General features: G+C 42.2%; 2 protein-coding genes across 2 annotated transcripts; one reads left to right on the top strand and one right to left on the bottom strand.

The window, feature by feature from the left end:
* Positions 1-10,451: 10,451 nt before the first annotated feature.
* cartl (cocaine- and amphetamine-regulated transcript-like) lies at positions 10,452-12,251 on the bottom strand. Its single transcript, XM_085773141.1, has 3 exons — positions 12,035-12,251; positions 11,278-11,355; positions 10,452-10,685 (listed from the first exon to the last, which is right to left on the bottom strand). Exons 1-3 carry the CDS (start codon positions 12,170-12,172, stop codon positions 10,578-10,580), a joined length of 324 nt encoding a protein of 107 aa, XP_085629267.1. The 5' UTR covers positions 12,173-12,251; the 3' UTR covers positions 10,452-10,577.
* A 3,635-nt stretch (positions 12,252-15,886) lies between these two features.
* On the top strand, positions 15,887-70,766 carry iqgap1 (IQ motif containing GTPase activating protein 1). The gene is made up of 37 exons (XM_085770184.1): positions 15,887-16,100; positions 17,423-17,525; positions 40,179-40,335; positions 42,783-42,860; positions 44,518-44,594; positions 45,415-45,482; positions 45,905-46,018; positions 48,636-48,814; positions 49,391-49,478; positions 49,580-49,737; positions 49,827-49,911; positions 50,000-50,163; positions 51,282-51,442; positions 51,546-51,670; positions 52,681-52,844; positions 57,373-57,463; positions 57,571-57,738; positions 58,432-58,574; positions 58,677-58,847; positions 58,953-59,036; positions 59,472-59,543; positions 59,903-59,972; positions 60,075-60,439; positions 61,363-61,526; positions 61,614-61,838; positions 63,394-63,534; positions 63,619-63,703; positions 64,930-65,162; positions 65,290-65,422; positions 65,535-65,637; positions 66,749-66,884; positions 66,982-67,069; positions 68,234-68,443; positions 68,543-68,709; positions 69,811-69,933; positions 70,083-70,191; positions 70,290-70,766. Exons 1-37 carry the CDS (start codon positions 16,055-16,057, stop codon positions 70,401-70,403), a joined length of 4,962 nt encoding a protein of 1,653 aa, XP_085626310.1. The 5' UTR covers positions 15,887-16,054; the 3' UTR covers positions 70,404-70,766.
* Positions 70,767-72,089: the final 1,323 nt, after the last annotated feature.

Raw genomic sequence — 72,089 nt, 5'->3', positions numbered from 1 at the left:
GAGAGATGATGATTTGTGTTTTGTTTTTCATTACGGCTGCGTGATGCGGTCGCTCTCCGCTCATGAATTAATAAGTAAATAAATAAATACAGCGATCATCACAAGGGCAGAGTGGTATCTCAACACGGCAGCGACATGCAGTCATCCACCCTCAGTCCTGCTTTTGGGACATCCACAGCTGCTTTTCAGTGCCAGTTCGTCCCTGCTGTGTTAATTCAGGTGGAGTTTCCATTACGCACCGACAGCCTTTGATCTCTGCTTTGATCTGACGTCAGATGTGACGGGACAATCTATATAGATATAAATTCACGTGTTGATTCCGTTAGTTGCATTAAATAGTGGTTATTGTGGATATTTATTGCATTGAAATGTGTCTGGAACTGTGGAGATCTGCCTGTGAGGTCTTGGTGACGTGTGTGCACTGCAGGTCAGTCAGCCAAACTTCCACTGCACCTGCTGCGCTCCGCTCTGCGCTGAGATTAGACCTGGTTGGAGGTGGCGAGCTTTCAGCGCAACCTCGGCGGGACATTTTCGGACGAAACTTCCACTGCACCAAGCTGAATCTGTGACGCCTCCCCCTGCTGCGCGGCCACGCCTATCTCAGCGCAGCGCGATCTGCCAATCTTCCAATCTGACTTTGCGCTAGGCTGCGCTGGTCGAAACTTGCATTAGACCGGCTGCGCTACCTTGCGCCACCTGCGCTGCGCCAGCAAACTAGGGCCCATAGTGGTGGAATTGTGTATATAATGCTTCGGATCCAGATACTGCATATGACAGCCTAATCAGTGAATTATCAGAATCCATCCGTTCTACCATTCCTGTGAAGACTGTCAGGTGCAGAGCTGAAGAGCAAAATCCTTGGCTCACTAAAGGGATCTTAACTTCTATTAAACAAAAAAATAAACTTTATAAACAGTATATCAAAAATCCAAGTATCATAAATAAAATTAAATATAATATTTACAGAAATAAGCTCACTCATATAATAAGAAAAAGCAAATGTGCACATTTTACTGAGCAGCTAAGGCTAGCTCAGGGTGACACTAAGAGGACGTGGGTCAGTCTTGAATAATGTCCTGAATAGGGGAAGAAAACCCATTGTGCTTCCCGATGGTGTTAATCGATCTGAACAGGAACTCACCAATCAATTTAATAATTATTTTGTTTCAATTGGTGCTGACCTAGCAAAAAATATTAGCCATCCTCAGGGTACTTCTTTCAACCAGTACCTTACAGGTGATTATCCATCCTCTTTTTTTCTGTCACCGACTGACCCTGTGGAAGTCAATGAAATCATACTGGGCCTTAACAACTCTCATACAGCTGGCATAGATGGAATCAATAATAAAATACTGATTGCCATTGCTTCAGTGATTGCCAAACCACTCTCATTTTGTATTAATTTATCTTTACTTTCTGGTGTGGTGCCAAAGATGATCAAAATTGCAAGAGTATTACCAATATTCAAATCAGGAGATAAAAATAGCATTACTAATTACCATCCAATATCTGTCCTGCCTGTTATTTCCAAGATCTTTGAGAGAGTTGTTTTCACAAGATTAAATAAATATCTTGACAAGCATAACATCCTCCACAGCTCTCAGTACGGCTTCAGGAAAAAAAATACAACCTGCATGGCAATATTGGACCTTATAGAAAAAATTAATGATGCTATAGACAAGGGGAACTGTGGAGTGGGAGTTTTTTTGGACCTATCCAAGGCCTTCGATACCATAGATTTCAACATCCTACTAGGGAAACTGCACCACTACGGTATTAGAGGGCTGGCTTTAAAATGGTTCTATAGTTATTTACATGGCAGAAAACAGTAAGTTGCAATTAATAATCATCAATCACAAAAAAAGGATGTCATCTACGGGGTACCCCAAGGTTCAATTTTGGGACCATTGCTCTTTATTATCTACTTCAATGATTTTGTTAATTCTTCTAGTTTGTTGCATAAAGTCATTTTCGCTGACGATACTAGTATTTTCATGTCTCACAACAACCCATTTGAACTTCAAGACCTACTCAATATAGAGCTGCATAAAGTGGTGACAAATTATCCCTTAATATCAATAAGACACATTTTATATTATTTCATTCAAATAAAAAACCTGTGAACAACATTATTCTCAAGATTGATGGAAGGGAGCTGGAAAGAGTAAAATCCACAAGATTCCTTGGGGTCCTCCTAGATGAAGCACTAAATTTCACATGTCATATTGAACATCTCCTCATAAAATTGTCTAAATGTTGGTTTACTTTTCAAACTCCGTTATGTTCTTCCTTTATCTGCTCTACTTATTCTATATAAATCCTTGTTTGAGCCCCATTTACTTTACTGCAATGTAATATGGTGTAACACTTTTCCTACCCATTTTAGGAAATTAGAACATTTACAAAAGAAAATTATACGTGCCATATCTCGCTCCGGCTTCACCACTCCCACACGTCCACTCTTCCATAGTCTTAATCTCTTGAGGCTCACAGATTTCAATATCCATCAGAACGCAACAATGATTTACCAAGTTGTACATAACCTGAATCCTAAACTGTCTATGCTCATCCCAGTCAGCAGCCCTGTGCATGGCTACCATACCAGAAATTTACATCTCATTTATGGAAAAAAGAGACGTTTAAAACGCATTAGCCTATGTATTACCACCAGGGGGCCGCTGATCTGGAATGGGCTGGATGAGAGTCTGAAATCAGCTAATTCCATCTCAGTCTTCAAGAAAAGGTTAAAGGTGCAACTTCTTAACTCATATTTATCATCGTAATCTGGGTATGTCTGTTTTATGTCTTTGTCTATTTTGAGTTATTGATCTGTCTTGTGATGTTGTGTTTTGTTTGGTAATATGTATTGTCTCATTGTCTATGTGTATTCTGTGATGTATGTTTTGTCTTGTTTTCTATCAAGATTTGACATATGTATGAATATGTAATACATTAGTATTACGTTTGAGGCTCCCGCCATAAGCTTTAAATAGCTTCTTGGGAGACCTGGCGCTTCACACATCTACTTCTGTTCTTTTCTGCTCTGTCTACTAATATCATGTGTGTTGTGCGAAATAAAAATACTGAATACTGAAACACACCGGGAATAGTGAGCTAGCTAGCTTCTTGTAGTCCAGAGGTGTTGATGCTGGTGTGTGATGTGTTGCGGTGAAGTATATACGTTCTTGTGAGAGGAATTGGCAGGCTGGCAACCAATGTTACATAGTGCAACACTGGGCCAGCAGGATGAGGTACGTCAGCATCAAAATGATTTATTTTAAAGTAAAATAGTTTGCTTTTCAGTATTCGGTACATTTTCAGCTCTGTTTTGATTGTGGAGAGATGATCTATTTATTTTGTTATTGATCCTCCATGATTCAGTGTGTGTCAATAAAAGCCATTAAAGAGGATCATGCCTTTACATTGCATGTTAACATTCATTACCATCTGCCTGTATGAGTCATAGATCAGCTCTTCCTTTAAGCTCCACAGTATTGACCAGCCGCTTCCACTGGTGCAACATCTACTAGTTTTCTGTCTGTCAGTGTTGTGATGGAAATGTGTTGAGTAAAGTAATTAGTTTGGTGTACCTAGCCACTGGTGCAGCACTAATCCCACCACAACATTAACAAATGCAGAGGCTTATCACACAGTATGGTAATTTGCGTCTCAGTGTAATTAAATGATTCCATACACTGTGTGTAATATGGGATCCTGTAGGGAGCGTTGCTGCGGTAAAACACAGGCATTTTTCTCATTTGGGTTTCAGTCATAGGTGAAAATGGAGTCACAATTAATATCAGACTGTCAAACATCAGCACATCAAGACATAACTGCTGTGAGGCTAAATCCAATCTAACATTGTCTCATCTGCCGTTAGATTCCTTAATACGCTGTAGGCGAACCTGTTGGGAAGGATGTACAGTACTGTAATCTGTGATGACTATATGTATTTATATGTATTTATTGTATCATGTGTGTGCTATGTGAGCTCTACTGTGTTGACTCTGAACTTTTGTTGCAAACCAAATTGCCCTTCGGGGACATTAAAGATTTTCAAATCAAATCAAATCAAATCCTGATCATGTTTAGTGCACCTCAGGCTTTCAGAGCTGAGGGCAGCAGCAGCATCAGTGGGCATCAGTCATCTGACTGCATTTCATCCCAGGGTTAAAGGTTAACAGCTGACTGTCCAAACACCACCTCTGGGTGTTCACTGAATGACTCTGTCTGTCTATCTGTCCGTCTCAGTTGGTCATCACATTAAACAGGTTATAGACGCTGCAGTGTGCCAGTAATTGCTCCACACTCTCTATCTGTCTCACGGGAAACATCTAAATGTGCTGTCTGTCTGGAAAGATCGCCAAAGGAAATCAATACCAACCTCAAAAGTGATCAGAAAATAACTGATCAACAGAAAACAGCCCTTTAAGTTCAAACATAGTGTTTGATTGATCATTTTCAGTTCAGTTCAGTGTTCGATACATAGTGTGCTGTGTCAGTAGCCTATCATGTATTCAACAAGGCAGACTCAGTCTAACAGTGTTCAACATTAATAAATCTGGTTCTGGGTACCCCAACTTTGAGTAGTTTTTTAGGGGGCTTAGTGGGAGTTGAATTTCAACATTTTAATATGTGATATTGCATGCCTTCCTAAATACAATGGTGAAGAAATTTCTTGGTAAAGATTTACTTCCCAGATTTTCATATGGTTCCAATGGAGAATAATGGGATGAAAAGTGGAAAAATGCAATGCTGAGGTCAAAGACCCCCAAAGGTCACCAGAGGTCAGACACAAAGTGGTTCCATGTCTGAAATCAAACCTTGGGGTATGTAGATTTCATGCTTTAGTCATAAAATGCACAATACCTTCCATATGAGCTTATCTGCCGCACTATAATATGTTCATATTTTTTTGTGAACGCTGAACTGAACAAATCAGTTTGCTGATGATGAGGTGATGAGTGATGCTCATGTTTTATGACAGTTATGGTTATGTTGCCTGACATCGTCATAGACACGGCTCATGTGGCTGGTGCGAATAGTACTGATGCATTTACTATTTGTTTAAGCATTTCAAGCTGTTTTATGAACAAACAAATGAAAACAAATATATTTTTATGCAAATCGTGCCCACTAGATATTTCCATAGCCTACATTAAGGTACGTATAAGTGCACTTTTTTTTCCCCACTGTCAGCAGAATTCTTTAGATGTAACTCATGTCTGTGATTCTTCAGTAGTGCAATGATTCATTTAGTTTGGGACTGACAATGATTTGGGAGAAGGAGGTTCTATTAAAAAACAACAACAGCCTTTTTTGTGTCATGTAATGCCTGCAATGGTGATTAAGTGAAGATGTACAGGAAATAGGACGAGGGAGTGAGGGGTTCATATGCAGTAGCCTATCCGTCCAAATCTCCAGCTTTGGGGCTTATGGCCAGAGGTCTTCTAACTACCTACTTGATAAAGTGTGACTCTAGGGGAGACCGGGGATGGTTCTCAGCTCCCGTAACTTGCAGAGTGTTCATGGTAGGGCTCTCAAATTTTGACACAGAGTCCCCTCATTTGTCCTCTACAAATAGCAATGCCCTAAACTTCTCAAAGTATATAACAGAATGCACTATTTGATGTAAAATGCAAGGAGTGCCACTGTTACCTACTGGGGTAGGTTATAACACAACCTGGGGTAAATTGTAACAGTGAGATTAAAAACTAAAAACTGAGACCAAACCAAAAAAGCATGCATCTATGTAAGTTTATTGTGCATGTTCCAACACTAAAGCATCTTTCTATGGTTCAGTATGAACAAAAATAATTCATCATTGACGGCTAAATGAAGAACAGTGACAGTGGTGTGGATCCTAACATTAGAAAGCTGTCTTAAAGAACATCTTCTGATAATACCAGTGAATGCTGAACATGTATGAATGGAAACCTTCAACAGGAAGTCAGAAGCAGCTCATACAATTCCAGGAAAGATGGTGACACTTAATGACACTTACAATAATAAAACAACAAAGGTAAAAGATGTTAACAACCATCCCCGTCAGCCATTGTTTGACTAGCTGTACCAGCATGGTGGTTTAAAATAAACATTGATGAAATGACTCATATTTTACCTAAGAACCTGCTCTTTCATCTCATACAAGTTACCTAATTCAAACTTCAACGGTATCGATACTAGTCAGAAATTTAGGCTTGGTCCAAATGCCTATGCCATGCAAATTCACATGCAATGTCAGGGAGTGAGTGGGTACACATGATATTGATCACATAACTGTAATGTTATCCCTTACTGGTGAAAGTGATGCTGTTACAATGGGACTGGGGATGGAAATTAGCCATTTGGCTACAATCCCACATATTTACATGTCAATGTCCATCAATATGTAGGCTACTGTTCCCATTTAAAAAAAAAAAAAAAAATCTGAAATCTGAATCTGACAACCATCCCTTTGTTACAACCATCCCCGGTCTCCCCTAAACTCAACTATGCTGAACTTTGAGCCTTGTGAAAATGTAAAGTGAGTTGTATTAAAATTAAAGGAGGAAATTAGCTGTATAGAGACCAAAACACGTTTTACCAGCCGACTAACATGTTTCTTTCTGTCTTTGTCCCAGTAAACAAGCATGGGATTCTACCAAAGGATCATGAAATGCCCTTTTCAGTTTTTTGGTATTGGACCTTTTTTCGGTCGACCTTTTACTTCCCAGACCAAACAATAGAAAAACAAGTTAGCTAGCCTGGAAAGCATGGGACGACGTCACAGGTCTGTACATTTCATACATGCTGTACGTTTGTTACTTTTGTTACCTTTTTTTTTCTGGGATGCAATTTGTTTGATTTAACAGTCATGCAGGCAGAGAAGCTAGGATGTTTTGGGTCCGACTGAGGCAAACATACAGTTATGACAAGTAATTCTAGCTGGGTGCTTCTGTTTGTCCAACTTTGAGGAATTCAGTTGGCCTAACATGTTCATGTGGATTTCAAAGGTCCGGTTTTAGTCAGACTAGCACAAAGTCATGTAAATGCACTGACATTTGGAGACAGCCTATTGGAGGAACTGCAGCCTTTGGTTCCTCTGCTCTGCATTTTTCAGCCGTGGAGTTGTTGCTTGGTTTGGTAGGTCACATTACCTGGTGCAGACAGGACACAACAGCCTCCTGTCTTGGCTGCCTAAACAGAGCCTGTTTGAGTTCACTGTGCAAACACAGGAGCTCATTGTGGCCTCTAGTTGCTCAGGTGAAAGGCTGAGCATTAACAGAAGAGGGCACACTGGGAAAGTTTTTGTCAAAAACTGCATTTAAAATTGTAAACATAGAATAAACGTCTTCACTGCGTTTTTGGGCTGCAGCAGCAAAATCAATGGAGCTGAGCTTACAATAGTGATGAAAAACTGCAGGGGTGGAGATTAAGAGGAAAATGGGTTATAGGCTGTATGTGTATACTGACGTTGTAAACAGGCCACTGAAATATGTGAAAAGACTTGCTCCAAAATAAAAGTTTAGAATTGATTTTTACCTCCCACCAGGAGGTAGGAGAGAAATAAAAGCATTTTCTTCTTTCAAATGAAAAGCACTGAAGACATTCCTAAGCACCTCTGTTGAAGGAGCCCCACAATCTGAGGCTCATGTTCATATCAGAAAACCTCACACAGACGTAGTATGACAACTGTTTTACTGAGTCCTTTGTGCTATTGATACACATAATTAAGCACTTATTGTGATCAATTGACTCTTTCAGTTAGAGTTGCCTCAGCAAATGGTGATTTCTATATTCTACCATCATGGATTTTAGTCATTAGTTGCTTTATTTTACATCTCTTTTAAAAAAAAACATTTCATCTTGTAAATTGCATGTTTCATTTTATTATCAAATTGCTTGTATGTTTTTATTATTTTCTAATGTTATTCTTAATGTTGTTAATCTAAATCTTTTACTTTTTAGCTCAACAGTCATCTTGTGCAGCTGCACTAACCTTCATTAACAGTGCTATACATTTTGAATGATGGATTGCAGTTTTTAAAATATATTTAGAATATATTTTATAGCTATACATTATAGGTAGCATTTTCTCACTTTCTCACAGATTGAAATGCGTCAAATCCCCTTAAGCCAGAAAATTAAAGTACAAATGAATATTTGTTATTAAACATCACTAAGATGCATTGCGTTAATATTATCTGTGTTTTACCTGCAACAGGAAAAGTCTCACATATATAGAAAATGTTCATCAGAGCATGAAATTTGATCACTTTATTGAATATGTTTGCACTCTGTTGCCTCTCCTGCAACAAAAACAGAAAAAAACTCGAGTTAAGCAGAATTCAACAATACAGACACTGTTCATTCACTATATTGACTGGTTTTTATTAGAGCCTAAATTGCTTCAGGCGCTGAATGAGGGACACATCACACTGCTGTTTGTCTCCTATCTCTTCCCCAAAGACAAAGGGAGCCAAAGGACCTTTAAATGAGCTCTTCAGTCTTTTATGGTCCTGTGGATTAAGACTCCTGGGACAAATGAAAAGCACGTATCTGTTAGCTGCAGGCCACATGTGCTGGCGAGTCGGATCTGCTCAGTGTTTCAGCATATTCTTTTAGTTATTATTATTTGGTCTGAGCATAGCTTTTGCCTCAGCTGAATGCTTTCATCTGTCACATAGTTTGTGGTGAAATCCAACAAAGAACACTGAGAGAACCACGTTTATTACGAGCTGCGGATGAATGTGTGCAGCAGTGGGGAGCTCATACTCACACTGTCTGAGAGAGACTGGAGTAAAGCTTTAAGAAAGGTCAGTTTCTAAAACAGACTGGAATAATTCAAGCCCGGTTTCCCAAAGCACCAAAACAGTTTCATGCCAGCACATGAGGCTTTAAATGCAGCCACAGAAACGTTGTACTTTCATGCTGGCTGCAGTGCTTTGTTTGCCTTAAAGAAGTTTATTCATAAGCATGAATCCACCTCAGACAGTGAGGACGCAGCCAAAAGTAAAATACGTGGATTTGAACTGAGCTCAGATAAAAGCCATGACAGGTGTTAATTTGATTTCTGACCTCCCACCAAGATGCATGGAATCAAATGTTATTGCACAGTAAAAGTCAGGTGAGTAAAATATGAGATTTTGTTATTGTTAGTTTCATATAGCCTGAAAAAAATTCATGTGACCTTAAATTCTCTGTACAACCCAGGGCTGCAGTGCTTCTTCCATATCAGTGAAGATACAGGATGTGAGTGAGTAAGAGTCTCCATGGTTGCAATCTCCTTTGTAGAAGCTCTCCCTTTGAATCTGAAAAGAAAACAGGCCCATGAAGTGCAATAACTGTGTATGTGACAGCTGTGGCTGAACTGAAATACAGCCGACTGTTTGAAGAAAAAAAATCCATTGTTGCAGGCGTGTGCAGGAGAACGGTCAAGCTCCTGTTGCTCTTGAAAAGCTACCATTTGCATAGAGTTGTGCTGTTCCAGCTGAGCACACTTCCTGTATACTATAGGCTCTGTACAAACAAACATTAGTCAGACAGGCTTTGCATAACAGGTACTGGGACGATACATGAAATCAAAACAAACATGTCTCATTACAATGTGACAAAAGTGTTTATATTTGTGAACATGTCATTTCTTTTTAACATGTGAATACTGTTGATAGCAGGTACAAACAAAAATGTTTTGAAGGTGGGGGTATAGTTAAAGCACACGTTTGATCACCCTACTATTTAGACAGAATATGTACAAAATTAAAGCCTCACATCTTCCCCTTTCCTTTGTATTATTTTGAAGTGGTGCCCCACAAGAAGATATATTTGTGGTCTTAAGATATAAAAACTATCTCAGTCTATTTTTCCATTTCTTTCAGTTTCTCTCTGGAGCTCTAGTAACAGCAGGTTATCGTCAACCAATCAGCGGAGAGGAGGCTCTGAGCCTTTCTTCTGATTGGCTGACTGTTCCTGAGTGATTAAATACAGGCAGAGCAGATTTCAAGTAAAACACTCAGAGAAACCAAATCATGTAAGTGTTGGATGGTAGGAAGTGGGTGCGGCTTGTTGAGTGCCTTTTGTGACATCACAAAGTCACATAAGTCCTAACTGCTGGTTTTAAGGCTCAGTTTCTGAATTCGGGCTATGTGCATTTCTCTGAGAACTTTGTCGTTTACTACTAATATAGAACATGATCTATAATTTTAATAATCAAATCTTAAAAGTCAAAACAGACTCTGAAGAAATCTTATGAAACTATCAACTTTGAATAAATGTCATAACAAAAAAGATGTGTTGAATTATTTTTTTATTATTGAACATGAAACATTCACATGCTACAGTAACAACATCAGGGCTGTCAGCGAAAATCCAATCCACAAAATCCATGCTTATCCTCAGGCAGCCACTTCCAAAGCAACAACAAATGTATGACAGATACAAACAATGACATCAGAGACCCACAGTGCGATGAGAGTTGGGGCTTGTGTGCAGCTGACGGGTGTTTGGTCCTGTAAAAGTGATGTTGATGCCATGTTAAAAAAAAAAACGACAACAACAAAAAAAATTAAATACAAAAATTAAAAGTCCTGTGCGGTTCAGATGCACTTGAGCAGGTAGGAGTTGCAGTTGGCTCCTCTTCCGCACTCGCACAGCTTCCCGATGCGAGGACCGAACTTCATGGCACAGCGGTCGCCCATCCCACACTGAGGAGAGGAGGAGGATGACGCAGAGAGATCATATTATTATTCATTGATCGTCATTTCAAGAATTAAGGGAAAAAACATTTTGGCAAAGGGAAATTCGTTTGGTTTGCCACTTTTATCTCTGACAAGAAGAGAACTTAAATGTATGCAGCGAAAATACTTGCACAGACTTTTACATTAATTAACTTGCTTTGATTAATTGTTTTCATTTCCTGTTGATCACTCTGATTTGTTTGTCACAAGAGAATGAGTTAATCACTGCAGCGTTTTACAGCAAAAATAATTAGATCCTGCTTATTAGCTGAAATTAAGCCTGTAGGTAACAGCCGTATCCAGTCAGGTCTGAGAGACTTTTCAGCTTCCCTCTCTCTGCTAATTGGAGCGGGACACCAATCTTTGATTAGTCTGTAATTGCACTGTTGTTGGCATTTTCCTCTTATCTTTTAATTAGCGACAGGTATCGTTTGCTAACTGGTTTAATAACAGCAGTGACTGAGTGCTGCCTCACAAATGACTGAACATCTCTCTGCTGTAGGGAGTGAGTGAAGGTTTCCATTAGAGTCAGTTTGTAGTGAATGGATGGAGGTCTCACCAGTGGGATGCTCCCTCTCTTCTCTGTGGAGGAAATCCGACTGTGCATCCTGCCCAGCAGAGCCTCCAGCGCCTCCATCTGAGAGTCATCCACAAAAACAAAGTCATGAAGCAATCAGTATCACATATTTATCTGATACTATAAAACTTAGACTATGGTTTTATTGGTTTTTAGTCAACATGAGTGATCCTACCCTCTGTTATTTTTTATTACATTTATCACATGGCTGAAATTCCATTAATAGGAAATACATGCAATGTAAATCTGGACCTGGAAAAATACCTGATAGGTCATTTCTGTTTGCCATATACAGTCAGATTCAGTCTTTGAACCCAATATGCTGTGGTTCTCACTGCTACATATATCACATGGGAACATAAATATCCTTTTCTACACGTGTCCCTTCAAAAATCAACCTTAACTAATATCTGAATCTCTGAATACACTCTTGAATCTCTGCTAAAAGTTAAAATAAAATGGGGTGAATAAATTCTGAGCTCTATTCAATGATCATGAAAAACTAAGCAAAGGCTGGTTTCAGAAAAGACACTGATTTAGGAATCTTTTTAAAAAAGGCAATGAAGAAAAACAGATGTAAAACTTAATTCCAACACAAATTAAAAACTTTGTTAAAAGTTCTGTGTTTCTCTTTGGCTAAACTGAGGAAATCAGGCCTGCAAATCTGAGGAGACCTGATCCTGAAGCATCTCAATCACTTGATGCTCCACCTTGAATCAGTGGAGCTCCAGATACTGACCAGGTCTCTGTCCGCAGCTGGTTCGGGTTTTTCCACTCCAAAGTCTTCCGCAGAGACCTCCTGGGACGTCTGGCCGTGACACAGGACGGACAGCAGGCCGACGACCAGCAGCCCGCGGAGCATCCCACAGCTGTCCATAGCGCTGGTCCTGATGCTGTTGGAGGAGGAAGGAAGTTAATTCTGTAGAAGGAGGTAACTCAAAGCTGGAGGAGCAGAGGGTCGCAGCAGGTCCACACAAGAGTCTCCCTCAACCTCCCCGACCTCCTTCTGTCTTATATGGACTCATAAAGCCCCGCCCGCACTGCAGGATGAAGCAGTTTAGATGGGGATGGACGCAGGAGTGAGAACCCCACAGCTCAGCTTAATGAAACTATGAGTAAAACTAACCAGCTCCTGGTTGGTGAAATTAAAAACCTACAAACAAATCTGAATGCGGAGAAGTCCACAAACACAGCAGCTGCAGACAGGTGAGAGGGTTGGGTGGTCACGTGATCAGGTATGACCGCTATTGTCGAGTGATTTGTTTTTTCTTTTATCATTATTTGAACAAAACTGGTTTCATTTTATAATTTTGTCACTCTGTATTTTAGTCACTGTTAAAAACCGACAAATTTTAACTGGGTTTAAAAAAAAAAAAAAAACATTATCAAGATATTAAATTAAAACATATTTAGCTTCCCAGGATGATCATAAACCCCTAGGTTGATTATTTTATCCATTAATTATCGGGTTTATTGATGAATATACACAGACGGTAGAACTTATCGTCACGTGTTCAGGCTACTGATTTTTTATATGAATGTGCTCACCTGTATAAGACAGAGACCACCTGTCAACCCCAGATCCTTATTAGAAGTGAAGACTATTGATCCAATTATCTTCATTAGCAATGGCTCTGACAATCTTATCGATAGGCTACTAGTAAGATTCCCTTAATAACTTCATTTAATCTGGAGTGTCGGGGAAAAAAATGAAAACACGGCAAATATTCACAACTGTGAAACTGGACAAAGCCAATTTGAAGCCAGTTTGAATTATTAATCTATTATTAAACATGTTGCCAATTCATTTTCTGTCAGCTGAATGATTGATTGATTGATTGATTTTTTTTAAGCAGCTCTGGAAGCTGATTGGTTTTCAGCATTGATTGTCCACCAGCCATCAGTCACATTTGCTTCAATGATAAATCTAAGAGGATTTTTTCTTTTTTTTTTTTGGGGGGGGGGGGGGGACTTTGTTTAAATCTAAAATGGCAATGACGAAGAACATGTGACTACATGTATCTGTGGATGAAGGCAAATAATTATCTCAGAGCAGAAAGGAGAGGTCTCTAAATTCTGCTGAGTCACAGTCCTGGTGGAGCTGTAACAACCTGTTCACCATTAACACTGTTATATAGAGCTGTTAATAACATGACTGGCCCACGGGACACAGACGTGTCCCTGTGCTGTGAGACATTAACATCAGCTGCTGCTGCATGCCTTCAATATATGGATTAACATTATAGCCAGAGGAGTGTGTGTTTGTGTGTGCGTCTGTGTGTGGAGAGGGATGAAACGGGGAAGACGAACAATTTAATGATAATTTTATTCTTGACCTCAGTCACAACTACAACCAAACTTTTCATCCTTAATTATCATAATTGAGCAGAATAGGTCGACAAGAAAGGTATACAAATGGGCCAGAGATGTACATGCATTTTAACTATGTGCTGACTCAGTATAAAGAGCAGTGGGCCAGTGGAACATGGACTAAACCAAAATTGCAAACATTATTAGGTTGATAACATTTAAATATTGTCCTGAGAATTATGATTTATACCATGTAACAAACAAAAAAAATGAGATCCCTCTGTGCTAGGCTGACATCTGGTATTTTACCACTTATGGTTGCAACTGGTTGGTTTGGGAATGTAGAAGAATAATACCCAGACTACAGGTATACAGTGCTCATAGCTTTTTGACCAATACACTTGATGGAGTTGATGCCTTTTTCTGTCACACTTGACTGATTTTTGCATTGAAAATATCACCTATAACAACTGCAACCCATTCAGGTTTCCCAGGATGGGGGCTGAGGTGTGTGAGGCCGTTGTTGATGTCATCAGTTCCACCTGTGTCCACACGACCTAGACGACACAACAACATCTCCAGGGGCGACTTTTCTTCATGTTACATGAGCGATGACTAACTGAGGTTCTCTGTAATGTGCAGGAGATCAGCTCCTTCCTACTCTCTTCTGGAAACAGGTGTGTAACGTTTGAGCAGCTGAAAGAGCTTTGAACAGTCGGGGAGAGAACCATCAGGGTTATCATGACCCAGCAGAGACTCAGCTAAAAAAGAAACGCTTCATAGCCAGATGCCATCATCTGTTTTAGATGTCTTCATGTCTTCTTTCAGACAAAAGTCATGCAGTTATTTTAAAGAAGAGAGGAGAAGTTCGTACATTCATTCATTCATTCATTGTTGAATTGGTGTTGGTGTTGAAAATTAGCACATGTGCTAAACACATCCAAGCAAAGCATCTGTTCTGTCCACTGGAACAGTCTCAATTAAATGTATTTGTGATGTCCATATCAAATAATAAACACAACATAACATTCATAAAATGCGTCTAGTCAAACTTCTATCTCACCAGCAAGCGTCACAGGTCGTCATCCAATCAAAACCTGAGATAATGGGACACGTCTGCTGTCAGACTCCAATGTTTAGACTCATTATTTATTCATTTTTAAGTATATTTTGGTTATTTGGTTATTTTAATTGACAGATTAGTTGAGAGAGACGCAGTAAAGGGCCACCCAATGCGGGATTCGAACTGGGGCCGGCTGGAGAGAGGACTGTAACCTCTGTATATGGGGCGCCTGCTCTCAGCAGATCTAAACTGATTTCATGCCTTGTCAGCTGTGAATGAATTCATTAAAAAATTTTATTGGATATAATTCTGGTCACAACCAAAGGATAGGGGCGGAAGCTTCAGCTCCTATCCCCCCCCCCCTTTTTTTGCTTGTAACTTTTTTCTTTCTTTCTTTCTTTCTTTCTTTCTTTCTTTCTTTCTTTCTTTCTTTCTTTCTTTTATCTTTTATTTTTAGCTTGTTTGAGCCTCTGTAGCCTATATCATCAACTGTTGATTTGTGTGTCCGATGTTTTGTTTTCTCTCATGTGTGAAACTTGTAACCTCCATCCTGATAAAGAAGAGTCTGACCCCAGTGGCATTTCACTGTGACTCAAAAAACATCAGCTTCATTGATTTGACAACACGAGCCAAACACTGCAAACAGGGCACCGTTTTTCTGGAGACAAAAAGAAGTGCCAGACAGGCTGGGCGCTTTAGTAGAGTTGTGCTTCTTGTCTTGTCTTTTAGTTGCAGTGCATTGACCCCTCTGGACCACCATACAATTGGACCTTGAATAACAAGTCCCAGCAGGTCTATCACGTTTTTAGTTTCCCCTGGAAACCCTTTTGTTGGGCAATGATGCTATTGCAGCGCAACTGACTTCAAATTGGGAAAGATGTTTCTAAAGTTGCAGCAGATCTTTCATTTATTATAATGTTTTCTTAAGTTTCAGTGATTTGACCTCTCAGGGCCACCATATGAGCACCTCTGCTTCTTTAAACCATTTCTTATGTAACCAGGAATGCTTAGGGTCCCACTGAATGGGCCCCTGAAGGGCCCAGCCTGTGGAGCACCGTGTGGAGCCTCGGCGGACAGCAGGGGGCGCTGCGCCGGAGCTTTGCGCCGCCTGGAGGCTGCAGAGCTGCGTTTCCTGAAATGCATACTTCAGGATTAGGAAGAACACACCCAGTGACATCACTGAGGTTTGAAGAAGAAGAAAAAGTCTCAACTCAGACAGAGCAGAGGAGGAACAGGAGGGCCGGGAGGTCCCGCTCGCTTTCTGTCGCCTATTGCCGTCTCCTTCTTTTATTTATTTTTTTTTCACCCCCGGAAACTTTTGGAGAGCGTCACGTCCAGACTGCGCGTCAGGTTTGAGGTGAAGCGAAGCGCGGACTGCACAGTGGGATGTCAACTTCAGAAGACACCGACGGGCTCCGGCCGAGATATGGCTGTAAGTTCACACTTTTCTCTGCTCACCTTGAGATGCCAGGCGGGCGGGTCCCCCCTCTCTCTCACACACACTTCCACATACAAGGAGACAGACCGGATCACAGCTCCGGCTCGGGACATACAAACGCCCCCTCAAAAAAGTTGAGAAAGTGAAGATTTATACAATTGTAGCTACAAAAGTCGCACATGCAGCTCGCTTTTTCTTTCTGACAGCATGGTTGCAGCCTCATTATGACTTCCGCGTTTTTATTCTAATGCATCGCAGAGTGGAGGGAGGGGGGAGGCCTGTTTTTGGAGTTTACACAACTTTTTTTCCACTCTGCATACCCTACACGTTACAGTTTACAGCCCAGGTCAATGTGAACACTTAACTCTTCCACTTATCATCTACAGGACAAGAGGATAAATGTGTGTTTGCGCAGAGGTGAAATACTTCCCCATCAACCACCGCCCTTAAAAAAAGAAAAAAGAAGAAAGAAATCCCCAAATATTCTAGAGGCAAAGTGTGAAAATGTGAATGGATCTTTTCATATTTCACTTTAGATTTCAAAGTAAAGCTCCACTCTTTGTACTTCAGATGTGGAAAAGAGGGAGCAGTGAGCTCAGCAGGCTCATCCCAGCCCTTCAGGTTTCTGTTGAAGTCCCAGTTTTAGTTGAGAATCAGGATTCAGCTGCTCACACTGCTTCACCGTGAGGCTAAGAAATCTCCCACCTGAGCTGTGACAGGAGGCTGTATAGGGGCCTCTTTGTATCGCGCGCCCTCATCCTGTCCCCATCCCCCTCTCGCTCCATAATTTGTGGGGAAAAGGAAAAAAAACCTCCACTCCTTAAGGGAAGGTTTCTCTGTGGGCAGGAATCACGGCTCCAATCAGTGTGATCTCATGAGAATCGCCCCTGAACGCCACCTCACCCTGCCCCCCCCCCCCGCCCCTACCTCTCTCCTCTCCGGTCTGCATTGTTTTTTTGTTTGTGCTGTATGAATAACTGTGCCATTTACAGACAAAGGCATCACACAGTTACACACCACATCACACAGCACCACTTCCCTGAGCTGAGTGTTAACTAGCTGAGCAGATGACTAATAAATGAGGCCGGTTTCCTTTTTGTGAAACACCTCCGTGTATGTGGAACTTTGGAGCCGATGGAAACTGTTCCTCAGTTGCATAATCCCAGTGTACACACAGCTATTTGTGAAATAACATGACTTCTTTTTCCTGCTCTTCGGCTTCAGCATTTTCCTCGTGATATATCTTTGAACTGTTTCCATTTATTGCTGTTTTTCTAAAAGTTTCCCATGTGTGTGTGTGTTTTCTTGGTGTCCAGCCGTCCTGGATGCTGTGGAGCGGCTCACGGCGGAGGAGATGGACGAGCGGCGGCAGCAGAACATGGCCTACGAGTACCTGTGTCACCTGGAGGAGGCAAAGAGGTGAGAGGAGGGTTCACTCTGTGGCGATTTGCCTCCGGTTCATGTCATCACCCACATCGACTCTGGTCTAGTGGGTATCATTGCTCCAGAAGTGTGTGTGGTGTAGAGAGTCACACAGAGGTGTCATCAGACGTCTTTACATCGCCTCCAACACCCAAACACAGAGTTTTTCACTTTTCCTTGGAGGATAATTTAAATTTTCACATAATAGTTAAAAAAACAGTTCCAGATTGACTTTCTGTTGGTGATGCAGTGAAATCTCCAAATATTCACATGGAGATCCTGAAATGAGTCTGTTCAGACGTGTTTTATTGATTTTTTGCCTCCAGTCTGTCATGGTGCTTTTCAAGTTTTACTTCCTTTTTGTATCTTGGATCTGTCTTTGTGTTGAATCTCACTTGTTACCTACTGAAACCAAAGCATCAGGAGCAGGAAGTGGACGTCAGCTTTTCTTTGATCCTGATTTCAGCCAAGACTTTGCCCGGTTTAGACAATGACGGGAGGACTCATCCGCATTTCTCTCTGTCGCTGTTTGCTCGAAATGTTGCACTTGTTTAGTTACAACAGGCAAAAAAGCTGCAGCTATTTCTGGCCTCATTGTTTCACAAGAAATAATTAGTTATCACCCACTGTCAACAGCAACTGTCTCCACCCACCTGTCTGACACCGCACCAGCACAAGCAGTGTGGCTACATAGCTAATGAATACTGTACACTGAGGTAACAGATGGAAAGGTTGAGAAAAAGAAAAGCGCTAGTGGCTTGGCATTTGGTCCAGACTGAAATTTACCTTATGTTTTAGATTGAATAATGTAAACATTCAGTGATTCAGTCTGTTCAGACTTTACATAAGTATCATTTATGTAACTTTAAGGACAAGAGAGAGTGTTTATACTGTATACAGTACTGACAATAATGTGTCAGTTGCACCAACTTTTAAAAATGAAATCAAAGGTTTTGTAAGATGACACCCGGCCCAGACAATGGGGGGTGTAAACGTCCACATTATTACATCAGCAGCTGGACACAATGTATGAAGACATTTGTACTGTTTCCATGTCAACAGATGAAATGTGCAGCGGGTTGCAGCTGATGCTCGTCACAGAGGAAACACAGAAGTTCACAAGATTATTTTAGAACGGCACAACAACTTTTTTTATTACTTAGGTTTTATTAGGAAGTAAATTAGGTCTTTTACTTGGTATCCACACAACTCACACACACACACACACACACACACACACACACACACACACACACATACAGCCTATACATAAACAGCTGTCTTTATGTATGTGTGTGTGTGTGTGTAGCTTGTTAACAGTTGTATGTGTGTGTGTTTGCTTTTGGCGCCTCAGGAGTCGACCCTGCCGCGGGGTTGCTGGTTCAAAAGAGGAAGGATTGTGCGAGACAGGAAGTGACTCAGTCCTTGTTGATTTTAGTATCTCCCCTCCGTTGCCACAGAAACGCGCAGTAGTCATAGCAACAGGTTCCGGTGTGAGTGCTGGAGTCCGCGCTGCTGCTGCACAGGGTTCACGCTCCGATAAAGAAGCTCAGTGGTTGTTGTGGCTGTTGCTTTACGTCTGTGTGTGTGTGTGTGTGTGTGTGCACCTGCCTCGTGTCTCTTTCCTGCCCTGTTATCGTCGTCCATCTGTGATGTTCAGAGAAACTCCTGGAGTCTTGTGTTTTCTGTTCCCACTCCTGACACCTGCACCTCCGTCTGCACTGCCTCCTCCCATTTCTTAGTGATAGTTTCTACTTGTCACGTTGTCCCCAAACACAGAAACACTAGTAGTAACATTATTAAACATTTTATTAGGTCAGTTTCTGGGTGTTTTTGCCAGGTACAGTATAGATCAAACAGTGAAGGGCCCTGCAGTTGTAACCAGGTACCAGCTCTACCAGGTGAGCCACCTTAAGCTGCTCTTTAATTATCCTCCTACCAGGTTTGTTACATAACTTGGCACCGGTGTGTGTTGACCAACTTTCTACCTCGGCCTGGTGAGAGAGTTTCATGAGAAAAACTCAGCTGTTGTTGTTGTTCTTGAGCAAAAAAAACCCAAATTGTTGTTGGCAAACACTTTGACTTTTGAGTGTGGGCCTTGTGTACTCTCACCACAAATCTCTGATCCGGAGCTTTTGTTCCTAACACATGGACTTCCTCTGTTTGTTCAGTTATCGTGAGATATGATAATGATGACGATGACTTCTCCTTCATGTTTGCTCTTCATGCGGAGTGACACTTAGATCCTGACCTTGGTAATAATTGTTGACAGAATGATCTGATTACAGTGTCTGACCTTTGTTCACTTTGCAGCTCAGGGCACCGAGCTGACGCTGGTTTCCTGAGTGGAGGTCGATTCTCGAAGTCATGCTGCTGTTTGTTTCAGTTCAGCTGAGCTCTTGATGAAGAGTCATATCATGAAGTATCAACGATTTCAAACATTTGCAGACTTTGCATATAGTGGCTGAGAAGCTAACATCTGCAGGACTGGTGGACCTCTATACCAGATCATTAATTAGCTGAGGGGATTGAGGTTTAAAGGGATAGTTCAACAACAGATGTATTCAAGGCAAATGCAGAGACTGCTTGCTGAAAAACTGCCCTCAATAGGAACGTGCATCAGCGGTTTTGCATGAATTTACCTCTAAAACAACTCTGTCTTGTAACGTTCCGTTATCTCATAGCGTGGTGAATGTGCAGGTCACAACTTGTCCACCAGAGCGTTGTGGAGTTGTTGGATTGTGTGTTTGATGAGTTTGATGAGGGAAACCAAAAAATTCCATGAGCCTCCATAGCGTAGCTCTGAGCAGCTCGCGGCTCTGCTCCGCCGCTCTAAAAACAGATTGCACCGACAATTAAAGGTGACGAACCTACAGTACTGCTATGGATTATGGCAATGGGCCAATTTGCCAAAAATGTTGAACTATGCCTTTAAAAAAGAAGCTTAGGATTTACCTAAACTGTTGATAATTCACCTATAAATCACTATTAATTATATAAAAGGCCATTTCCCAGGTATAAAGCAGTTTGCTGACATCCATGTGGGTCAACACCTGAGCCCGGGGGGAGGGAATGCTGGGAGTGTGTGTCGATGTCGATGCAGAGAGGTATGATGGGAATGTTTGTGGCAGGTGCACAGCAGGGTGTGAGCGTACCTGTGCGTCTTGTGGGGACGGCTGCAGGAATGCTGCTCCAGCACGGCTCACCGCCGAGGTCGGTGCTCGGCGGTGGCGACGGGCCGGCCTCTCGGCTCCAGCTGCTTCGGCTCTGAGATGCAAACGACTGCGTGTTATCGCTCTCTTATTTCCATGCTCTGTCTGAGATGGATTTGAATGCTCGGTGACCCGTCCGTCTCTGCCGGCTCTTCAGGAATACACACGTTCAGACGCAGATGGTGGCCGGCTGCCGCTCATCATCCATCCACTGACTGTTTCTTTTTAACTGGTTAAATCTCTTTAAAAAAAACTAAACATCAAGAAACTTTAAAATGCTTTTTTTATGCAACCATTATTCACATTCAGTGATGAAAGAAACAAACTTTCCCCATCTGTATCTGAAGCTTTCTCCCCTGTTGCTTTCACTCTCTCCTTGTGTCTATCTGGGAATGCAGTCGGACATGTTTTCTGCACGATACGTCTGATTACTGAACCGTCCTCCACGTCAGAGCGCAAATAAACCGCCTCAGGTAGCAGAGCAGTGACGTTTGGAGTCAGGATGTCAAGGCTGCGTCTGTCTCACGTCGTACGCCTCTCGTCATCTCGTCCTCTGGCTTCCTGGCGGTGTGTGTGAAGGGAGGCAGGTTGTAAATCACTCACTCAGCAGATGTTCCTCCTCTCAGCGAGTGACACATTGTCTGGGTGGAGGTGAGAGCTTTTGATTCCACAGGGGAGGCAGATTCAGCAGAGTGAAAGTGGAGGAGGAGTAGATGAGAGAGAGAGAGATTTTAACTGTACAGTACAGTTTGTTCATGGGTTGATATTGTCCTGCTGATTGTTTTCTAATCTATCTAAACTGCTCTGTAGCTGGGATTTGCGGGGCTGCAAAAAGTCTGATAACCAATTAATCTGCCAGTAATCCACATGTTTACATCAACCCTTTTTTTTGCAATTATCCCTCAAATACGATTCAAACACTTGTGACAAATGTGTATTGGAGGCTTAACATTTAGCTTTTTAACAATATATTTTTTTATTTTTCAAAATGGCCTCAGTGCAGCACTGCAGTAAACTCTTGCCAAATGTCAATAGAGTAACTAAAAACAACTAGAAAAGGTATTGAATAACTACACACTTTCTTTTCACACGTCCCCATTCACTTTTACAGTTTGGCCAGAAGAAGAAAGTGTAGCTTCATCTGCGTTCACTTTCATTTTCCAGGGCTGAGTGCAACTCCAAAAAACACACCCAGTCCTCGCTCTCACACTCAGGCCTGTTTGTATTAGGCGTTGATCTTTAGGAGTTGGAACAGTGTCTAATTAGTGTTTTGTCTAAATGATTCAAATGACAGGGTTTTACTGCAACCTCGACATTTCATGAAAGTTGGTGAAAATGGGCAAAATGAGGTCCTTTTGGAAATAAATATATCTTGTGCCAACCTCTGGGAACAACAGCACAGATCAACTTTTTAACTAATTATTTGAATACAGCAGGCCGGGGCTGTTTCTCAGCTTTGGGGCAGAAACTGCCACTTATTTGTTTTTTTAATGGCTTTATCAGACAGAGTCAGACTCAGTGTTTCCTCCTGTGCCACTGAAGCCTTAAAATTGTGAAGGCCTTTGTGACGTCTGCTCTTGGAAAATATGAAATATATAAACCTATTGGTCCTCCTGCAGCTTATTTTCCATGACAACCACTCCCCTTGTGTGATGTAGAGCCCATATAATTGCTCTGAGGTATTTACTGTGTCTATTATGTCTCAGCTTATTGAGAATGAGACTTTTTGTTACCAAACATAGTCATTACCTTTTATTTACCCCCTGATGATGAACTTTCCATTATTTCCCACACAGGGTATTTCTCTCGTGTGGTGTCTGTTGAACCTGTGATGTTTTACTCAAAATTAAAGTAGAGTGAGATCCAACAGACCTTGATCAGTACCCAGAAACCCTCCTGTCACAGTGACGGCTGTTGTCCGACCTCAAACCCCCTCATTCTGTCATGTTGTGTCTGTGGTGTCTGTGGGCAGCTGTGTGCCACTTTATCAGAGCGGTGATATTTCTACACCTGTGCATGAAGCCAGATTAAAGCTGCACCTGAAAAGCAAACGCAGTGTTTTTTTTTTCATGTGCTGTAAAATGGTTCAGAGATTCTGACTCTGACACCAGAGATTTGGTTTGAAATGTCAGGCCGACCTCTTCCACTATTTGAAAGTTGTGCTTTATTTTAAAGGTCCCATACTTCACAGGCTTAGGGTTTGATTTCAGCCCTAATCCTGGATTTAACCAGGATACCCAGAGGCTCTCTTGCTACTGAGCTGACAGTGGCAATCAGAGAAACTAAATCCTTCAAGTGTTGGATGGTGGGTCCAGTAGGGCGGGGCCTGGTGAATGCTCTGCTGTGACATCACAAAGTCACAGAAGTGCTGACAGCTGGTTTTTAGGCTCAGTTTATTAATTCAAACTGGGTGCATTTCTGAAGATGTTTTATAACATACACTATAGATGGACATCTAACTATATACTGTATGGAGCCTTAATAGAAATATTTACCTTTATACTGTATTGAGCTTTAATAGAAACATCTGGAGCTTTAATGCACAAAGACTCTGTGTCAAGCATCTTTAAAATTACAATGTCATGGTAACTAATTTGTGTATAAAATCACATGAGACTTTCTGAGGGTTCATATATGTGATATCACAAACATCATCTTGTGATTCAACTGACCCCGACTCTGCCCTTATTTGAGCTACAGTTAACACACTGTTATCAGAACAGTACAGCTCAGGTAAACAGAATTTGTGTTGCCATGGTGGCAGCAGAGTTTACCTGTGATTGGCCAGTTTCCTGCTCAGAGCCTCTGACTGGCTGACTGACAGCAGCCTGGTGTTTTATTGACTCTGAGAAGATGATTTGTTGTTTTTTCCCTCTCGTCCAGTGTAACAGATGATTGATCTGTTCTGCCTGTGTCATAGTAACACAGCCTGTGTTTGTGTGTTTGTTTGTTGTGAAAGCCAAGATCTGCTGCCTCTGACAGATACACACATGGTTGGAGTGAAAGTCGACAAATGGCTGAATTACAAAAAAATCCACTTTCCAACGAGCCTCGAACCTTTTTGTGTCAAAGTAAGTGACACTGAGGAATGTTGGGAATTTACCCTGAGAGGAGTGTCAGTGTTGTTGTTGTTGTTGTTGGATCAAATGGCTGGAATAGCTAAGTGCGTGGTTATGAGGTTACATCACTGACAGCCAGGTGAGTGTGAGGTAACAAGTTACTCCTGTGTAAATTTTTATCTGAGGGTGGAAAGTGTTTATTCCTCATACCTTTACAACTTAAGACTAAACCCCCTGAAATAAAGTCAAACATTTGTGGAGGTTTTTATTAGGAAACATGTCACTGAGCATGAGGGGAAAATCGATACAGAAAAGTACTGCAATATTTTATGTAGCAATTAAGTTTTGATTGACGCAAAGTATCAGTATCAATCAGACCAGATCATCATGGTGCCTGTGTTCTTCCAAACCTGAGAATTCTTCCTTGATTTAAAAACAACAAACCAAATAAACCCCACAAATTTGTATTTCTCTTGTAATTTTTTGACTTTAAACTTTAACTTTACCTTCTCACCACCTGCAGCAGCCTGAGATTAAGTATATTTTTGGGCTTTTTGTGCCTTTATTAGGATCTAATAATTTTCTATGAACTTTAATTGAGAGGACAGTAGAGATAGACAGGAAATGGGGAGGCACTAGGCAGAGAGAGGGGGATTGACAAGCAGCAAGGGGCACACCGGGGAGGCTAGCCTCTGGATATGGGTCGCCTGCTGAACCCAGTGAACTACAGTATACGATGTTCCAGCAGCCTGTGATTTTAAAGGGATAGTTCAAATGTTTTGGCAAATTGGCCCATTGCCATAATCGCTATAGTCATAGCAGTAGGTTCGTTACCTTTATTTGTCGGTGTAAGCTATTTTTAGAACGGCGGAGCGAAGCAGCAGGCTTCTCAGGGCTACGCTATGGAGGCTAAGGGAATTTCTTGGTTTCCCTCATCAAACTCATCAAATTCACAATCCAACAACTCCAAAACGCTGTTGTGGACAGGTTGTGAGCTGCACATTCACCACGCTATGAGATAATAACGTAATGTTATGAGACAGAGCCGTTTTAGAGGGAAATTCATGCAAAACCGCTGATGTGCGTTGCGTTTAGGGACAGTTTTTCAGCAAGCAGACTCTGTATTTACCCTGTATTTACCTCGAAAACGGCTCCGTTTCGTAACGTTAGGTTATTATCTCATAGCGTGGTGATTGTCCAGGTCACAACTTGTCCACCAGAGCGTTGTGGAGTTGTTGGATTGTGTATTTATGAGTTTGATGAGGAAACCAAGAAATTCCCTTAGCCTCCGTAGCGTAGCCCTGAGCAGCCTGCTGCTCCGCTCCACCGTTCTAAAAATAGCTTACACCGACAAATAAAGGTAACGAACCTACTGCTATGACTATAGCGATTATGGCAATGGGCCAATTTGCCAAAATGTTGAACTATCCCTTTAACGTTGCTGTGTTCTTGTTTGTCAATGTTGAACTATCCCTTTAACGTTCCTGTGTTCTTGTTTGTCATGTCCTTAAACAGAAACGGCTTCTCTTAACTTGACTAAACGCTGCTGCCGTCACAGCTAAACACCGACCTGCTGTTATTACTGTAATAAACCTGGATCAACTCCTCAGCTGGAGCCGTTTCAGCCAGTTCAGATGCTGTAATTGCAGCTGTGTGGCAAAAGTAGATGTTGTGACGTAAGTGGAGTCAGAGTCTGGAAACAAAAATGATCTCACAGTCCGACCTCCATCCCCGAGTGCTAAGTGACATTTAGAGGTAGAGCATCGATGCAGAAATGAGCCCTCGAACCGACTCCCCCCTCTCTCCAGTGCTGACCTGTGGTGTGGTGGAGGCTACACCCTCAGACAACAATGCAGATCTCTGTGCTTAACTGAGCATCTCTTGCAACATAATACAGTCACAATTAAAACCACAGTGATTCATATTAGCACATATTTTCCAGTAAAGTTATAAACTTCAAAATCATGTGAGCAGCTCCTTTACATCCCATCTACCTGCTGATTTACAGTAGTGAAACCATAATGTCATTAAAATCCAAGAGTTCCAATTTTTTTGTGAATCTTTTGTTTTTCAGTAGCATAAACTCAGATTTATCACAGTATGAATTTGTTTTTTGCCTCTAATATGATAGTTCAGAGACAGGAAAGTAGGGCGAGAGAGAGAATGACACGCAGCAAAATGACGTATGTTGAATTTAAACCTGTGTCACTGGGACTTAAACAAAATTTTCATGGCACACGTGCCAATAGGGGTTTTGTTGACTTTTACTTTAAAATATCCTGCTGTGTGTCATGTGATGTGATGATGCACAGTTGCAGATTTGCAGAGGAAGAGTCGACTACTTTCCTCCTTTAATAAAAAGCCTGACACTTGAATATCAGGGTTCAGTTTTCTCTCTTCACTGTGAAATGAAAACCACAGTTTCACCGCCTCTCCTCAGACGTCACAGCTCTTGGTTTTTTTTTTTTTCTAACATGGAAGAGGCCTCGTGCTGCTGGGCGGTGCAACGTCTTCGTATTTACATCTTCTCTGAAAAGCAGCTGTAGGTGTTAAAAAGAGACCTGACTGTGGCAGAGTGGGATAATCCACTGGAGTAAACAGAGAGATAATCTCTGTTTTATCTGCAATTCTTCATCACACAAGGTGGAACGTTATCGTGTTGTCAGATTCCTCTTCCTTTGCTTACTTCCTGTCTGTCAGCTGAGGCCGGCTTGAATAAACTGTCACCTGTCACTTTACATGTGTTGCTGTCAAACCTGGCAGTTTGATCTGAGCAGCACAGACTCAGACTCCATCTCCTCTCTCTCAACCCTCCACTGCAGGACCAGCCCAGTTCCCCCTGAGCTTTGGCCTTTTGCCTGTAATTTCCTGTTTTTAAACAGTTTCCACACACTCTTGTGTGTTTCTGCTGCCGCTGCCACTGCTGCTGCAACGAGTGTTACGTAATCCCGGGTCCTCGACATTGTGTTGCCACGGGAGAGAACAATGGCACAAGAGTGATGTGTTCAACACTTTGGTGCAGTGATACCATCTGTCCTCAGGTGCCTGATCTGACCTGTAAACAGCTTTCTGTTTGCCTCCACCCACATCAGGAAACCTGCCATAGTAATTGGGTTTTCTTATTTGAGTGGATTCGGTTTAGAGATAAAACAGTTTTAGGTAATTGATTGAATTCCCTGGTTCCAGCCTCTGTTCTGGTTCTAGATGTGAGCATCCAAAACATCTGACAACTCAGCTCTGAGACTTTTCGTAAACAGAACAATGAATTACAATAGCTGTAAAAAAAAAAAATTATGTTTTGTTGCCTTATGTTTATCTTTTAAATGAGCTAAAGCAATGAGCCGTTAGAGCAGGTGGCACCGCCCACAGAGGATCAGTCGGCCTCTGAGAAATGAGATGAACTTTATTTATTTATTTTTTTCCACATTCACATTTTATTTCCCATGTCTTCACTCTTTTTTTCTGCATTACAATCGACTTAAGATGAGTTGCTATTTCCACTTGTTTACCTCCAAACAAACAAAACTAAAGTAGCCCAGCACCCAGCAACATAAAGTGCAGACAAACAGATTCTCATATGGTTCCAACATTATTTCAGCTACATTACACATCATATACCCTTATTACACACACACACACACACACACACAAACAAACACACAGAGCATTGAAATCCCTGGGTTTGAAGGATGTTTATGAGTAAAAATTTGTAAAGGAAGGAGATGAACTTTATTAAACCACACAGGGAACTTCAAGTATGTGCAGCAATTAGGGCTCATTCAGAGAGGTTGGAGAATGGAGAAGTTAAAGAGGGAAGCGGAGCGTCTGAAATCAGCCACAAACACTTCGAAGTCGGTAGAAAAAAAGCAGAATCTCGTTGGTCGGCCCGGCCGGATCGAAAAAAATGTTGCCGTGCTGTCGGGGAGGTTGCTGTGTAAATGTTACCTGCTGAGCGCCGGTTGTCTGGGAGGCACCGCGGCCTCCGAGAGGAACGGGCGTGACTCACACAGTATGACAGTCAACGGCTGAGAATGAGAGGGAATAAAAAAGGGGGATGAAAGGGAGAGGGATCAGTGCTCCATAAATAAAGGCCCTGCAAGAGCCGGTCCCACCCCTCCTCCCCCTCCTCCTCCTCCTCCTCCTCCTCTCACCTGTGAAACCTGAGCCTGCAAGTTACTCTTCCAGTTTGGAATCACCGTCACAGTCCAGGGAAATCTGCAATGACTCGTACACAAGAGCTGAGCTGAGGCAGCAGTTTCGTCCCCCCCCTCCACCCCCTCCCCACCTGATCCTCAGGCCTACCTACCTGCCTCTCGGACTCTCCGGCCGCCCCTGCTGCTGTCTGTTATTACAGCTTTGTGTGTCGGCGCTGCAGCTGGTATTTGCACTTGTGACCTGAGCTGAACAGCAGGGACAGTAATGGCTGCGACGCTGTGACCTGACGGGGTAATTGTCCTCAGACGGAGACGGAGGCCTCCAGCACCGCAGTGGGTCAAAGGTCACCACCATTAATAGTTTTTTTATCAAAGAGCAGGCTTTCACAAGTATCTGCAGCTATACCCCATGGAAACTAGAGCAGGGGTGAAAATGTCACACTTTTCATAGTAATGAAAACAGGTTTATTCTGTCACAATAGACAAAAAAATCTGATCTATCATTGGTTTTGAACAACAGCCCAAAATCTGAAGATATTAAATGTTCAATCATAAAAAAAATGATATTAAAAGCTCATGAATTGAAGGTGTTTGTGGTTCAGTTCAACCAAAGAGTAATTATTCTTGAATTATTCTCCTTCTTTCCTCATTTAATAAGGATTTAAGAATTTTTAGATGCCTAAACTAGTAATAATATAAGAAAAAACTGATTTTATTTTGACATAAAAGCTCTTAAAGCAGAAGTAAGCGATCCGGTCGTTTTGGCTATAACTTCTTGTCAGCCGATGGAGTTAGCAGTCCCCGCCCTCGTCATGGATCTATTGGTCCTCGTCCCTATGTCACCACATTCATGCGCATCCCTTGGCTGCACACACAGAGAGGACCGCCCCTTTATGCCGTTCTCTCTCCTCATTGGATAAAGGTTGTAGGATACAAGGAAAGTTTTCTCCTCGGCTTACAGCAGAGCAGAGTGACTGAGAGACCCGTGTTTCAGACCAAACACTATATATAAGTGATTGCTGTCGGAAGACAGAACTATTTAAGACTTATATTAACACAAACATTCTGCTTACTTCTGCTTTAAGAAGGATTTAAGAATCTTTAGATGCCTAAACTAGTAATAATATAAAAAAAACTGATTTTATTTTGACATAAAAGCTTAAATACATGAAATGTGGGTCATTCAGCCACTCCCAGGCTGGGAATCCAACCTCCACTGTTAATGAACTGTCTAAGTCATCTGAGTCATCATCTAAATGAGATGATCAGATAATAGTCAATAGTCTTTAGTTCTTCTTAAAAATGTTTTAATGTGCACAGTCTCAACATGACCTGTCCCCTCCCCTCGGCCCTGTTGAAAAGTGAAACATGGTTGATTGGTCCCCCCCCCCCACTGACAACACGGTGGGCAGCGTTTCCCACAGAGACGTGATGGGTACGGTGTGGGTGCAGCTGCCGTCAGCCGTGTGAGTGTGAGTGGCGAGAGGAGGACGAGGTCAGCTGGTGCACAGATTCCAGTGCTGCAGCAAAGCATGTAATGGGCAACTTGGCTCTCACTCATCTTCTTTGTGTTTCGCTCCTGTCACTTCTTTTCCTCGTTTTCCTCCGCTTCAGCCTCTCAGCTTTGTCCTCATCAGACACAGACGCGCTCACCCAACACTTTGGATTGAGAGTGTTGATTTTTGGGATGTCAGAGAAGAGAAGAGAAGATAATGTTAATGTCCATTTCTATGCATTTTCACTCTTCTCTTTCTATGTACTGGACACTCTTTTAAAGAGATTTTAATCTCAATAAGTCATTTTTTCCTGCTTAATAAAGTAAAAAAAAAAAATCATACATGAAAGGCTGCACAATTAATTCAAAGTGCAATATCCAAAGCACAGACGCTGCTATTTTTTGATGAAAGTAAAATGTGTCCAAACGTTGTTGTGCACTGTCAGCACTGTGAGTGTTGTGTTGCCATGGAGATGACCTGACCTACAAATCATGTTCTCCAGATGCAGGAGAAATTTTTTGTTTGGTATGAGACCTGACTGAATCACATTGTCATCAATGTCATATACATGTTTTTGTTCAAATCAAATACAACTCAAACTCACCCTGAGGTTTCTCCGGTTTTTCCCTGTTAAAAGGGTTTTCCATGGAGTTTTTCCTCAGTGGATGTGAGGGTCTAAGGGCAGAGGATGTTGTTATGATGCCATGTAAAGCCCTTTGAGACAAACTGTTTGTAAAAAAAAAATGGGCTATACAAATAAAATTGCCTTGCCTTGCTTTGCCTAATAATTAAAATGTCTATTTTTTTTAAAAAAAAATATTGTGCAGGCCTAATTAAAACAATAATGTTTCGCTTCAAAAACACCAAGAAAAGAAAAATGTATAAACAATAACTTATAAATAAGGTTGATTTTAAAAGGTAATGCACAGTTAAAAAAAAAAATATGTGCAGGCTTAAACTGTGACACTTCGCATTAATATTCCAGGTATATAAAAGTCTGACTGAGCAGAAATTTAACTTGACACAGCAGCACAGGAATAATAAAATAGTTTCCATGGAGACCTGCACATCTGACAGTAAGCAACAAAGGAAGACTAAACAATAGAATAATAGATGCGTTAATATCAGGCGTGTGTGTGTGTGTGTGTGTGTGTGCATGTGCCCTGCAGTCAGTGGCGGTCGGAGGGACCGAGCTGAGCTGCAGCGTTGTGGGCTGGTGGCACGAAGCAGCCGCCACACTCTCTCACCGCACACACACACACACACACACCGTGCCTCTCCAGCTCTTCTGTCAACACAGCGCACAGCTCTCTTTTCCTCTTTAGACACACGTGGACAACGCACAACTAAACTGCATTTAGAAAACCACACAGCAGCACATGACAGGGCGCTGTCAAAAGGTCCTGATGCTTTGTGTACAAGCGCCACCCTCTCCCGTCTGAAGTTGGCATCATTGTGTTGTGTGTGTGTGTGTGTGTACATGAATGTTACACAGTTTAACATAACCCTGCCTCAGGCGGTGGGTGTGGCTCGTCTCTTCTCCTGCCTTGCCTTAACGTTTGGAGTGTGACGTTCTTCACCTGGTAGTTCAACTTCAACTGTCTTTTATGCAAATGAGCTTCATCACAGTTAACAATATAATTGGTTCCCATTGCTGGTTAGTGGGAACTGTTGAGCTTGCTTAACAACAACACGCTAACATGCAACATCTAGGCTTTTTTTTTCAACAGGGTGGTATGTAGCCTACAGCATTTAGATTTTCAGCAAGATTATGTAAAATTTCACCACCACTCTCAGTCATGTTGAAACACCAGAATAAAATCAGACTCTGTGTTGATGCCCACTGACTGACAGACTGACTGACTGAGAAAAAGGTGTGTAGTTCTAACTATAAGCTGATGCCAGTTATTCTCTTGATGTGACTAAAACGCTGACTGTACCATTTCCATATTCAAAGCGTTGCTTTCCGGTAAGCGTGTTCCGGCTGGTGTCTGTGCAGTGTGGACGTGGGATCTGAGGTGCTGGAGAATGATGATTTGCAGCCTATAGAGAGCCGAAGGGGAAGCAGGAAGTAACGGCGCCATGGGTCCTCAATTCGAAAAAAGTCTCCATACAAATGAATGAGAGTCCAAGTTTTATTTCGTGATCCGTTTGAATTGTGCCATGAGAAAAAAATATGTCCTCTACCTGTTTAAAACTAGGGCTGACCTCCAAAAGTCGACGATTCGACGATTCGATTCGGAGGGGTCTGATTCGACTATGAACCTCGTAGTCGAATCTAACCCCTACCATTCTGACTATATGGGGGTGCCCACGGCTGCTGAGCATAAATTGTTACATAGAATGTCTTTTTTCGTTATAAAAAGACTATTTTGATACAAAATCTGCCTACTTTCTGTTAATAAAGAGTTCAAAATTATGTGTGCGTTTAAACGGTAGTCTTAGCTTCTTACTACGTATTAATAAATCACCCACTGCAGTTGCACAATTAAATGAGCGGAGGTTTTTTTTTTTTTTTTTCAAATGAGCGGAGGTGAGCAGTAGGACCGTCAAAGTCACTGCAGAACACTCACGGAGTGGCAAAAAGACGAGGGGCAGAGCCGCCAAAGTTTAAAATCAAGGAAGTCTGACAGTCTAACTTTGTCAACATTTATCATGCATGACCTGACAGAACAGCAAAACATTTACATCTGACTTTGACCGAGTTACATTCAAGAACCTGCTTTCAGTCACGGAAAATAAATTAACTCCAGCGGTGATTTTTTTTTTTTTCGATGGATCAGCTGTGTTTACCGTTTCAAGTGTTAATAGTTCTGATGGTTAGACAGATGAATTATTCCCTAACACATCCTAAAGTTTGACATGTCAGAGTTTTTCAGAAGAGGAACTTGTTTTTTTTTCTGACTTCCGAGTTGTCATGAACGCACCATCAGTGTCGGGAGTCACAGCTGTAATCTCGTCCCTCTGCAGCCTGTCTGTCTCTCTGCCGGTGCCGCGGTCACACTGTGTGTTACAGGATTGATTAACGTAATGTACGGATTGTCGAGTCCTTCTGACCTCCGTTTGTTTTGATACTACATGTTTTACCCGGTTTCTCTGTGTCCACGACCACCGCTATCCTTCACCACGTTGAGGGATGAGGGATGACTCACAGTCCGAGCAAAAGGAGCGTTGTCCAGGGCAACGTAACATAAACGCATACCCTGGCTCACAATGGCTACTAAAAATCATCCAAAGTGTGGAAAATAAATAAAGGTATTTGTTTTACACCTACCATATTTTTGGGGTGTTTTAGCTCTTTTGTTTGAAACGGAAAAAGTCGCAAATTTGCTGCTATCTATAAAAAAAAAAAAAAAAAAAAAAAAAAGGTTCGACGATCAGTCGACTATGGCAAAATCTGACGAATCAGATTCGACTATGAAAATCCTTAGTCGAAAACAGCCCTATTTAAAACATCACGTTTCATGCCAAGAAATCAGCAGTTTATCGTAAAACGGAAACAGAAGAATGTATTTTGTGTCACGACGCTCTGCGGACTACAAATCCGGTGTCCCACAAAATATACATCACCAACTGACACGGGAAAGGGCGGCATTTGGTGTGTGACGTCACCTACGCGACCTGTAGTCTTTCTGGTTACGGACTCTTCGGAATTTTATTTTACAATAGGTTTACAACAAACTGCTGATTTCTCGGCATGAAACGTGATGTTTTAAACAGGTAGAGGACATATTTTTTTCTCATGGCACAATTCAGTCGGATCACGAAATAAAACTTTGGCTCCCGTTCATTTGTATGGAGACTTTTTTTCGAATTGAGGACCCATGGCGCCGTTACTTCCTGCCTCCGCTTCTGCACTCTATGTAGTCAGGTTTAGCTGCTGGATGAACAGTTACACTAACGGTGCAACAGACACAGTCACAGGCCGGACTTAACTCTTCTAAACAATGAGTCAGTGAAAGCTATTAGGCCGCTCCCAGCGAGGGAGGGAGGGAAGGAGGGAGGGAGGGGAGAACAGGACCTCTCAACACCACAGTAATGAGCCTTACATTATCTGGCTCTTATTAAATATTAACCATGGAGGAAGCAGAGAGACTGTGGTGCTAAGTAATACTTGGGAAAGAGGAAGTGTGTAACTGAAATCCAAAGTTTCTGCAATGGATTAAACATTATCAACGGCCCCCACCCTACTCACATCCGTAGAGCCACCTCCATGGCGGGGAAGCAGCGGCGGCGGACAAAGTTTTGCATGTGGCAGGAGGACGGAGGATGTAGGAGTCGGTGTGTCTTCCTGAGGAGACAGCGAGACTCTTCCTATGAGAATGACCTCTGACTTCAGCTTCCTGCATCGGAGCCGGGATGAGACGAGGATTCCTGGTGTTTCCTTGTGCGTCCGTCCACACCGTGGGAGATGTGTTTGTAAAGCGCTCAAGGCCCTTTTAAATAAGTCCAGCTTTTTATTGATGTATGAGCAGTTCAAGAATCAAAATATTATTATTATATCAGCTCAATGCGTTAGATGGAAGATCCCATTGTTTTAATTTAAACAGCATTTTCAAAGGTTAAAAGCTCCTTCAGCTCCAGAGTTACACCAGATTAATGGAAGATTAACTGGAGCTTTGTTGATTCTCTTTGATGCATTTTATACACGTTTCCTGCCAGTCGTGTTGATTTTCAGCCACTTTGGTAACAATTTGTGGACATTTTGTTGTTTTTGTTTACTTTGAGTCAGGTGTGTCTCCTGCTTGAAATTCCATTCTGCTGTGTAAATGTTTGCAGTGTACCACTACAGTATGTGTATGCGAGCTGGAGTCCAGTTATGCTATTTATTACCGTGGCTGTATGTTCAGCCTGTGTTGTAGTGTCAGCTGGAAAAGTGGGTGAATATTTATTCATGCATTCATAATGCATGATGTCATGGGAAAAGTTAACAAACGTCACTGTAAATGTGACTGACAGTGTTCACCAGCATCGTGTCGTCTCTCGGTCATCATGCTAAATATTTAGCCAGTGACTATGAACATCTCTCTGTTCTAGTTGGTTAGTTAATAGTTTGTTAAATTAATGTCTTTTTGTGGTTTTTCAGTTGTGCACTGACTCCGACTTTCTGAACTCAACCCTCATGTCACTGCTTTGGGATGTGAGAAATAAAACTTTGTTATTTTCAATGGCAGCATTACATCATCACCCCTCAAACATAGACAATATACATATTTAGGAAAAAAACCATCAGAAAATACAATACTGTCATTGGGTACTAACAACAACAGAAAAAGAAGCACTCGTGTCCTTCTCATTGTTTTTTTTAATATTGCAAACTGCGTTTTTTTGGAGACTGCGTGTTTTTCTTTGTTTTGAAGTACTAACAACAACAACAACTTAAAGGTGTACAGAAATGGCCGTTTGTCCTGTTTGTCGTGCCGAGTTCTCACGAGTTGTCGCACGAGTTTACCCGAGTAAGGAAAACGAATTTGATTGGTCGTTATCGAGCGAGCGGGATATTCAAAGCTTGGGGCGAGCCCGAGACCGAGCTCGGTGTGTGTGTGTCTCAGACGTTTGATTGACGGATGATGGATCCAATGTCAGTGGCTGATGAATCATGAGCAGGCTGATGTATAATCCGTGCGCCTGCATTATCCAATGCGGGAAAAAAAAAAAACACTTTCATCCCGGATTTACTCAAAAATAGAATTTTGCACAAAGTTTGGACTACATCGTCTGATAGATGAGTTATTACACTAATGTTAGGACCCACAGTGGGATCAAATTCAATTTTTTTTTTTTCTGTACAGCTTTAAACATAAAATACAACTGTAAAACTCAAAAAGTTTGCAGAAAACTTGCAATGGCACTGTATGTTAATTAGTAAATTTGAGGGCAAAACACTTTTCACATAATTTATTCTGGCTCACATCATGCAAAAACATGCTGACGCGTTTCGGCTATGCAGCCTTCATCAGAGTGTATCCAACTGTGTAACTACTATGTTTCTACATTAATACTGTATATTACAATATTTTTGCTGGACAGTATCAGGATAAAGGTTCTGGATTCGATTCCCGGTGGCCTTTTTGAAACATCTCCCTGTGCCTCTGTTGGTTCTCTCCAGGTTCAAAGACACATAGGTGTCTCTGTGATAGACTGGCGACCTGTCCAGGGTGTACTCCACCGTTGTCATAGATGGGATTGGCTCCAGCCCCCCTCCCCCCAACAGCCCTGTGTAGATTATCTGTGTAGACAATTGATGGATGTATCATCAGACATTACATTCAGGGTATTGCTCAATCCAGTATGAATCAAACGCAGCATTGTCCTTCACGTATAATGTCCCCGATGATGCTTTCGCACCTTCACTTTTCTCACCTGACTTAATTCCCGAGATGCCAGCACATGTGTTCATAATTGTGGCTATTTTTCCATTGCACACACACACACATTGCATGGTGTCATAATCATAACTTGAAATGTATTTCTAGCCGCTTGTCTGGCATTGTTGGAATCCACTCATTAAAGTTCTGAAATCCATTCATAGCTGCTGTCCTCGGTGGTTGAGCTGAGGCTGAGGGTGTGTCTGTGTTTGTCTGTTTGTGTTCGCCTGGAAAAAAAAAAGGGTGTGTAGCCCTGATAAAGGAGCCATTAGCCAGCAGCCTTTATGGAGCCTTTCACTGCCGCGCTGTGGAGTGAAAGCAGGAGCTTGTTCCCGGCTGCCAGGCCCCGGCCCTGCTCCACGGGTCGCTCACCTTGGCCTCAATAGCAGGACTGTCCCGAGACCCCGTGTCCCAACTTCCTGGGAGGGAAGTTGTTTCAGCTGCAGAGTGTGGGTGTCGGTGTATTTTCATGTATTTGTATGAGAACCAAATGCCTTAACAAGTAGGGCTGTTTTCGACTAAGGATTTTCATAGTCGAATCTGATTCGTCAGATTTTGCCATAGTCGACTGATCGTCGAACCTTTTTTTTTTTTTTTTTTTTTTTTTTATAGATAGCAGCAAATTTGCGACTTTTTCCGTTTCAAACAAAAGAGCTAAAACACCCCAAAAATATGGTAGGTGTAAAACAAATACCTTTATTTATTTTCCACACTTTGGATGATTTTTAGTAGCCATTGTGAGCCAGGGTATGCGTTTATGTTACGTTGCCCTGGACAACGCTCCTTTTGCTCGGACTGTGAGTCATCCCTCATCCCTCAACGTGGTGAAGGATAGCGGTGGTCGTGGACACAGAGAAACCGGGTAAAACATGTAGTATCAAAACAAACGGAGGTCAGAAGGACTCGACAATCCGTACATTACGTTAATCAATCCTGTAACACACAGTGTGACCGCGGCACCGGCAGAGAGACAGACAGGCTGCAGAGGGACGAGATTACAGCTGTGACTCCCGACACTGATGGTGCGTTCATGACAACTCGGAAGTCAGAAAAAAAAACAAGTTCCTCTTCTGAAAAACTCTGACATGTCAAACTTTAGGATGTGTTAGGGAATAATTCATCTGTCTAACCATCAGAACTATTAACACTTGAAACGGTAAACACAGCTGATCCATCGAAAAAAAAAAAAATCACCGCTCAAAGTCAGATGTAAATGTTTTGCTGTTCTGTCAGGTCATGCATGATAAATGTTGACAAAGTTAGACTGTCAGACTTCCTTGATTTTAAACTTTGGCGGCTGGTGATTTATTAACAAGAATTAAAAAGTTATGAAAATCCATGAAAATCAGGCTCTGGTTCCGGACAAGAAGTCTGCTTTAAGACCAGTTTGTATTTGAGGATGTGTGTGTGTGTGTGTGTGTGTATATAAGGGGGGTCTGTCTGTAGGAGGAAAGGAATCTTTTAATCTTTCTCAGGATGTAGTTAACCTCGTTGCTCGACAAAGACCTTAGTTACGGAAGAATGGGAGTGTTTTTTTAAGCAGATGAAAAGGGAGACTGTTTGACTTTTTCTAAAGGCCACATTCGACCTCAGCGTCTGACCTCACACTGTGAAATTCCTCGCTGCCAATGATAAACTCAAGGCTTTCATAATCAGAGGTGATATCTGATTATAAAGGAGGGCAGACCCTGGGAGGGGGGGGTTATGGAATGTAGCCATTAATCTTTGATAGAAGAAGATGTGTTACTGAGTTTACAGCACATTACAGTAGATTTAGATCTTCAGATTCACTTTAGAGTTAAAGTCATGTCTGGTCTTTACTCACATATAAAATCCAAGAAGGAAAAAGCTCTTGTGTACTTAAACTCTTCCTCTGCAGTGACCTATGAGCCAGACGTCCATATCTGTTTTTGTTTTTTTATCAAACAAAAACACGACATAAATAACCAGAAGACAAAACAATAAACACAGATTAAATTTAACATGACATTTCAGTATCAGTCAGGACTGATGACCTGAATAACATATTAAAAGGGGAAACAAGCACATTAACCAAACGAATAAGAAGGAAAAGCAATTGAAGAGTTCATTTGCAAAAGCAGATAACTCCGCTTTTAAAAAATTCTGGAATCTTCATTTTTTATTTTTTATTTACATAAGGTGATATCAGTCGAACCAAAGTTGAGTGACTTTGAGATGTAACAAAACAGACATATCTCAAAAAAATGAAGTTTTATTGAAAACAACACTATGCAAAGAATAATTACAAAGCTTAAGCTTCAGCTAATTTTTTCAAAATGACGCTTTTGCAAATGAACTCTTCAATTGTAAATGTTTTGTTTTATGTATTTAGAAATAACTTTGATATTAAGATGAACAGCCACTGTGATTCCTCTGTAAATGTCGAGCTCCTCAGTCTGTGGCTGTGTCCAGTGATGTGGAAGTAGGTGAGTCAGGTTGGATTACAGGAGGCTGAGGCTCGCTGACAGCAGAAAGCTACAACGTCTCCGCTGAAAGGAGCTCAGGTTTTTGACCTGCTCTGGTTTTGTCCATAGTTGCTGAGCAGAGGATGAACGGAGGTGGTGGAATCCGGTCCACCAGGCCGCCGGGCCGCCGGGCCCCGGGCCCCGGTGTGAGAGCTCAGCGTGTCTCCTGCGTGTCCCAGGGCCGACACGGACACGCAGCAGGAATGCGACTCCGCGGTATGATCGGAAAAAAGAAATGAAATGTCACACATGAGGAATGCTGGGAACTCTCTGGCTCAGCAGGGGAGGTCACCACAGGCCGGGGTCAGGTGGCTGCTGCCTCCAAGCTGCAGGATTAGTTTGGAGGCGATGCCGTGGTGTTATTTGAATAAACACAGGTTGTGTACCTATGACGTAGCTCAGTGTGCTCTGTATACAGCAGCCTCATCCTTTCACAGCCAGGTCCACACCTGCTCAGGTTGTTGGGTTGTTTACTGCAGCTGTGGTGGTGTTGTTGGTTCTTCGCTTGCTCTCCTCCATTTATAGCATCACTTTATATTTTTAAAAGTTTCACATCCATAATTGAAGTCATCATCTCTCTGGTAACTTCTTATTTTTAGATGTAGAAAAAACGTTCTTTCTTTCTTGGACACATGCAATGACTAATATTAAACGAAAACAGCACAGTGCATACCCACAGTATACACACACACACATGCACAGACTGCCACTGGGATCTGGGATCATGTTTAGATTTAGCTTTCTGTTCAAGGATTTGATTTAGGAGGGGCTGAGCCTGCACCCTGGGTCTCTGAGGCGTCTTCCTGAGCAGAGGAGCCGATACTCAGTGTGAAGGACTCTGTAAGGATTCAGTAATTCTGGTGATTGTGTGTCCTTGTGTGATAATCTGCAGTTTGTATGATTCTGTGAGGCTTACTGTAGATGCCGTAACTCTACTCTGAAGTGATAGAAGAGGAGAAACAAGTTGTGGATGACACAGAATGTCCTCAGGCTGTTGGTAAAATGCATCTGTTGGACTCTTGTTATGTTTTGATATTATAATAATGAGTAATTAGTCAAAAGCTGTTGTTGTTGCTGCTTACTGTAAAGTAAATGTGGTGTGAGGACGGCCACCCAGGAAGACACCATGGTTTTACTTAAAACTAAAAAAAAAAAAAAAAGAAGTTTCTCTTCTGAACAGTGGCCATGTTTGTGAACGTCTCCGACTCAGCTCTGCCTGGTCAGACTTGTCTCGGTCTCAGTTGTGAGTGGGGACGGGTGTTACCAAAGTCATTATCACCCAAATGAACTTTCACACTTGTTTGAATGTGGGACAGTCGACACCCGTGATCTGGTGAATCTAAAGTGGTGCATGCTCCAGTTAGTAGTCAGTGATGATATTGATGTAAGCCCAAAGAAGAATCTATTTTAACAAACATAAAATGACATATTTACTCAACCATAACATCCTACTGTAACACACTCCTCCCCATGTCACTGAAATCAGAGCAGTTAAAACAAGACTCTCAGTTTCAGTTTCATGCAGCCGAGGCCTCACTGCTTCAACAGCGTATCCGATTAAACATTTCATCCGTCTTCATTGTATCGCCTTAAATGCTCATATAAAGTGCTTTCAGCTTTCATAAGTAGCTGTCAACTATAAGTGGATATCTTATTGAACGCTGCTTTCTATTTCCAGGAGCCAGAGCCGAAATAAAATCCTTTTCAAGTGCTGTCTCGATTGTCTTGTGGGTTTATAAAAATAAATAAATAAATCAACAACAGTAATTATGCCTGTGGGGACACTGAGCTGTGTATTTAAACATGGATGCATATATCTCCAGTCCTTTTGTGTTTACTGTCTTATGTAACGCCTGCGCTGTGCTCCTCCTGCAGATGGATGGAGGCCTGTCTGGACGAGGAGCTGCCTCCCACCACCGAGCTGGAGGAGGGGCTGAGGAACGGCGTCTATCTGGCCAAACTGGGCAACTTCTTCGCCCCCAACACCGTCTCCCTCAAGAAGATCTACGACCGCGAGCAGACACGCTACAAGGTGAAAACATGTCTTGTGTATTCATTCATCAAAGGAAGATAGAATACTTTTCATCTTAAAGGGATAGTTCACCCAAAATTCAAATTTCACTCATTATCTACTCACCCTCATGTCAACTAAGGGCGCACTCACACTAGGCAATCGTACCGTGCCCAAGTTTGCCCCCTAAAGTCCGGATTCTATTGCTAGTGTGAGTGCAAGTGTTCCGTGTTCCTGAGCACGGTACACTTCCCTGGCCCGGCACGGTCAGGAGAGGTGTGCTTGGGCACGGTACGCTTGGCCAGGAATGCGCACACGTAATGCGCTGCGGGCTCATCCTCCACCACGTGTCTGCAACCGCATGTAAACAACAGTCACTTAACGACTACGTCGCGCCGTAAACATCGCTAGTTAACGTCGCTTTGATTAAACTTCAAGATAACCATGACAACCGGTCAAAGCGCCGTTCTTTCTGCAGTCATAGCGCATCTGTCGTGTTGGTATATCAACGTGATGACGTTTGTGTCGGAGGCAACCGTGCTTGAGCACGCTTAGGTTCGAGGCAGTGTGAGTGCGGGCCAGCGGGGGACAGGGGAGGGGAGGCATTTGGGCTTCAGCACGGTACGGATCAACTGGCCCTAGTGTGAGTGCGGCCTATGAGCTGTGAGAATTTTCAGAGTCCTCCGTTCCTTCTCTGAGTTACGGGGGGTCCGCGCAGCAGTATTTGTCCATATAATGGTTGTCAATGGATACCAACTTTCTTTGTCCAAAAAGACACACCAAAAAACATCCAAATACCTCCATACTGCTCGTCTGTAATGTCCATCTTGTATTGAAGCCCCGACATGAGAAATTGTTCCGAAAAAAATTAAATAAGTCTGTATTTTAAGCTTGTTTGTAGTGGAAGCTCCCAGTGTCTCAGTTCACTGCTCTTCCTGTGTCAGTGCAAATCAACCGGCGGAACAATTTCTCATGTCGGGGCTTCAATACAAGAGGGACATTACAGACGAGCACCATGGAGGTATTTGGATGTTTTTGGTCTGTCTTTTTGGACGAAGAAAGTTGGTATCCATTGACAACCATTATATGGACAAATACTACTGCGCGGACCCCCCTGTAACTCAGAGAAGGAACGGAGGACTCTGAAAATTCTCACAGCTCTTAGTCGACATGAGGGTGAGTAGATAATGAGTGAAATTTGAATTTTGGGTGAACTATCCCTTTAATTTGAGAGCGGCGGTCACAGGTTTGGTTCAAAAAACACTTCACAACTGAAAGTGCTTCTTCCTCAAAAACAAAATCCATGACTCAGATTTAATACAAAAAATCTTATATTTTTTAAATCATGGTCATTGGTGTATTGGGAACCATGAGTTTCCAAACCAGTGCATGTTGGGATATTTTATTCTGGACTCAAGTGCTGGCCAGTCAAACCAGTTATCTCTGTGAAAAAGCTGCAATAACAAGTTTTCTGAGATGACAAACAAGATAAAATCTCAATTCAAACTTAATGTAGTGTGATTATAAAGCAGGTGTAGGTTCTATATTAAAACTGTGAAAGTATCAAAGCCTCAGTCCACAGAGAAATGTACTGTACACAACCTGTACTCAGACACTGAGCCTTAAAACTATTTGTGAGGTCTTCTGTGACTTTGTGATGTCACAACAAAGCAGTCACCCACCTAGACCCACCATCCAACACTCAGTTTGACCTGAAACCAGCTCTAATTTTACTGTATCACTCAGTCAGCCAATTCAGAAGAGAGACTCAGAGCCTGCTCTCTTCTGATTGGCTGACGCCGACCTCTTGTTTCTAAAGCTTCAGAGAGAAGCCGAGAAAGTAATGTAAAACCACACAGGGATGGTTTTTGGTTCTTAAAACCACAAATATGTCTTCTTATGGAGCAACACTTCAAATAAACTGGAGGAGAAAAGGAAAATGTGTAACTTTAACGACAAATACAAGAATTCCTCATTTTGATTTGGAGTAATATAGAAAATAGCAAAAGTGATAAAGCAAGAGGGTTTGAAGAGATGGGAACGGGAACGGCTCCCCTTAAATTGGAACATTCCTTTTTCAGTCATATTCTTGTCTGAGTTTGTTAACAAAGCCATTATTTTTACAGCTTTTACAAAAGCAGGAAGTGTCAATCAAATGCTCTAAAGTTTGCACATAAAATATTATTGTCCTCGAAAGTTTTTTGGACTGAGCTCTGGAACCAGACTCCTCTATTGTTTGGTCACAAACACACAATCTTTAGTGCTGCACTGTTCTGTAAAGTCCAGTTTGTCTTAGTCACTGTGTATTTCCCTGCTTTGTGTTATAAAGCAGCCCAGGCTTTTGGCTGAATGGGGGCTGGTTTTACAGTTTCTGCTGTGAAGAGAAACTGAGACTGACCTAGAGTCTGATAGAGGCAAGGGTGAACAACGTGTTTGTTGTGTGCTGATGTTTAGTTTCTCTCTTCCAGGCGACAGGTCTCCATTTCAGACACACAGACAATGTCATCCAGTGGCTCAATGCCATGGCAGAGAAGGGACTGCCAAAGGTGAGTGTCGCTCACATTACGTCTGTGTCTGACACACACCCACAAACACTGTCACTCACACATGAATAAACCTCCAGTGACGATAAGGCTCAGACCAGAAGTAAACTTTTTTTTTGGAATATCAGGTATTGATTCTTCCCCAAACTAGGTAAAAAAACACATAATTCAAAGACTTTACTATAATGGAAATCTGATGACTCAGTCGGTGAGTCAGCGACGCTCCAGATTGAATGTCTGGCTCTGCTGTTGTATTTTGGTCCAGAATTCTTTCTTTCTTCTTTTTTTGTGCCTAATTTTGGCCATTAACTGAAAATTGCCCACAGTTAATGTGACATTAATCCTCAACATCATTCAAAGCACACAGCACAGCATCAAAACCAAAGAGACTTGAGTTCTCATAAATTACTGTCACATGCTAATGTTGCTCTGATCAGGAGACACTTCCCCTGTCACGCTGAACCTGCAAATGCACAAACACGACACACACGTGGACATTGTTAAACAATAACACTATGATTTAATGTATTTGAATGTCATGTCACTGAAAAAGAGAGTTTTTAATAGATTTCCTTTCATAGTGATGGATATTATAACACAAACAGGTTTCCAGTCAGTGAAAATAACTTAAACACGGTGGTGAAATGAGCTGAAGTTAGACTGTTCAATGTTTTGTAAAGAGGTTATTAGGTTTGTTAAGTGCATGTTTTGTAGTTAATATGCTATAATAGTCCCTTTTTAAAAAGAAGTAAACAGTGGTCTATTATAGTCAAAGTGCTGCTCTGAGAATTTTCCACTGGCTCCTTTCTGGGAAACTCTGAGTATATGTCACTCTGAATTGGCACGAGAGAGAGAGAAAAAAAAAAAAAGATATGACCCCCAAATTTCACCAACTGGCAGCTTGGACAGAGTAATACAAAGTAATAAAACAACAATTACCTAGCAGTATCCAAGGGTTGTTTCAACTGAGGGAAAGTATGCACAACCTGAAAGGAATTTATATATTCAAAAAACCACCAGTAAGGACAAACATGAAACGTCACTGTATCACAACAAAAGGAGTTAATCTGTGGAATAACTGCAGGGATGAGCTGAAAACGTGTAGCAATTTAGCTGAATTAAAGAGATTATTTAGAAACAAAATACTGAGTTCCTATGGCGTGGACTAGTGTTTTTGTTCCTTGTTTTCTATTTTATGGACTGTACTAATTATCTGGAATACATATTTTATTATGACTGTTTTTTATAACCTATTATTATTAATATATTAGTATTATTATTTTGATTAGTATTATATAAATAGAAGGGGGTAGGGCCAGAAAAGTTTTTAACTTCTTCTTACCCCTTTTCAACATGACAGGCACCTTCTTTAGAGATGATGATTATTAATATACATTTATTCATTGTTTTTATTTTTGTTATTTCATTTGTTTTGTTTTTATCATGACATGTTCAATAAAGAATCTAAATCTAAAACATCAGGAGAACTTCAGTCTGTGCCACCAAGACAATGCTAGAGCCTGTGTATGCACATTCACATTGTGTAATCCCCCTTTTGACTTCATACCCTCCTGAATCACTCCTGCACACATGCAGCAACATGCTGTGCAGCTGCTGAACATGCTGATCTCACCGACTATCTCTCTCTCTGTCCCTGCAGATCTTCTACCCTGAAACCACAGACATATATGACAGAAAGAACATGCCACGCTGCATCTACTGTATACACGCACTCAGGTAGTCACTCCGTTTGTCTGTGTGTGATTATACGACCGGGCCAGGCCCCCGGGGCCTCTGGGTGGCCCTGTGGTTGCTCTGTGGTCCGTGCACATTTCGTGGGGGTTGAGCATGTTTCACGTCGGTGACATTTTTATGAGGTGAGCGGTGCAGTTTTTCAGCAGAGAGGCATTCAGAGGTAGGAGGTATGGATACAGGAGTCAGGAAGCAGAGCCGAGGCACAGTGTTGGTGTTTGTGTTGGTGTACTGGGTCCAGCAACACCCAGCTGCAACAGGGCTGCTCATCTCTGAAAGAAATGGCTTCATACGACTGGGAGTTTATCTTGGACGACTGTGCAACTGCACCGGCGTAGATTATTTAATACGACAGTTCGTCAAAGCAAGACATTTTTCACATAATTCATGTGTTTCAGGTCAAGACACAAGGTTGTGTTTGCTTTTCTTTCTCAGACTGGCGCAGTAATCCTCCCCCTCCTCTTCCTCTTCTTTTTGTTCCTCACATAAAAGATTAAATCACATTAGACTTCTCTCACAAAGTTTTCTGCATTGTAGAAATTGCTTCCACTGCATGTTTGACTTCTCCTCCATCTGCCTCAACAACAAAGTGACTGAAGCAGCAGCAGCGTGGCGGAGAAACATCTGTTTCCTTGCCTTAAAATCACATGGTTGCCTTCTGATATTTGTTTGCTCTGACCCGTCGACCCCTCAGTTTATTCTGTCCCCTTGTAATTTGGTTGTAACATTCATTGGTTTTTTGTGTGCATTTGGTGTTCCTTCTGTCATGTGCCTGTATTTAATGTATCTTGGTTCTGTTTCACAGTCTGTATCTGTTCAAGCTGGGCCTGGCCCCGCAGATCCAGGATCTGTATGGAAAAGTGGATTTCACTGGTAAGAATGCTGAGCTCAAACATGCATCTGCTTTTCTCATTTTTGTCCCAGTTATGTCGCCTTAAATCCAGAGCGTTGCAAATGTCATGTCACCCTGTCGGCCAAGTTAACAAGAAGTTTGAAATGTGCTGAATTAGTCTGCAACCTGTTAGCGCTGAGAGAACAGAGCAAGGAAACAGCTTCTGGAAATGTGAAAGTAATTAGTAATTTGTGGGAGCTTTTCCTGCCAGTGGAGTTCCTGCTACGTTCCCGGAGTCCGAAATCTGATTATCACACATGAGCCAGGAACAGTCTGTCTCCACCATCTCTCACTTCCCTAACCCACCCCCACCCCCACTCTGCTCCTGCTCCCCTCTGTTTTCCTTTTTTTTTTCATCTCAATTAATGGATGTGTTCCTTCTGCTCTGTCTTCCTGCTCCCAGAGGAGGAGATCAACAACATGAAGAGTGAGCTGGAGAAGTATGGAATCCAGATGCCCGCCTTCAGCAAGATTGGCGGGATCCTGGCCAATGAGCTCTCGGTGGATGAAGCTGCATGTGAGATGGGCTCAGATGTCAAAGGGAAGGGGGGGCGGGGTCTAATAGCTGCAGATCATAATATGATCTATAGTTTCATGCCTTTGATAATGAAACCATTACATACACTCCAGAGTTATTTTCTGTCACATTTTGAACTGATATACACGTAGTCTGTTATTTTTTTCCCATGGTTGTAATTCTGATGAGTCAGTGTACTTCTGTTTTTGCCTGTGCTGCAACAGCAGGGCCGCCCCGCAACCACAAGTGTTCTTTTGTGATCAACTTTTTATTTATTTATTTGTTACTTAATTTGCTTTGGCGCAAAAGCCACCAAACAGTGCATACAAATCATTATTAAACATACACACAGTAAAACAACAACCAACAACCAATCATACAGAACACGACAGGGACACAAAATAAAGATAAAAACCAACAAACGAATAAACAAAACAAAAACAAATAAACAAAGAGCAGCAAGGGAAAAGCTTTGAGGGTAGAGGTAAGGGTAATCATGTACATGTAGGCTACATATCCTCAATTCTCCATGATAATGTTATCTTGACTGTGGAGCCAAAAGTGATTGATCGTTTCTCTTCCCTTTTCCAATACCGCTACATTCATCTGTTTGGCACCATGTATTCTTGCAACTGAAATCTCCAAGTTCAAGATATCCACAACCGATATGAGCCATTGTGGGGTGTTTAGTATATCGTGTTGCTTCCATCTGATGGCTACCATTCTCTTAACTGCAGTGATGCCAGCCAGGAGAATGCGGCGGTTGGAAAGATGACAGTCAGAGTCGTCATTTAACAAAATCAAATTCGGTGTAAAAGGGAGAGTTTTACCGATAACAGAGGACAATAGAGATATAACTGATCGCCAAAAGGGGCGACAAGTGTTGTTGACTGACTGACTGATAGAGTTGAGTGACTGATGAAGGGACATCATGAGTGTCAGGAGTCACCTATTGGTTGTTCCTTCCTCAAAATGATTTGCCGTACACAAGTTTTTCCAACTTAGCACCTTACCTGACTCTTCTGACATGTTTTAGCAGCTAGGATAAGCACAAATTGACAAATGAAGCAACTTGCTGGACAAACTTTAGCCAGTCTCTATATCTAACTAATTTAAGTATTGCCTCTGCAAGGATGAGATTTCCACAGACACCTCCCCGTACTGTTTGCACAGCAACTGACACAAATGACCTAACTTTCTCTGAATTATCACTTTTAAAAGTAAATACAGCTGGAATCACAGCTCAGTCTTTGTCTTTAACCCGTGTGTGTACTGATTTTTATCAGATGACATCAAAGTTATCCAATCAGGAGAAAGATCCAAGGCGCTCCTCTGGCAAAAAATATAAAAAGCATTTATTGAAATGGCTGTTTCATTATGTAATGTTTAAAAACGGACTTGTGCATGTTAAAAGCGGAGCTGGGATACAACCCATGCGTAGCGGCATAAACAGCCGTCTTCAGGGTGTAACCCTCAGCACACAGAATCCCCTTAAGTAGGTCAGTCAATCACACACCTGAGGAGGTAGGCAGTGAGCTCACAGGTAAGAAATACCAAACCTCACCCATAGATGTCTCCTCAAAAATGAAATAGAAAAATAAATACATATGATAAGTGAAAGAATATGCACAAATGAGAAAGATAAATAAGGCTATAATGGTAAATAAATATCCTACAACACAATCTCTCTGAAGGAGACCTCTAATACAGGGAAAGTTTAAAAAAAAAAAAAAAAAAGGACTGAAGTTTTTTTTGGAAAAACTGTGGCCTGCATTTTATATAAAAAGATTCTCTCTGTAGTAATAGTTTAAACCACCATGGATATTCTTTTGTATGGTTTCTAGGCCTTCAACCATGAGGCGGCCTGGTTGCTGTCATGTTCCTTATGAAAATGCTTAACCATCTTATCAAACCAGGATTTTAGCAGCAGCATAGAAATGTGACCGTTAGTTAACCTGTTCAGTTAAAACAATGAGAACAACTTTGTGGGGAATTCAGCTGTATTGAGATATTGTAAGCAAACGGATAAGCGCCATGACATCTTCCAAGATGGTTTCACTTCCTTTTTTTGTGAACAGACCTTGAAGTCGCCCCGATTGAGAGATCAGAGTGAACGTTCTCTTCACTTCCTTCTGTATCAAGTTTTTGATTCATAAACCCCCCACCCCGGTTAGGTAACTGCTAACAGAAGAAGTCTGATCTTGCTTTAGAAGTATTTAAGGGGAAATTCTGACAAAGAGAAAATGTCCCCTTCCCAACACCTCAGCCCTGTAATTACAACACATTACACCTCATTCACTTAATACACAAAAGAGTCACAGAGTTAACTGCTCTCAGCCAAGAAATAGTCAGACACATAAACCCCCTCTCAACCACTACTTATCCTTCTTATGCCTCAGTGTTTATATAGATTAAACAAAATAAGATGTAATGAGGTGTTGCTGAGTGAAGTGGTGGTAGGAGGGTATTTGATCCCTTTTTAAACAAAGCCAGGTTCTCCCTGCTGCAGCTTGATATTTAAAGTGCAGGATGAAAGCCTATTTCCCAAAATGTTACACTGCAATAGGATAAAATAAGTAAAAACCAACTCCTCACCAGTTTTCTCCTCCATCTGCAGTACACGCTGCTGTGATTGCCATCAACGAAGCCATCGACCACGGCGTGCCAGAGGGCACGGTGGCTGCCATGCAGAACCCCAACGCCATGCTGGTCAACCTGGACGCCAGCTCTGCACGCCAGTACCATGACACTCTGTACCAGGCCAAGGGAGAGAAGGTGGCCAACTCTCGCAAACGGGTACGTAAAGGTTGAAGTTTTCAACTACAGTGGCAGCAGACCATGGCGTAGTGTGGAGCAACGCTTTGTAAAGGTTTCAGATGGACAGATGGCCTGGGGCACATCGACTTCAAGAAACCATAAAAGGATCATGTAATTATAACAATGACGGGGTTGATGGGAGTCAGTCTGTGCAGTTTTTGATTAGAAAGTAATTGAACATGCAGCCTGAAGCAGTGGAAGAGACTTGGCATCATATGGGTTAAAATGCTGAGGCCACACAAACCAGCAGGGAAACAAGAATTAACACAACAAATGGTCCGACCAGTGACAGAGGGGGGAATAAAATCCCTCCATCCTCTGTCGACAGGTCTCCAAGCTATTTCTTGAATTGAGAAATAAATGTAGAATGTGTGATGTTTGATAATTTATAACATAAAAATGCTGTTTTGCCAGTGGGCAAAGCAAATAAATGACCAGATTTACCCCAAAAATCAAGAGCAAGAGAACTAAAGCACCCTCTGGAAAGAGAAGGATATTATGATGTTGGAGGGACACCATGTTCAGCAGTGCTAATGCGTCGCTCTGCTCAAACAGCAAATGGAGAACGCCGATGCGGAGAGAGACATCTATGATGAGCTCCTCACCCAGGCTGAAATCCAGGGCAACGTCAACAAGGTCAACGGTGAGTCCTGGAAACACACATGCACGTTCATTCACTGGTTTTGGGCCGTTTGTGTTGGTTTGCATGGTGCAGGTGCAACAATCTGACCCTCTCTCCAACAGTGAGCAACCACCTGAGTGCAGCTGAGCAGGCTTTGCTGAGCGGCAATGAGGACAAGTTGTACGAGGCCTTGAAAGCCATGGGCATTAAGAACCTGCAGCCCCAGAACAAAGGCTGGTACCTCAAACAGCTGCTGGCCGACCGGGAGAGTAAAGAGGAGGTAGGGGTTATAGCAAAAATTAAATGTCAATGAAAGTGCGAAACTCATGTTTCTTTATTATGACCTCACCCTGATCTCCTCCTCTTTAGGGGTCTCCAGGAGAATCTCTGAGTAAAGACGAGCTGCAGAGCGGGGTGGACGTGGCCAATGAGATTGCAGAACGCTACCTAAAGAGTATGCATATAATTTCTACGTCCTCTTTCCCCCCATCTGCATCTGATCATATAATTTAACCACTATCTGTGTGTGTGTGTGTGTGTAGTGTTGAAGGCAGTGGAGCGCATCAACGCTGCCATCAGAGAAGGCGTGCCAGAGAAGACGGTGGAAGAGCTGATGAACCCGGACGCTCAGCTGCCCGAGGTCTACCCCAGCGCTGCCGACCTGTACCAGAGAGAGCTCTCCAGCCTCCAGCAGCAGAGCCCCGAGGTATCCACGGCGACAGACATGATGACCAGATTAATATACATACACATATATGTGGAAGTCATACCTGCACCACACCATCAGTCTAACATAAATATAACAACATGATCGTGTGGCTTTTGAGGCTGAATTAAAGGGACTACGAGGAGTTTCAGAAAGCGAAGTGTTTTCACACTACATTTCCCATGAGCCTCCATGGGCCTCCATGAGCCTCCATGGGCCACTGTGAAATTCTTGGACCGGCGCAAGACGGACGAAAGCGAAAACATTTGCCAAGAATGTTTTCATTAATCAAAAACGAAAGTCGGAGGTTCGAAGACGATCAGATACCGTCGTAGTTCCGACCATAAACGATGCCAACTAGCGATCCAGCGGCGTTATTCCCATGACCCACCGGGCAGCGTCCAGGAAACCGAAACTAGGAAATGCTGGGCGAGCCGACCACTAATAATAATAACAAAATAACTATAAAGACAAATTAAAACAATATATTTATCGAAAATGGGCCCATTAACAAGTGTGGGTAACGTAGATTCATCCACATTAATATGAGACTTTTTTATAACCAAAAGCAAACTCCTCAGGGTCTCTTTAAGTTAATAGTAGAGTTTATTTTACTTATCACTGATAACTGATTGAAATGAGAGACTATTTTATCACCATCTTGTTTTAGTTTATATTTTATCCTTCCAGAATTAGAGACTTGAAATCAACATTCTCAGTTGATAGTTTATAAATCGATTGCCATGGATTTTTTTTTTTTACTGTTCTCTGACATCTTGTATCACATGTTACAGACAAAACAAATGAATCAATAATGGACATACTCATTAGTTGAATCCCTGCAATCACATTACTTAATTAAGATTTGCAGTATTTCTAGTTGACAGAACATACCCTACAGTCTGCCTGTACCACAAACATGACATTCAGTTATTGCTTTTGACTCTTTCCACCCTGGCTACATTTGAATAGTCAGATAAATTGCACGTAATGTCTAATCCCAACATCCTGTTGAATTACATCAACTTACCGCTGATGTAACTGACAGTTGATGTTTGCCCCCTAGTCGTCACTGGCAGTTTGACAAATGGGGTAAATTTGTGTCCTCTGTCCCACAGGGCTCATTGTCCCACCCTGAGTTGCTTGTTGCCGTGGAGATGCTGTCATCAGTGGTGCTGATGAACGAGGCGTTGGATGTTGGAGACCGAGCCGCCCTCTGGAAACAGCTGTCCAGTTCCGTGACTGGACTCAGTAATGTGGAGGATGAGTATGCACAGAGGTGAGCACACACACACACACACACACACACACACCAGGAGGCTTTTTTTATGAAAGGGTTGAAACAGGCTGATGATGTGGTGCCATACCTGTGTGTTCCTCAGGTACATGGATGAGCTGATGCGTCTGAAGGCAGCAGCCAGGGAGCAGGGCTGCGACTACCTGACCTGGAACGACATCCAGGCCTGCATCGACCAGGTCAACCTGACTGTACAAGAGGAACATGAACGTAAGAGATGGACACATGTGCATCTTTTTACACCCTCATACTTTGTCTGTGACAAACTCCCAAGACAATTCATGAAAAAGAAACACATCCACCCCCAAACTACCACTGTTTCCCAGTTAAAGGGATACAGTAGTTCACCCAAAATTGAAATTTCACTCATTATCTACTCACCCTCATGTCGACTAAGGGCTGGGAGAAGTTTCAGAGTCCTCCGTGGCTTCTCTGAGTTACAGGCACACCAAAAAACATCCAAATACCTCCATGCTGCTCGTATGTAATGTCCGTCTTGTATTGAAGCCCCGAAATGCGAAATTGTCCTGAAAAAAATTAAATAAGTCTATATTTCAAGCTTGTTTTGTACAAGGTGAACTATCCCTTTAACCCATCATTAAAAGGAGCTATTTGTAAGTTTTTCTATTGCTACATTGCTACTGTTAGCATTAGCAGCTGTTTACTAGAGCAGGGTTGCCTCCTCTGACACACGCTTTCAAGATCTGTCTCACGCTCTCATGCCACTCAAACAATTCTCGTGACAAAATAAAATGCTTTGCTGCTCGTTGTGTAGACTCTCATGTTACTCTGAGTTCAGTGTGTGAAGCTTTTCCCCGTGTTGATTGGATGCCTGCTCAAGCCCACAGCCCAAAGCCTGTGAGCACCCGGCCCATTTTGTTATTTTCCAACATCCTAATCTCTGTAAAACAACTCTTTGCGGCAGAGAAAACTTACAAACAGCACCTTTAAAGTCAAAGTGTTTTATGGTAAACAATAAAATATTTGAATGACGTACAATGAAACCCCCATCAGTAGAAAGTATGGCCAGTGGAATATACAGCAGTCAGAAGTGTGCGTGGAGTAAAAAAGCAACTGGACTTCTCTTATTTTGAAAAATAAGAGAAGTCCAGTTGCTTTTTTACTACAACTCCACAAGAATAAGATGACCTGGATGACTGAGAACCTTCACAGACATACAGTATAACGCAGACTTTAATAGCTGGTTGTATTATTTGCAGGCATCGCTGCCATTGGGCTGATCAACGAGGCCCTGGATGAAGGGGATCCCATGAAGACCCTGGCCATGCTGCAGAACCCCTCAGCCAAGCTCACAGACGTGGACCCGTCCGTGGCTCAGCACTACCACGACAAACTGCTGGAGGCTCGCAGGGAGAAGGCTCATGTAAGACACACTCACAACAACACACTCATGCTTTTGGGAATAGTTCCACAACTTACACAGCTGCCGTATGAAGGCGGATGTAGTAAAAATATGTTCTGGTCATGAGTTATAGTGAGACCTGTGATGGGGATTTAGCCTGGTCTGGTGGTTACGTGTAGGTTCCCAGGTCTCTCCTTTTGTGATTTGCTTTTACATGTGTATCTAGTATTCAGGTGAACATTATGCAAACACCTCATGCAAACAGAGCCGGGCTACAGTTACCTCCAGTGTCCTCGCACCGGCTTTTTATCGTAGGTCAGGCAGTTGAAAGTTGTCATGGCTATATACAGTATGACTGGACTCATGATAAGCGTTGTAAAGAATGTAGGTACTCATGTTCTGGTTATTGTGAGTGCCAAAAATGAGCAGCTGTTGGAGATATGATGTTCAGGTAGTAAGCTGCTGGATAAGAGCTTAGATCTGTGCTTGTGCTTCCAAAATACTGAAAAATCCCTGACACCACACCAGGCACAGGGTACTGTAGGTTCTTGCCTCTAATTTCAACACCATGACAAGGTGAGGTACTGACAGGCCTAATCTAAACACAAAATCTAAAGGGTCTCTGGTCTCTGTCAAATACAGCACAGACAGAAGTTTTATTTTTATAGTTTTATTCCATTGGGTTCTAACCTCAGGGGTTTATTACATCACCAAACAGTCTAAAAACAGAATACAGTACTCAATATGTTCAGTGTTGAATAGATGTCTTATTGTGAATGTCTAGTCATGGCTCAATGAGGCCTCAGGCCCATCATGGCTGCAGATGGCTTCATGTGATTCAGGCCTCTGAGCCCCATGTGACTCAATGAGACTGGTGATGTCATGGTGTGATCATCTCCTCTCCCACTCACTTCCTGTCCTGTGTCTTTACGGGCCATGAATGTGTGTCTGGGCCTCTGAAGCTCCGAGGCCTGACCAGCTCTTGGTTTCACGTGTGCAGCTCTCGAAGTGAGAACACGACAATGTTTTCACAGAAGCCCCGCCATCTTTCATGCTCTCTCTGACTCATTTCCCTGTGTTATCATTACTTGAGTTAAGCACATCGATGACTGCGGTTCTGGCTTGTGCGTGTGTGTCTGTGCTGCATATTTGCATGTGATACATATGATGCACAGACAGAGGACCATATTTGGTGGCTTTCCTGTCGTAGCAGGTGAAGGAGAGGCCAGACTGCAGAGGGCAAAGGTGGTTTGAAAGAATATATCTGTGGTTTTAAGAACCAAAAACCATCTCAGTGTAGTTTTACATGTCCTCTTTAGTCTTGTCTCTGGAGCTCTAGTAACAACAGGTCAATGTCAGCCAATCAGAGGGAGGGAGGCTCTGAGCCTCTCCTCTGATTCTTCTGATGAAGGCTCAGTTTCTGAATACAGACGGTGCTTACTTTCCTGTGGACTGAGGCTTTGATACTTTCTCAGTATTGATTTAGAACATACAGTACATGTAATCACACTACACATGGACATTTACCTACATCCTTGAAGGAGCTTTAAAGCAGAAATACTCAATAATTCTAAGAAGAAAAGATGATGCTTGACACATGTGTCTTAGAAAGACAACGTCACAGGTGTTATTTTAAAATCACTTGATACTTTCAGTATTGATTTAGATTCTAGACCTGCTTTATAATCACACTACACATTGACTTTTTACCTTTTTATAAAAATGGGATCCTTTAAAAATACAGTCTTATGTTCCCTTGTGATTTCTTTAGAACAGAGGCTGCAAATAGAGCAATTGTCAGTGTATCCGTTTTAGCACAGAGTCTGTTTTTATCCTGTGTAAATAGAGATAAAGAAGGTCTCTTATCAGCATAGACCTCGAGATACTTGGCTGCTGCCCACACTGTTTAAAATGTCAACATCATCAGTTACATGTAAAACCTGGAATACAGCATGTACGAACTTGTCACACTTTCAAAATAGGGGGAAAAAAACCCAAACTATTTTCCTGCTGATTTCACAGGCATCGGAAATAACAAGCTGGACCTCAGTGATTTGCTTCCATAAAAGGGCAGAAAGCTGACCATTATGTTAAATGGGCTAGACCAGTGGGTATACACACGCCAGCCTCTGGTTGTTGGTTGCAGAATGTGGCTGTTTTAGGTGATGAGCTCAAGACAGAGGAAGTGGAGGAAGTGGTTAGAGCAGAGTGAGCTTCCTGTAGGAAGGCTTGATGGCAGCGAGGTGTTCCCCCGGCCCAGGCTGGAGAATCAGAGGCCACCAGCTTCAAAACCCACATGGTTAAGATGTAGTCAGGTGGTCAGAGGTGGTCAAGACTCCAGGTGGTCTGAGGTCAGTAGCGTTTGAAGAAGCAGTGACAGCGGGGGTTTTTTTAATTTAATTTTGCCTGCAGTTTAATTTGTGACGTTGTTTCTGTTGCCGCCTCATTAACTCTGCAGCATTAGAACAGTTAGTCAGAAAGACAGTCAGGCAGAAGCTTGGCTTTGAATGTGGGCTGAGGGCTGTGCCTAGATAAACAGCAGGAAGTCCTGCCCAGACTCTACTGACTAACAAGCTGAATATAGCCTACTATGCCTCTTCAGATGGTTATCGCTCAGCTTTGTACCTCAACAATCACAGCTGGGGCTGTGCAACATCGGCCTCAGTTGTGGTCGTGTGCTAATTTCTGTTTCTCATGGTCGTAAGATTAAGTATGTAAAAAAAGAAAAGAAAAAGAGGTGCTTAAACAGAGAGGAGAAAAAAGAAACAGATTTTATAAACTACAGATTTCACTTCCTCTATTTCCATGTTTGCAACCTGTGTTGAACTACGCTAAGCTACGCCCAAGTCCTGCTCCAGTCCCCTCCACACCCTGTCTTGCAGCACCAGCCAGCTTCACTGACTTATTCCCCTCCAATAGCAATTCAAACCACCGAGTGCAAACACACAAACACTAATCAGCACTCACTCGCCCAGGTACGGCTTTGTTTACTATAAAGACCAAGCTCCTTTGACTGCAAGTGCATGCTGCTGCAGATGTGAGCTGACAACCCCGCCCTCCACTTGCATAAGAAATCTACAAGATCGGGTATCAGTCACCCGCCCACCTCTTTCTCACACACACACACACACACACACACACACACACACACACATACATACATATACACAGACGTACACACCTCCTCTCATTTACCCTGAAGCACAACATGAAGGGGCGGGACATGTGGAGGGGAAGGCTGAAACCAAATGGGCTGCTCTAGAAAGCAGCAACAGCAGCAACAGCAACCAGCTGCTGTACACTTCATACACTGATGGAGTGCGCCATCTGGAGGCAGCTCTGTATCACTGCAGTAATAATATAGCCAATAATGTTGGATCCAATAAAATGTTAATTAAATTTCCTTTAATTTTTTGTGCAAGTAACCAAAGTGAAAATTCTAAAAACATCTGCTGACTTTTTTTTCTTTGGCATTTTCTTGTTTTTTATTTTTCTGCTCAACAAGCGGCTGCAGCAGTTAATTGCTGAAAATACATGAGCAGTGTGTGTGTTTTTCTCTGATAATGACAGAGCAAAGAGGTTTTTAGGTGGCAGCAGTAGCAGGAAAAATGGTCTCCAACACAATGCAACAGTCAGAGATGTTGTCATTTGAATACAGGGTGTGGCCACTCAATCAGACAGGAGGAGACACATTGAAGCCAGAGCTGAATTTTGTCGTATATTGCAAGCAGAAAGTAAATTGAGTTATTATACTAGAGTATGGGAACTGGCAGTGGAAGCTTCACAGGATTTTTTGAAAGTTCTGTACCTGCTGTTGATTTCTTTTTTTTAAATGGTGTTAAAATGAGTCAACGTGAGACAAAAGCAGGATGGGTGCGTTTGTTCTCCTCCAGCTGACCTTTTTCTACAAGTACAAAAACACACTGGTATTGAGGCACACAGGGTTCAGGACAGCAGGGATAAACAGTTTTTGAAAACTCACTTGTACACACTGTCTGTAATGTGATCTCACCTCCTCTTTGTCTTTTTATCGTCTTTTAATCATTAAATTATTGTATTTCTTACTTTCTTAAGTTGTGGTAGGTCGCTAACATCTCTTTATTTTGTTTTTATCCTTATCTTTATTCTGTTTCTTACTGTCCAATATATTTTACAGATGTTTCTGTTTTTTGGGTTTTTTTTAAATTTTTTATCACTGTTTCTCTTTTACTTTCCATGCCTGTACACTTCATTTAAATTCTTTTTATCCCTTATCTTCTATATTTTATGTTGTTTTAGTGCTTTAAGTGCTGTTTATTATTTCTTACATCTTACATCTCAACGTGGCCCCTCCTGCTCTCAGTTTATGTTGTCAGGTCTCATATTGTTTGTACTACTTGTGCTTCTTGCTTTGGCTCTTATAGGTGTCATATACTATATCTGTTGTTTGGTTTGTTTTTGTGTGTTTGCACTTTTATGTCAAAGCACTTTGTAAACCCTTCTTTTTATAGGTGTTATATCATACATTTACTGTGTTTGATACCAAACCTACTCTGTGCTGTTCCTCCAGGAAACCCAGGACCCCTCTGCTGTGCTGTGGCTGGATGAGATTCAAGACGCTGTTCTGAAGGCGAACCAGGACACACAGGAAGCCATCCAGTGTAAGAACACACTCATAATACACAAACCACTAATGTATATACAGTACTCTATGTCAGGAGAGTGTGAGGAGGACTGAGGGCTGATATTGTTGTGTTTGCATCTGCAGTCGCTCAGTCCATCCAGGCCGTCAACGAGGCGGTGGACAGTGGAGATTCGGCTCAGACCTTGGCCGCTCTGCGCAACCCCGCGGCGGGACTGTACGGCATCACCTCAGAGTGCGCCCAGACGTACCAGGACGACCTGACCAAGATCAAAGACGACAAAAAGAAAGAAGGTGAGGAGATTGATGAGGGGAGTCGGTGTTTTCAAAGTTATACCGACTGGTTTAAAGTCCCCCTCCCGCGACCCTTTTTGGTTATTTTAAAACCAGCAGCTCATTAGCAATGCACCTCTGGAGGGTGGGCGGAGACTGCGTTGCTCTGCACCCGCCCAGCCACCTCCTCGCACCCCACCCCCCGCTCGCTGACAGCTGGACATTGTACAATAACAGATTCAGCGCGTTTAGCATAAAACTCCACACTGGGATTCGATCCCAGACTGGAATATTGTCTAAGCTGCTCTACCAGGTGAGCTATACCAGTCATACCCTGACAGGTGCACCGAGCTGTCAAGCCTTTCACCTCTGAGCCAGATGCAGAGCGGGGCGGGAGCTTGTAGCACTAGTGCCCTCCCCTGGAGCTGTGACACGTCAACCCCAGTCTCCCTGAAACTGCAAGTTTGCGTCTGCCATTGGTTCACAGCAATTTGAAGGCAAAAAAACTCAGAAATGCAATTTTGCACTTCCTTTTCTGCTGATATGTGCTCTAACACAAGAAAAATGCCACAGGAACATGTGAAAAGCACGAAAAACACGATTTTCATGGGAGGGGGTCTTTAAAGGGGAGATGGTGGTTCATGATCCAAATGTGATACTTTGAACGGTGGTAGGAGTTGTGTCTTCATCCTGTTGACTTGCCTGTCTGTCCAGGAGATAATGGCAGTGAGTGGGTGAAACACTGGGTGAAGGGAGGACACAACTACTACCACAACCTGAAGACCAAGGAGGGCACGTGGGTGGAGCCAGAGGGCTTCACGCAAAACAACACCCAGCTCAACAAGGAGGACATCCAGGTAGGATCTCAAACGTCTCAGCCGAGCACGGCCAGGAGTTGTGTAACTTTTTAACGGCGCAATAAATCGTTTCTTTTTTTTTCTTCTCCCATCTCCCGTCAGTCCGTTGTTTCCGGGGTAACCACGGCCTACAATCGAGAGCAGCTGTGGCTGGCCAATGAGACTCTAATTACCAAGCTGCAGGCTCGTTGCCGTGGCTACCTTGTGAGGAATGGCCTGAAGGAGCGGATTAACTTCCTTAAATCCCAAGACCCAGCTGTTACATGTATACAGGTGAGATAAAAAATAAAAAAAAACCTGTGCAGAATCATCATCCAGCTGTTGCACACATCATAATATCTGTCCACTCACTATTCTCAATGTGTTTCTCTCACTTAGGCTCACTGGAAAGGTTACAAACAAAGGAAGAAGTTCAAGGACCGTAAGCAGTTTCTGAAAGACCACACTGACGAGGCTGTCAAGGTAACATTCATGACACATTTCCAACAATACATAATTTACAATAGGCCTACAATACATATTTATTTATATAGCACATTTAAAAATACAACCCAAGTTGACCAAAGTGCTTTATAATATAAACATACAAGTAAAACATATAATAACAATAAAACTAAATCGGATACAGATAATGTACAGTAAAAACATGCAATAAAACAATAAAGCAGAAGTGAATATATATCAAATCTGACTAAAATGCTAAGGAAAAAAGATGTGTTTTTTATAAAGACTTCAAATGCTCAAGCGTTTGTGCAGTCCTAATCTGCAGAGGTAGGCTGTTCCACAATGTCGGGGCTACCACAGAGAAGGCTCTGTCTCCTCAGTCTGTATACAGCCAGGGTCATACAGTATACATTCAATATAAAAGACTAAAGGATTTGTTTTGGGCCTCCTCAGATCCAGTCCATGGTCCGGATGCACCAAGCCCGTAAGAAGTACAAGGATCGTCTGAAGTACTTCCAGGATCACGTGAGTTATCAACCTAAAACCTACAGTAGCCTACATCACGTTGAGTTTGGGGACCAATGCAAACAACCACGTGAGACCGTGGTAAATTTGCTGTCACAAAAAATTGTGTTTCAAGTGAACAAATAGCTCGTTGCCTAATGAAAGCTTTAAATCAAGCTGCCTCCATATAAATTTCCCCTGACACATCCGCTGACATTAACCCGAGGCCGTGTGGGGCTCTGGGGGAAGGCAGATGGCTCATTTAGCACTCTGATATGTGTGAAGTCATTTCCATTCTGACTCACTGAGTGTGGATTCCTGTGGTACTGCTTATAATGAGGACTATTGATCAACCAAGTGATCGCTGTTTTGCTCTGCAGATCAATGATGTGGTGAAGATTCAGGCTTTCATAAGAGCCAACAAGGCCAGAGACGACTACAAGACGCTGAGTGAGTGTGAAGCTGAGCCCACAAACCTTCTGTGCTTCTCTCTGACTTTAGCCTTTAGCAGTTGCTTGACTTTTCCCGTCCCTCCGATCTCTCTCAACACAGTCAGCGCCGACGATCCCCCGATGGCGGTGGTGAGGAAGTTCGTCCACCTGCTGGACCACAGCGACCAGGACTTCCAGGAGGAGCTGGAGCTGATGCGGCTCCGTGAGGAGGTGGTCACCAACATCCGCTCCAACCAGCAGCTGGAGAACGACCTGAACCTGATGGACATCAAGATCGGCCTGCTGGTGAAGAACAAGATCACGCTGCAGGAGGTGGTGTCCCACAGCAAGAAGCTGACCAAGAAGAACAAGGGCCAGCTGAGTGACATGATGATGATGAACAAGCAGAGGGGAGGCCTGAAGGCCCTCAGCAAGGAGAAGAGGGTCAAACTGGAGGCCTACCAGTACCTGTTTTACCTGTTACAGGTAAGACCTCAGTCTCAGCTCTCCGCTGTTTCCAGTCGGGACCTCCCTGCAGATGCTTGATTAACCCTTAAATGGGCAATCATATATAAAAATTTAGGAAAAATAAAAAATTGTTATTTTCTAATGTTTCTAGGGTAGAATAACACAATTTTATGATTTTTTTTTTCAAAATATGACCTTTATTTTTAATTTTAGAGTTTGTATCTCCCAAGATACATTGCCCGTTTAGGGTATACATTTGCCATTTACCAATTTATCAAATATCTCATTTATGAACCTTTAAAACATATTATAAGCAATTAATTAGCCACTCTCTGTGGCTCCGTGTGTGTGCGAGTGTGTGTGTGGAGGATAGGACCGCTTGGCGCGGGATTCAAACCGGGGTCGCCTGCAATTAGGACTCTAGTAATACTGCATATTCAACTTTTAACACCTTTATATTATTGATTATCTGTAGAGTTTAGGCTTCCAAGCATAAGTATATCTGAGAGTGATTATGCCTGTTTATATACCCCTATCTGGACAATGTATCCCCCAGGATACAGACATTAAATGCCTGTTTATCAAAGTTGTGTTAATGTTATTCATTATTTTTCAACTAGAATACATAAAATTATCCTTAAAGAACAATAATTTCAAAAACAAATCCCCCCATAATGTAATTAACAAGAAAAACAAAAACACCTTACTTATGTCCAGTGTCTCTGTCCACGTAGGCGGCCATTTTGGAGTTTGACATAAAAGTATCAATTTAGTTTTGAATGCTGCCATAAAGTCACATGACCTGGGCACTTGACCCATCCCCCCTTAAGACTTTCTCATGATATTAAGTTCAGATACTTAATGCCCCCCCCCCAACAGCCTGCCAAATGTCTGTATCCCCCAGGATACAGAAACCATTAAAGGGTTGCTTCTCTTTTTAGACGAACCCCACGTACCTCGCCAAGCTGATCTTCCAGATGCCACAGAATAAATCCACCAAGTTCATGGACTCTGTGATCTTCACCCTGTATAACTACGCCTCCAACCAGAGAGAGGAGTACCTGCTGCTCAAGCTCTTCAAAACCGCCCTGCAGGAAGAGATCAAGTGAGACACAATCACATATAACAGTCATTTATTTTCATGAGGATGAGGCCGGACTGACTGTATGTTTCCCCTAACAACTCTTTGCAGGTCTAAAGTTGATCAGATGAAGGAGATTGTCACTGGAAACCCTACCGTCATCAAGATGGTGGTGAGTTTCCACCGAGGGGCGCGGGGACAGAACGCTCTGAGGCAGATCCTGGCACCGGTCGTCAAGGAGATCATGGATGACAAAACGCTAAACATCAAAACCGACCCAGTGGACATCTACAAGAGCTGGGTGAACCAGATGGAGACGCAGACCGGAGAGGCCAGGTGAGCTGGAGATCAGGTTACGTTCTTGTACCTGCTGAGTCTGGTAAACAGTTAAAACTCGCTGCCCTCACAAGTTGGCACCAGAAATACTAACTGTTTCATTAAAATATTTATGTAACTGATGTACAATATCACTTAACTGTTGTGTATAGATGTTACACAGCCAGCTTTCGTCCCTCTGCGGATGCCTGGATGTTGTAAACAAGCACAATAGAAAGTTGGACAGATTATATCCAGTTAAACCAAACTCTTTTCTTTTCTGTCTAATTTAAAATTCCCATTCAATCTACATATTATTTGGTGGGGCGGTGCGTGGCGCAGTGGGTAGAGCGGCCGCCCCATGTAGAGGCTACAGTCCTCGCCGCAGGCGTCCCCGGTTCGAATCCCGCGTCGGGCAGACCTTTCCTGCGTGTCATTCCCCCTCTCTCTGCCTCCAAATTTCCTGTCTATCTCTACTGTCATCACTATCAAATAAAGGCAAAAAAAAGCCAAAAAATATACTTTAAAAAAAAAAAAAAAAAATCTACATATTATTTGGTGGTTATTTTCCACTATAGGCAGATTGTCATTAAAGTGGCTTGTCAAGTGGCTCAGATCGGATCTGTAACATTGTAAATGGGACAAATACGCATGGAATCGGATATTGTCCGATTAGGATCTTTCCTGGCAATGCGCGAGACTAACACCAGATTTCGTTTGAGAAAGGCCCAAAGTTGTTAAAGTGAGACTCTCTAACAAGGACAAAACCTTTGATACCTATGCCATCTTAGATGATGGATCCGAGTGCACAATGTTGGTACCCGGTACAGCATCTATCTATCTATCTATCTATCTATCTATCTATCTATCTATCTATCTATCTATCTATCTATCTATCTATCTATATAGATAATATATTAGATAAATGACTTGAAACACTACTTAAGGATTTATTACAAGTCTCTGTAATGGCCAATAGTTCACACCCAAAGGAGAGGATATGATGAAAGAAAGATGATTTCCAGGGAAGGCATTTTTTTCGTTTCTGAACAGCAACAGTCTATTACTTTAAGAGGTGATAATACTATAAAGCTGCCAGTCAGCAAGGTCTATCATATCAAAACTTAATCTAGGGGTGTGTAGGAATAAAAAAATCACAACTAGAATTTGCCCTCCCAGGTGATACCGATATGTGAAATTTTGGGTCTTGGCCCAAGGACTAATAAAAATGTAGGAAAAACATGCAGCACCAGTCCTTGTTAAATATATGAATAAGTGCGTACATGCATATTATGTAAAATCAGGCTTGGATATCCTCTCACGAGTGTGAGGTGTTTTTTACTACAACCTTGTTCTGGTTTTATGATCAGATTTGTGGCTTATTTTGATTCATACCAGCTCATTTCTCTAGAATACAGAATATTTTTGTTATGGCGACACGACTGTGAACTGCTGAGGCAACGAATCTGCAGACGTCATGAACACCACTGACGGTTCCTCCTTTTCTCCATCTGTCACCTCCATCTATCTCTTCCTCTTCCCCTTCCCCTTTTCGCCTATGTCATGTCGTCAACAGTAAGCTGCCCTATGACGTGACTCCGGAGCAGGCCATGTCCCATGAAGAGGTGAGAACCAGACTGGAGGCCTCCATCAAGAACATGAAGACCATCACTGACAAGTTCCTGTCGGCCATCATCGTCTCCGTGGATAAGATTCCGTGAGTTCCTCACATGAAGCGTCACGTTTTTAGGACTCCGGTCGGACACCTGCTCACGCTTACATGTCTGTCGTTGTCTGTCAGATATGGGATGCGCTTCATCTCCAAGGTGCTCAAGGACACCCTCCGTGAGAAGTTCCCAGATGCTACAGAGGACGAGCTGCTCAAGGTTTGCATTTAGTAATCTGTTAGATCAAGGAGGAGGAGGAGGAGTACAGTGCAGGTGAAACGCATTTGATTTGTGACATTTAAATGTTAACATCTGGATCCAGATCACACAGCTTCTTTTCTCTGGGCTGCACTCTGAACTGTTTCAGTACCTTTTTTCTCGCCTTCTGCCTTTCTCTCCCTTCCCTTTTTAATACACGTTTTCTTTTCCTTCTTTTTCTTTTTTCTGCCGTTGCTCTGCTTCTTCCTTCTTGCCGAACCAGCTCCAGCCTCTCTCTCCAGGTTAGGGGTGCCCTCCCTCTCTCTGTCTGCTGACGTTAAGGTGAGCCATGCCGCTCCTCTGGCTCTCCACAAGCTTCGTCCTCTCCTGTTCACTGACTTTCCCTCACTTCGCAGTAGCTTCTAAATCTTGAATCATTACTCACTTCCATTCTAATCAATCTTCATTTTTTAAATGACAAATTAAAAAAAAAAACAATACAGCCTCTTATGCTGCGTTCAAGACAACTCAGAGGTCAGAAATCCCAACTCGAAAATTTCCGACTTCCGACATCATTGCGTTCACGCTGCAGGAACTCGGGAGAAAAAAAACATGGATACTGTACCTGAAGGAAGTTTGGCATATTGTGGCTCATAGCTGAATACGAAAAATAAATGCAGCAGTAAATTATGTTTATTTTGGAGGAGAGGAGACGCAGCAGATCAGTGCACATATAATGTTACAGCCTTGATAACAGTTAAACGTTATTTCCGTCACATACGAGGACCGCAATTTCACACCATACATTTCATGTAGGCTACTGCAATAATACACAAAAATATGCATTCAAACCTCAACAAATAACTTAAAATGTCTAAATTCTAACCGTTTAAGACGAGGGCTGCCATGTTTTGATGTTGTCGTGACGTCAAGTCAGAAAGTTGGAGCTCTGATATGACCAGAGTTTCCGACCTGTAATTTCCGAGTTTGACGCCATTCAATTCATTTTTTACAACTCGGAGCTTGTTTTTTTCCAACTTCCGAGTTGTCTTGAACGCAGCATTACTTCCTTAGTGAGAACAAACAATTCATTTCAGTACTGCAAATACAGGTCCATAATATTTATACTGGTCATATTATAACTTGATTTTCTGCCTGAACAGTTACATTAATAGTTTGAATATTTCATTCAAAATCTGATCCTGATCATTGCTCCCTGACTAACCCATCTGGTTCTGACCTCTCAGATCATAGGGAACCTCTTGTATTACCGCTACATGAACCCGGCCATCGTGGCGCCCGATGCCTTCGACATCATCGAGGTGTCGGCCGGCGGCCAGCTGACCACCGAGCAGCGGCGGAACCTGGGTTCTGTCGCCAAGATGCTGCAGCACGCTGCCTCCAATAAGATGTTTCTGGGGGACAATGCCCACCTCAACCCTATCAATGAATATCTCAGCACCTCATATCAGAAATTCAGGTTTGACATTTATTGTTAGAGAAATATAAAGCAGAAGAATATCACTTCTCTGCTTTTTCCTCTCTTGTTGTCTTTGTTGTCTCATTTTTTTTTTGGCTTATTTGACTTTGTCCTCCTTCCATCACAGGCGTTTCTTCCTGGCAGCATGTGACGTCCCCCCTCTGGAAGATAAGTTCAATGTGGATCAGTACTCTGACCTAGTCAACGTCACCAAACCTGTTATCTACATCTCCATCGGAGAGATTATCAACACTCACACAGTAAGTTGGAACCTACAATTAAACTCTCTGTTCTCAAATCATTCCCAAACCTGAGTCCTTCCCATGTTCAGATGTTCTGAGACGTTCTGACCTGCTTCCTCTTTCCTGTTAGCTGCTGCTGGACCATCAGGATGCCATCGCCCCAGAGCACAACGACCCCATCCACGAGCTGCTGGAGGACCTGGGCGAGGTGCCCACTGTGGAGTCTCTCATCGGTGAGTGGAGTGAGGCAGCAAAGGCTCTTAAAGGGATAGTAGCATTTTTTTAAAGTGGGCTTGTATGATCTACAAATAGCCCCTAAGTACTTTAATTGCAGTAGAAGACTCTCTGCACTCCTCCCGTTAGCAACGCCAGCCCATAGCCCTGCCCAGAGATTTACAACATACATTGTTGTGAATGGACCCAAAGAAACTGCCTATTTTCGTGGCCTAAAAGAGATTTTACCTGAAAAAAAATACACAGTTCCATTGTTCGCTATAATATAATTTTTTCCAGCCCTTCAAAGTGCAGGAAAAACGCAGTTTTTATTTGGACCTAACCAACTCATGTATCCCTCCGCCCAGGGTTAGCGCCCGCCGATCAGCAGTTGGTTAGGTCCAAATAAAAACTGCGTTTTTCCTGCACTTTGAAGGGCTGGAAAAAATTATATTATAGCGAACAATGGAACTGTGTATTTTTTTTCAGGTAAAACCTCTTTTAGGCCGCGAAAATAGGCAGTTTCTTTGGGTCTGTTCACAACACTGTATGTTGTAAATCTCTGGGCAGGACTATGGGCTGGCGTTGCTAACGGGAGGAGTGCAGAGCGTCTTCTACTGCAGTTAAAGTACTTAGGGGCTATTTGTAGATCATACAACCCCACTTTAAAAAAAATGCTACTATCCCTTTAAAACCAATCGGGGTTGTTCAAGTGTTCTAATGCAAGGTACCGAACCCCTGATGTATCCTCTGTGTGGTACTATAGGAAAGCCCTATAGATAGATGAAATAGGGCTGTATGGATGTGTGTGAATAGTTGAATGTGGCTTCCAGTGTAAAGTGCTTGGAGTGGTTGATGAGACTGGAAAATGGGCCATATAATAGCAGTCCATTCACCATTTACTGTATGAGTGTTGTATGTTGACTCAAGTGTTTTGCTTGGAGCTGCTTCTGTGTCTTGCTCAAAATGTTTAGCTAGAGTGAAATATTGTGATCAGATAAATCTTTAATGAGTCCAAAATGGTGAAATAAATCTGAAATAAATCTGGTAACTAGTTTGTTTTTTTAAAGGAAAAAAAAAAAAAGATGTGACCCTTTGGGCTGACAGTTGTTTGCTCTGTGTGACACTCAGGTGAGAATCCTCTCCCTCCTGATGACCCCAACAAAGAGCTGATGGGAAAGACCGAGGTTTCACTCACGCTCACCAACAAATTTGACGTCCCCGGTGAAGCCAACGTTGAGATGGACGCCAAGACTCTCCTGCTCAAGTGAGTCCATTCATTCAAGACAAAGCAGTTAAATATGACTGTTTTCAGATGTTTCTCTGGCTTATCACACCTGTGTTTGTGCTTTGTCTCTTTACAGCACCAAGAGGCTGATTGTGGATGTGATCCGGTTCCAGCCTGGGGAGACGCTAACTGAGATCCTGGACTCAACAGCCAGCACAGAGCAGGTCAGAAATAAGAAGCACTGCTGAGTATACTGTATATCAGGTCTCGGTTGATGGTTTGGGACCCATGAGTTTCCAAACCAGTGCATGTTGGGATATTTTACTCAGGACTTTAGTGCTGGCCAGTCAGACCTGTCATATCTCTTTGAAAAGCTGCAACAGCCATGGGCTGACACTGACCTGTTGTTACTAGTGCTCCAGAGAGAAGCTGGTTTATTTTATTTATTTTAATGTTTATTTAACAAGGACAATACATAAAACATTGACACATAAAATTGGAAAATATGCTGCATACAGTAAGACGTCTAGCTTCTGCTAATTTGCAGTCTTTGTCCCTGGTCAGGCTTTAGAATAGAATACTATACACACAATACAATTTTTTTTTTAAATGCAGTGATACAAATACAGTGAGTAATACAATGAATAAAAAAAACACAGTTGCAGTTATAAATTTCAGATTAAAACACAAGTTAAATTTAACATTAAACACAGAGATATAAGATGTTTTTAAAACTAGAAATATATCTTTGTATGGATCAACACAAGATAAAACATGGGAGAAGAGGAAAGTATGGGACGTTTTTAAAGATGCTTTGTTTATGTAATGAGCATCACTAACTTGAAGCAGTGATTAATGTAATGTAAACAGACCAGTCAGCCTTTGGCTATGTCCACACACTGCATGTTTCATCTGAGAGGAAAATTACTGCATTGACCAATCAGACAAAACAGGAACTTCCTTTTCAAACAGGCCTAAAGCCAAATGCTGACTTTATTTTGTAGGTGGGGAAGTGCTCATGGAATTTCACGTCCAACATCCTCATTCCCACACAAGCAGCTGAGTTCATGGGAATGGGAAATTTCAAGTATTGCAGAACAGTATGACAGCTTTAATTCTTAGACAGAGTAGACATCAAAAATGTTCGTCATACTTTGACTTTAGAGCACAGTTACCTGATACAGTCTGTGTGTATTTCTCTGTGGACTGAGGCTTTGATATTTTCACAGTATTAATATAGAACCTAGACCTGCTTTATAATCACACTACACGTGGACATCTAAGTTATAGGACCTTTACACTTAAAGACATTTTCTCACATTAGAGCTATTGCTATCAAAACGTTATTTATCTGAATATCTGATCCGTTTTGTCTCCCCCGGTGACAGGAGGCAGAGTACCAGCGTGCCATGCAGAGGAGAGCAATCCGAGATGCCAAGACCCCAGAGAAGATGAAGCAGGTCAAACCGGTGGTGGACGACAGCCTGACGCTGCAGGGCAAGAAAGACAAGATCAAGAGCAACCTGCAGAGGCTGGCAGAGCTGGGCAAGGTTCACCCCGAGAACCGCTACCAGGACCTGATCAACGATATCGCCAAGGTAAAGAATGACACAGATCATCTCGGGTCATATAAAACAACAGCATTTGTTGTGTTTATTATTATTTTAACGTGATGTGTGTGTTTGTGTGTGTTACAGGACATCAGAAATCAGAGACGGTATCGCCAGCGTAGGAAAGCCGAGCTGGTCAAACTTCAGCAGACAAACTCCGCCCTGAACTCAAAGACCAAATTCTACAACGTGCAGATTGATTCCTACAATCAGTATATCAAGACATGCATGGACAACCTGGCCAGCAAGGGCAAGTGAGTGGCCGTTAATCTTTAAACATTTCAGTCACAGTCCACATGTCCGCAGCCTAACCTGCTCCTGCTGCTTGTACAAACATATTTCATGTTGGAGCGACGTAGCAGAGGTTTGGGGTCATTGTGAAACATCTAAACTACACATGCAGATGCCTTTCAATGCTTCATACAATGGCATATAGTGTTTATCCTCAGATACCTACTGCTTTTGATTATTGACAATTAATCAGTGGAGCGCAGGATGCTGCCAGGCTCATTAGAAAACTAATGCTATGGCTACCGGGGGCCAGGAGTCCAAACCAGCAGAGAGAGAAGGTCCCTTTCACTTTTAGATGTAGATGTTTATCACACAGAATGAAATTAAGTCATCGAATCAAGCTGACAACACCATTATCAATTATGAAATTATTGTATGTACTTCTCAGTAGAGAGCAGGCTGAGGCTCAACATTTGATTCCTTCATGCAGTCCAGCCCATATATATGATACTATATCTTATCGTTTATAATATACTTATGCTTTACTTTGCACAAATGAGAATAGGATAAAGTAAAGCATACAAACAATATGATATAAAATTTAAATATAATATACAAATAGTAGCACTGGATGAAAATTAACTCTTCGATAAGCTATAGCTATATATTTATGTGTATGTATGTATGTATATTAGACATTTATCAGCCCGAATCTCATAGAAACTATGGGTGAATACCAGAATAGAAACTACTGTATAGGTGAATACCAGAATAGAAACTACTGTATAGGTGAATACCAGAATAGAAACTACTGTATAGGTGAATACCAGAATAGAAACTACTGTATAGGTGAATACCAGAATAGAAACTACTGTATAGGTGAATACCAGAATATACGATCAGGTTCCTAAGAAGAGTCAATATAATATCATTGTTCTGTCCTGTGAGGATCACTCTCCAAACATGGTGAATTCCACTGTTCACTCTATTCTCACCTTCTCATATTATCAACAAAATAAGCTGATGGACGTTGCAGAACTGTGGGACGTGAAGAACCATCAGTGTGTTGTGCTTGGTGACGGTTTCATGTCGTGCCCTACACTTGTCTGTCTCACTCGTCTCAGGTTGTCAAAGAAACCAGGTGACCAGAAGGCCAAGAAGAGTAAGCAGGTGTCGCAGAAATACACGGCCTCTCGCCTCCACGAGAAGGGCGTGCTGATCGCCATTGAGGATCTGCAGCCCAACCAGTGAGTCCTGCTTCTTTCATCGCAGGCACTTGAGATCAATTCATGACAGTTTCAGGACCGCTGAGCTTCTGTTGATCCGTCTCCTGTTTGCATAGTTACTCCCTACTCCACCGTTGACTAATCCTCTGTTTACTCGTCTCCTTCCATAGATTCAAGAATGTTATTTTTGAGATTTCGCCATCAGAGACGGTCGGAGTGTTTGATGTGAAGGCCAAGCTCATGGGCGTGCACTTGGAGACATTACAGTTAGAATATCAGGTCGGATGCTGCTTCACACTAAACTAAATCACAGTTGTCGTTATTACAGGGTTGGTTAGTGGTGGTCGTGACTGATCTCTTCTGTATTTGCTCCTCAGGATCTCCTCCAGCTGCAGTATGAAGGGGTGGCGGTGATGAAGCTCTTCGACAGGGCCACCATCAATGTCAACCTGCTCATTTTCCTGCTCAACAAGAAATTTTATGGGAAATAGAGAAAGAGAAGAAAAGGGCAACAGACACTGATACAAACCACAAAACCCCCTTTAAGGGGTCGCTCAGAGCCCTGATTTCAACCATCCTGGCTTTCCTACACATTCCTTACTGCACTTCTGTCATTTGCCTATGCAAGTTTATGTGCATTATTTTATATTATGTGGATCACCATTTGTGCTTTATTCTTAATGGAACACTCCATTATGCAACTCGAGCCTGCTGGAGTTTTTCCTCACTGTCTTAGTTACTGTCTGTAACTGCAGCTAGGTCAGAGGTTTAAGATTTGTATTTTTTGCTTTAAATATTATGAATATCTTGTGCATGGGCTTGGATTAATTATAAAAATGTATGTTTTATGTAAAGAGATCACGTTTTATGTCTTTCTTAGCTGTTAGTTTATCTGCTCACCTGACTTATACACATCTCCACCGCTGCCAGAGCGCTAACGTAGCACATGAGGCAGCATCGTGCAAGTCCTGACCTGGACTCGATGTCTGTGTTTCATTTTAGTGTGATGTTGTTTGAGACCAATTGGAAAGAAAAACTGAAAGAGCTGGAGTGAAAAAATCATCACTCATCCTCCATATTTTATCTTGAAAACACTGTGGTTCAAGTATTATTCTTTTTTTTTTTTTTTTTTGGATTTGACATCAACTTAAAATGCACACACTAATATTCTATGCAAAGGCAAAGTGGCATCAGACATGGTATTTGAAGTGCAACAATTGCCATGCTCATATTGAGCTGTCGACCTCCAAGCTTAACATTTTTCAACATGATTAACTTACAGAATTACTTTTTTTTTTTGTTTTCACCTACATGAGAAATTCACATCATACCACACATCTAGTCTGTGCTGGCACCAGTGTTGGGGAGTAACTAGTTACCTGTAACAGGGTTATGTCATTAAATTACTGTACAAACTGCGAAAAATCTTAATAAACTAGTAATGTAAATCTAATGTTAGTGATTACAAAAGAGTTACATCCTAATCTTGTTTAGTAAAACCTGATAGGTATAGAATAGAAATATATTTGGAAAACCATGTGATTAATACCCAATATGCAGTTTATTATACTCAATATGAATATGAACTTGACAGGACATTAGGATGTGAACTATCTACAAGGCGCCAACAGACTCAATTATTGGGACTGAAAAGTAATCAAATGTTACATTACTTTGATGAAATTAGAACATTTACATTGCATCTTGTATGTTAAAAATGGTAAATCATAACCTATAACCTCCCCAACACCAGCACAGCCAGGCTCTGACAAGTCAGGACGTCTTCTCATTGGTTTGTCTCGGCCTGGCCCGAGCGGCCGTGACTTCAGCCCTGATGCTCAGAAGTAACCTGCAAAACATCCATCTGTAGAGAATGCTCTGATCTCCTGCTCTTCTGCACATCTGGCTGTGCAGATGTGCTGAGTCATTGGCTTTCTCAGATGACTTACTGGAAATGAATTTTTTATATCTCTCATGAGCTGTTTATTTAGAATAACTCAGACACAGATTGTTACATTATAAAATCACTTGAGTAAACATAACTTCATGTCTCCTAATGTGTAAAACACAAGACGGGCTCCAGAAATGGAAGATGGACATTGTCTTGTTGAATATTCAATGAAATTGCCCTTATTTATATTTTATGTGTTGTTAGTGCACATTATACTGTAGAAAAA

The sequence above is a fragment of the Trachurus japonicus genome, chromosome 3, assembly GCF_045865225.1.
Source record: "Trachurus japonicus isolate A0001 chromosome 3, Traja_1.0".
NCBI lineage: Eukaryota > Metazoa > Chordata > Actinopteri > Carangiformes > Carangidae > Trachurus > Trachurus japonicus.
This window is presented reverse-complemented; position numbering and strand designations above follow the sequence as displayed.

What these genes read in the sequence shown, in the direction of transcription:
- iqgap1 (XM_085770184.1), top strand. Translation starts at nt 16,055, where the DNA reads ATGTCAACTTCAGAAGACACCGACGGGCTCCGGCCGAGATATGGCT. An exon ending in TGCAGAACGCTACCTAAAGA is followed by an intron (nt 49,912 to 49,999) that starts GTATGCATATAA and finishes GTGTGTGTGTAG; the next exon opens with TGTTGAAGGCAGTGGAGCGC. An exon ending in CATTACAGTTAGAATATCAG is followed by an intron (nt 70,192 to 70,289) that starts GTCGGATGCTGC and finishes TTTGCTCCTCAG; the next exon opens with GATCTCCTCCAGCTGCAGTA.
- cartl (XM_085773141.1), bottom strand. Translation starts at nt 12,172, where the DNA reads ATGGACAGCTGTGGGATGCTCCGCGGGCTGCTGGTCGTCGGCCTGCTG. An exon ending in CAGCTGCGGACAGAGACCTG is followed by an intron (nt 11,356 to 12,034) that starts GTCAGTATCTGG and finishes GATGACTCTCAG; the next exon opens with ATGGAGGCGCTGGAGGCTCT. An exon ending in AGAGAGGGAGCATCCCACTG is followed by an intron (nt 10,686 to 11,277) that starts GTGAGACCTCCA and finishes TCCTCTCCTCAG; the next exon opens with TGTGGGATGGGCGACCGCTG.